The 72,089-nt window shown below is 34.3% G+C and overlaps 2 protein-coding genes, 1 long non-coding RNA gene and 1 other non-coding gene across 5 annotated transcripts; 2 read left to right on the forward strand and 2 right to left on the reverse strand.

The window, feature by feature from the left end:
• Positions 1-8,902: 8,902 nt before the first annotated feature.
• LOC145080709 (small nucleolar RNA R71) lies at positions 8,903-9,009 on the reverse strand. The gene has a single exon (XR_013695298.1). It is a non-coding gene; the product is annotated as a small nucleolar RNA R71 (small nucleolar RNA).
• A 13,793-nt stretch (positions 9,010-22,802) lies between these two features.
• LOC145098368 (myosin-6-like) lies at positions 22,803-48,858 on the forward strand. Its single transcript, XM_079036002.1, has 12 exons — positions 22,803-23,764; positions 23,904-24,083; positions 28,572-28,697; positions 28,783-28,953; positions 29,072-29,248; positions 29,506-29,576; positions 29,671-29,770; positions 38,433-38,489; positions 38,629-38,676; positions 38,892-38,993; positions 39,090-39,169; positions 48,497-48,858. The coding sequence occupies exons 1-12, from the start codon at positions 22,835-22,837 to the stop codon at positions 48,627-48,629; spliced, it is 2,175 nt and encodes a 724-aa protein (XP_078892128.1). The 5' UTR covers positions 22,803-22,834; the 3' UTR covers positions 48,630-48,858.
• LOC145098375 (uncharacterized) lies at positions 30,749-32,435 on the reverse strand. 2 transcript variants are annotated; one of them, XR_013704555.1, is made up of 4 exons: positions 32,214-32,435; positions 31,869-32,025; positions 31,212-31,237; positions 30,749-30,990 (listed from the first exon to the last, which is right to left on the reverse strand). It is a non-coding gene; the product is annotated as an uncharacterized LOC145098375 (long non-coding RNA). The 2 variants fall into 2 exon arrangements; XR_013704556.1 differs by having other exon boundaries at positions 31,869-32,014; positions 32,214-32,433.
• A 10,482-nt stretch (positions 48,859-59,340) lies between the features above and the next one.
• LOC145070858 (putative receptor-like protein kinase At5g39000) lies at positions 59,341-61,237 on the forward strand. The gene is made up of 4 exons (XM_079017818.1): positions 59,341-59,633; positions 59,731-59,838; positions 59,922-60,839; positions 60,970-61,237. Exons 3-4 carry the CDS (start codon positions 59,922-59,924, stop codon positions 61,012-61,014), a joined length of 963 nt encoding a protein of 320 aa, XP_078873944.1. The 5' UTR covers positions 59,341-59,633; positions 59,731-59,838; the 3' UTR covers positions 61,015-61,237.
• The last annotated feature ends 10,852 nt before the right edge of the window (positions 61,238-72,089 follow it).

Genomic DNA, 72,089 nt, shown 5'->3' on the forward strand with positions numbered 1-72,089 from the left:
GAAGGAAACCAGGGAGAGCAGCTACAACAAACCGCGAAAGCAATGCGATCAGAGAAGCTTTACCCGAAATTCTCTAGATACGAGTTTTGGAATTGAGGACTCAAATCCCTAAGACACATCATTATCAATGTGGAAATCCTTAAGGACCCTTTCAACTGATCAAAAACCATTGAGAAACAGTCAACACCAAAAGTTGTCAGCAGGAATACCCCAAAATTTCGGGTCTCGCTGACTTACCGTCTTAGTCCCTTTTGGAACTTCTCGTAAATTTCAGAATCCCCTTACGACTTTGACCCTGAAGGGAGCAACCCATGACTGGGGAAGAGAAGTAAAAAGGAAGAAACCTTTGGAACTCCAGAATAAGTGACCCAAATTCCTCTAGAAACCTCACTCTGGGCAGGCTTAGTACGCTTTGGGAAGCGTGGAAAGTCAAAACCCCCGATAATTATGCCTTTCAAGATTCTTGTAAGAATCAACCTTGTCATCGCAACTTCAATCTACTCCCACGAGTTTGGTAAAGTACATTCTACCCGACGCGTCCCGAACTTGCAGAAGTATCTATTCGACGAGACTCTTGTAATCCTCCTCGACGAAATCGAGTTCCACAAGAGCCTCACCTTCGTGAAAGAACCATAGTGACCATGGACCGAAAGGTTAAGCGAACGCAGCAACGCTGCTCCCCATTAGTGAAAGTTCGCAGGAATACCAACCAAGGACCTGGAGTCACTTGGAGGCGCGAGAACCAGTCGATTAGGAAGTATCCCCACTTCATGGCTCGATTGTTCATGCCTACTCCTTGCCTAAATTCAAATTTCGGGACGAAATTCCCTATAACGGGGGGATGATGTGACAACCGTCAATTTTTGGTCAAGTCAAAGTCAACTAAAGTCAACAAGTCAAACCGGTCAACTCAATTTGCCGTGAGTATTAGAGTTACGTTATGTAATTTCTAAACAACTCTCTATTCTAATGAGAAATCATAAATTGAAAAGTGCGTACATCTAGATCTCCTTAACCTAAAACTGTGGTACGTGGCGAGCCAAACCGATAAAACAATGTTGCATACTCATCGGGAGTATGTAAGATCCTTAAACAAGGCTTACGGACCCTGCATTGCGAAGCCGAACACTCAAAAAGGTCACCAATGAAACCTCTCTCAATCGTGTTCACTCCATCTCTTCTTATGAGAAATCTCTCCAAGAATGTCAAATCTCTCCCAAATCTCTCTAAGTATGTGAAATCTCTCCCAAATCTCTCTTTGTATGAGAAATCTCTCCGGAAATGTCAAATCTCTCCCAAATCTCTCTAAGTATGTGAAATCTCTCCCAAATCTCTCTTTGTATGAGAAATCTCTCCAAGAATATCAAATCTCTCCCAAATCTCTCTAAGTATGTGAAATCTCTCCCAAATCTCTCTTTGTATGAGAAATCTCTCCAAGAATGTCAAATCTCTCCCAAATCTCTCCCAAATCTCTCTAAGTATGTGAAATCTCTCCCAAATCTCTCTTTGTATGAGAAATCTCTCCAAGAATGTCAAATCTCTCCCAAATCTCTCTAAGTATGTGAAATCTCTCCCAAATCTCTCTTTGTATGAGAAATCTCTCCAAGAATGTCAAATCTCTCCCAAATCTCTCTAAGTATGTGAAATCTCTCCCAAATCTCTCTTTTTATGAGAAATCTCTCCAAGAATGTCAAATCTCTCCCAAATCTCTCTAAGTATGTGAAATCTCTCCCAAATCTCTCTTTGTATGAGAAATCTCTCCAAGAATGTCAAATCTCTCCCAAATCTCTCTAAGTATGTGAAATCTCTCCCAAATCTCTCTTTGTATGAGAAATCTCTCCAAGAATGTCAAATCTCTCCCAAATCTCTCTAAGTATGTGAAATCTCTCCCAAATCTCTCTTTGTATGAGAAATCTCTCCAAGAATGTCAAATCTCTCCCAAATCTCTCTAAGTATGTGAAATCTCTCCCAAATCTCTCTTTGTATGAGAAATCTCTCCAAGAATGTCAAATCTCTCCCAAATCTCTCTAAGTATGTCAAATCTCTCCCAAATCTCTCTCTGAATGAGAAATCTCTCCAAGAATGTCAAATCTCTCCCAAATCTCTCTAAGAATGTGAAATCTCTCCCAAATATCTCTTTGTATGTGAAATCTCCCCAAGTATGTCAAATCTCTCCCAAATCTCTCTGAGTATGCGGAATCTCTCTCAAATCTCTCTCGAAATCTCTCCCAACTCTCTATAATCACTCGGGGCATCCCGACCCTCGAATTTGGCAAGAACAGCCCAAAAACGGAAGTCTACGCGAAAAACGGACTTAAGGAACCGAAACCCCTCTTAGGACCCGAAACCCCTCTCAGGAACCGAAACCCCTCTCAGGAACCGAAAGTCCTCTTAGAAACCGAACCTTCTGATGAAGAGGAACCGAACCGAAGATACTGTTCACTACAGTTCATTCGGTTCTGACTTCTTGCCTTTTATCTCCGGACCGAATCCTCACCTTCTCTTCTGAGGACCGAGGACCGAACCTTCCCTTCTGAGCTTCGCTTCTGAGCCTCGCTTCTGAGCTTCTGACCGAACCCTCGGCCTAGGACCCTTCGCTTCTCGCTCCTGGTTCGCATCTCGCATCCGGCTCAGCAACCGCCATGACCGAACCTCGGCCTAGGACCGAGAGGCCTCGCTGGGAAGCCTTTTTCTCCCGGTTTTCGATTAAATTCGCGTTTTAAGCCCGTTTTTAATTGTTTTAGCACGGGATTTTCACCCAAAACTTTATTTTAACATATAAGGCCCCTAAACTATTAATTAATCATGTTTTTAAGGATAAAACCTTATCCAAAAGGGAGTAGGTGAAGTACAAAGATGGAGTGTTGACTTTCCTTTATTTTATGATACAAGCAACCTCCACCACCCACTCCATGTCACTATTCCCCATCAGCCCTTACCTAGTCATTTCATTGTACTTTTCACACCTTTTTCCAACCCCACAATTGGTCAAAGGCTAGAAAAGCCTCCTCTCTCCTCATTTCTCTCATTTTCTCTCTTTTCACCAAAAAGAGCAAACTCTTTTCTCTCTCATTTTCCCTCTCTAGAACTCGAGATTTGAGGGCTGATCTTGGGATTTTCCTCCACATTTGGTAAGAATAATCCCTTCTCTTTATGCTTATTTCACTTCTTTCTACTCGAATCATGGATATCTTACACAAACTCCATTATAATTGTGTTAGAGCTTCGAATCTTCAAGGGATTCTTCAAGTGTTCTTGGGTTGAACACTTCTCTTCTTCAACACTTACCTACTGAAATCACTTAAGGTGAGTTCATACCCCTATATTTTCATGTTTTCTCAAGTTTTTAGGGGGGGAATACAAGTTAAAACACCAAGAACATAACTACACTTTTCTAACAGCCTTCATCAGAAAAGTTCAACTCCATTCACGGACTGTTTTGGACAACTTAAACATTTTTGTTTGAAAAACTGTTTTAGGTGTAAGTAGTTCCATTTATTAGCTTTAAAATGACTACTTGCACATCTCCATACGATTTTTCTACAATTTATGGTGATTTTTACAAAACTGTCTATCATTTCAAACACCAATCCGGACCAGTCTGTGATTATGGACTTTTTCACCCAAGTTGGAGGTCATTAAGAATCATGATAAAAATTATGAGTAAAGTAGACACATTTTGGGAACTCTCAGAATTTACGGATTTAGTTTTCAACTTTGTATGATTTTTCTATGAATTTTCAAAAACAGTGTAGAAAGGTTGAAAATTTGTTAACAGCTTATAACTTTCATAACACTTTGTATTATGTTGAGCAAAGTGTATAACGATAAGTTCCAAATATTGAATGTGTTTCCTTGTTAGTTTATCATCATAAACTGAAATATAGTCATTCATGATAAGATTATTCATTCATTTAGAACACGTATATTAAGCTATAATGAGCATAGTTTATGGATTCATAGCATTAAGGCATTTTCATAAAAGAATTCTTATACATTACAAACGTTTTGGATAAACTATAATAGGTATAGTTCATGTATCATTTACTTCTCAAACTTATTTACCAAAGGTTTTCAGTTTAGTTCACGTAAATCTGTTAATGAATAAATTTGTGAGTCATTCCCTTCGGGTTACTTCCAAAGTAACAAAATCAAAAAGTCCTGTAAATTGTAACCAGAGTCTCTTGTAGGGAGAACGTGATAGTTGTGTATAGATCTATATTGGGTTTGACAAACCCACACCAGAGCTGTTTGCAACAGCTAGACCGGCAGGTCTGTGGTGACAAGTGTCATTTAACGGCGACGCCTGAAGGACGTCGTATTACGAGGCCGTCTATGTCAAGTATGGTTATGATAGCTCACATGTGGTATTAACAATCCTAAGATTTACGGGTTCTAACTTTAAATTAGCGAGTTATGTCTATTTAGATCACTGAAATTACTTTAAGTATGGAAAAGTACTTGTACGCCTTCATATCAAAAAGGGTTTTATGTCGATTTAAAATCACTTTTTACATCAACAATTACATACTTTATTATATACTTTCGGTCTTGGTAATTAAGACTACACATCATTCATTACGGGATTTTTCTCACATCAGAAAGGGTTTTATGCCGATTTAAAACCACTTTTATATCTTTAAGTATGACAAATAGTTGTTCATTTTCGGTCCTGGTATTTAGGACTACATAACTTTTGTAAGGAAAATATTGGATTTTTCTTGGTATCATACATCTCTTTACAAAGATCGATTTTCAAACTCTTACTGTCAAAAGCTTATGAACTCACCAACCTTTGTGTTGACACTTTTCAAAACTACTTGTATTCTCAGGAATTCAGTGAAACAGGAAATCAACCACGTTTTGAGGATGGGACGATAAATCGTCGAACAGTTCATTTTGTATCATAATGTAATTGATTTGAATCATGTAAACATATACCTTGGTGTAACTTTTTCAATTATATTTATGATGGTTGTATTTACTTTGAGCACTATTATACTCGTTGTTGAGATACTCTACATGAAGTCCTCCACCCCCGGACGTTTCCGCCATCCTTGGTTTGGGGGTGTGACAGAGTTAAGAACTTAGGAGTTAACAATGATGTTTGAGTAGGATTCGACACAAGTTCCTTGATTTCTCCAAGTAAAACTCCCAGCGTTTCAAAATGAACATTGTCTTCACTCGCATTGGCTTCAATTGTTGGAAGAAGAGATTGAAATGTTCAAACAAAAGTTATAACTGCACCAACAATTATATCAACTTTTGATTGAAGAGTAGAAAAACTTGTATTCAACTCTTGAATCTCTTTCGAAACTTCAACTTTCATTTCCTCAAGCTTGCAATTAACATCTTCTCGCACAGTCTTGATATCTTGCACAAAAAGAACATGAAGTTCTTTTTCCACAAACTGAAGCTCTTTAATTTCACCATTAAAAGTTGAAGATTGTGCTTTGATTCGAAGTTCAACATTCATCCATTCTATCTAGTTGCTTTTAAAGACGAAGCTCTTGAGCCTTTAGCATTACATCAACCTCTATTCCCGAAACTGAGTGTTTTGCTCCTGAATCAGCTTGGGATTGCAAAATAGAGTTGAGCTTCCGATTGAGAATTTTAAACTGCTTTCCAGACATCAACATGTGATCCAGAATGTTGTCTTCTTTAAAATCGAATTCTAAATTAGCAAACGTTCCTCTAAAACCTCCTCTATCAGTTTCTTGATCGGAATTAGGCTTTGGTGGATCAGTGGATTGTGATTGGAATAAAGTGGTAAATGGTTGTTGCAAGATGTTTTCGAAGGTTGGTGAGGTAGTTGTGGTGTGAAGTTTTGAAATAAATGGTGGAAGTGAAACATTTGTAGTAGCAAGAGTGGTTTCGAAAGTAGTAGAAATAACAATACCATGAGAAATTGGAGACTTCATGCCTTCAACAACCATGTTAACATTTTCACCCGTATTAGATACGTTTACAAGAAAGTCAGAAATTGGAACCTCCTCAGAAACTGATTTGGTTAGAACAATTTCGGGTGGAATAATAATAGTTGTTGATGGATTTGTGGATGTAATCGGAGACTTCGATCCTAATGGTGTTTATGGGACAATTTCACTATTAGAGGACTCATCACGAAAAACGAGCTTCCTCTTCTTCCTCTTTTCGGCAATATGCTTTGCCACATCTGCAACTCTATGCGTTTTCGACGATAGAGAAACTAGTGCAGGAATTTCTTGAACTATGACTCCTCTCCTATTGATTTGAGATTTTCGAACAAGAGGAGATTGATCCTCAAAAGAAGATTTGGACTTGTGAGACAACTTCCTTAACCTCTTAAACAACCCAGATTTCGAAGGTATAACTTCCTTCAAAGAACCAGTTGCTTTTATCTCCTTTGGCTTTTCATCTGTTTTTGACACCATTTCTTTAACATCAACAACTTTCTTTGGTGATTTAACCACAACCTTCTTAGGACTTTGTTTCACCGGAATATCACCACTTTCCTTCTTTGACTTCTTCGACTTTTTAGAAGAACCTTCATCAATTTTCGGTAACAAAACCTCAGTCTCCACAGTAGGTAATATTGCCATATTTATACATATTTTTAGGCAATATTTATTTACATTTTTATTGATATTTTGGTTATTTGCATAGAATTACGGTACTTATAAGGATAAATTGTTATTTGCAGCCAAGGTAAAGCATTTTTGAAGAAAGGGACCACAATTGACAATACTTGGAACATTGGAGACTTGGAGTACAAAAGTTGAAGAAATCCACGGAATTTACCGACGTCATGATGTGAACTAGAAGGCCACAATGTCGCATGAGTCTTCCATAAGATAAGTACACGCGAAGTAAGAATCTGTGCCTGATAAGAATATCTCTCAAATCACAACGTGAAGAGACCGTTCACAACGTGAAGCACGAATTTCGAGATTATTATAAATACCCTTCTGCATTATGAATGGAGGGACTTTTGGCTGGTTGGAAGGTTTTCAGGAGACGATTTTTAGTAGGAGAGAAGTTCTGGAAAAAGGGTTTCAACACCAAAGGAGTGAGAGTTCATAATTCATTCAATTGTTTGGTACTTGAACATGTTTATTAATTTGATTTGTGTTGTTTGATTGCTGCTATGTGTAGCTGAATTTAGCTACTCTTGTTTTGCTAGATGAAGCTTCTGACATATGGTTTAGTTTAATTATTAATGGATTTGTTTAGTTGGTAAATGGCTTGTGTTTGATTATTATTACATAGCATGCTTATATTTGTTTCTTTAGTTGCTTAAATTCATGTTCTATGTAGCTTAGTGATTATTACATTACATGAACTTGAAACTTAGTGATTTAGTGAACAATAAATTGCTAAAGTTAGGATCGACCAAATGTTAGATGGCAATTATGGTAATTAAATTCAGCTGTGCTAGAGAGCATAATTGTGACCAGAATTGTGTTTACATAATAAATCTTACATAGCCTATTCATCACTATAACTAATTCTGTGTTTGATTGTGTGTGAACATGCATAGTTTTACATGAACAAGTTAATTATTGGTAAATTTAGACTTAAATTACTAATATAATATAAATTAGAAAACCAAGTTTGATAATCCATAATTGTTAACTAGTCGTAAAGAAGAAGTGGATTCGAACTAAACAGGAGTGTTTTTAGTAATTGATTGAATTTCGTAACTTAAGTTCATTTGGTCTTGTAAAATCAGATAAAAACCCCAACTTTGTTGATAATTTAGGTTAATTTAATAGTAGATAGGTTAACTAATCAACACCGTTCCCTGAGATCGACACCCAACTTACCCGACTATTCTATAATTTTGACTAGGTACACTGCCTATGTGCAATTAGTTAGTTAAGGTAGTTAGGTTATAAATATTAAAATTAGGTGTAGCTATTTGCACGCATCATGTTTTTGGCGCCGTTGCTAGGGAACAACCTATTTGATTTGTGATTTATTTGCTTTAGGTTGATCGATCCTTTTTGCGGGGTAAAACCTGCAAAAAGTTATTTTTTTTTCAGCTTAGTTCTTTTTACAGTACTAGACTCACGACATGAGCCTTAAGCTCACGACGTGAATCCAATATTTTCTCATTTTTTTCATTTTTCTTTTCTGTTAGTTTTTCTACGACAACACGAGGTGGTAACCTTTACCACGTCGTGGTGGACAGTTTGTAGGAAATTTTTATTTAGTTTTTGTTCAGTTTTACGTTTTTATTTTGTTTATTTTGCAGGAGTTCATCACCAGAGGATCCAACACATCGTTGGTGCCACCACTTGAAGATCCAGAGTCGGAACTTCACAAAAATACTGATAAGAAGACACCATTACAAGAACTAAAATCAGCCTTTTCACGGAAGTCGGGAAAGAAAATGGGAGAATCGAGTTCAGCCTCAAAGGATAAGAGCAAAGTAGAAGAATTTGGTCCAATTCCTAATCCACTTGAATCTGAATATGAATCAAACCCAGAATTTGGACTTTAAACGAGTGAACCCGAGAACAAGTAGGAGATCAAGATGGCAAATATTGAAGAGATGTCTATGGGAGCCTACAAGAAGCGTATTCGAGATGATATTGGTCCGGGTTTGGTACAACCCGCGAATCCTTGCTCTGCCACATTCGAGCTAAAGGGACACATCCTTATTGCACTTAAGGATATTCCATTCTATGGAAAGGATCATGAGGATTCCTTTAAGCATCTGAATGAGGTCAACGATAATGCAGATTACTTCAATGTCCCAAATGTCAATAGAGATACCATCTTGCTAAGGATGCTACCAGTCACTTTCAAGGGAGCTGCAAAAGATTGGCTAAAAGCACTTCCTCCTGGTACAATCACTACTTGGGCTCAAATGCGTGAGGAATTTCTAGATCAGTTTTGCCTACCATCCAAGATAGCTAAACTCAAGAAGGTGATAACCAATTTTGAGCAACAAACGGGGGAGTCACTATACGAGGCTTGGGAGCACTACAAAGGGTTATTAAGAAATTGTCCTCAACATGATCTTAATATTAAACAAGAGATGTCTATCTTTTATGATGGGGTCAATGTCATGACTAGACAACACCTTGGTTCGCAAGGACCACTCACGGAGAAGAATCCAAACCAGGTCAAGGAACTAATTGAAGAATTTGCAAAACACTCTCTTGAGTATCATAACCCAAGGCATGATGGAGTAAAAGGCAGTGGAGGTACAAATTTTAAAGAGATGGCTACCATGATGGCAATCCTCAACAATATGGATAGAAGATTGAACCAAATGGACCTATCAATTCATGCAATTCATGTTGGTTGCGAGAGATGTAGTGGCCCACACTTGACAAAAGATTTCCATTTGGATGATTATGGAAATAAGAAGGCTCAAGTTTGCTATTCAAGTGGGGACAAATATGATGAAGATTGGAGGAAACCAAAGAAGGAGTGGTTGCCTTATGATGAGTACAAGAAACAGAAGGAGGAGAAATTCAGGCAGACTGGTCGGGGTCTCTATCAAAAAGAGCAATCACCAGCTGAGAAGAAAGCTGATTTGGAAACTATGTTGGTTCGTTTCATGGAAGCTTCAGGAAAAAGACACGATGATACTGATGCAACACTTCAGGATCAAAGGGAAATGATGAAAGAACAACAAACTTTGATGAAAAATCATCAAGCCATGATGATTGACTAGCAAGCATCATTGAAAAATCAGCAAGCCTCCATAAATAACCTTGAATCTCAACTTGGCCAACTTACAACTTTGGTGAATGAGAAGCTATTTCCCCAACATCCTGAAAAGAAGACTTAATCCCATGTCATGGTGATTGATACTGAAGAAGAGGTGATGTCTGAGTTATTATAAGCCTTAGAAGTACAACCAAAGCCATCTGAACCGAAGCCAAAGAAATCGAGGCTCGAAAATGGAAAAGCTGCTGAAATACCCAGTTCACGTCGTGAGCCCGAAGTAATCACATCGTGGGCTTGGGCTGAACAAAAAAAATTTGTATATGTTCCAGCTTATCAACCGCCTTTTCCATTCCCATCTCGAGCACATCTCAGTCCACTCGAAAGGGAACATTTGGAGTTTATTCAGCAAATAAAGGGTATTCCTATTAATACCCCTTTTATCAAGTCATTTTCGAAAATTCCAGAATACGCGAAGTTCTTACAAGATCTAATAGACACTCATCAAGAATTGAAGAAGAATTCCAAAATAATTCTTAGTGAGCAAAGCTCCAGAGTTGTACTAGGAGAGATACCAAACAATATGGGAGATCCTCGATACCTCACTCTTCCATGTTATTTTGGTAATAATTTGAAGACTTATGCATTATCCGATTCTGGGGCTAGCATAAATTTGATGCCATTTTCATTTTATCAAAGGCTAAATATTCAGAAGATGAAGGCTGCAAAGATGACAACCCACATGGCTAATCGTTCAGTGACACACCCAAGACAGATTATGGAATACATCCTAGTTAAAATTGGGAAATTCATTTTCCCAATAGACTTTGTAGTAATGGATATGAAAGAGGATGCTAATGTCCCAATCATTCTTTGTCGCCCTCTACTTCATACTGCTAGAGCTCTAGATGATATTCGTGAATCCAAACTTACATTAAGGGTTGGTGATGATGAGGAGACCTTTGGAGTATAAGATGGATTTCAAGGAAATAATGTTCAAGGTGAAGTGTTTAATATGGATGCTGATAATGAACTTGAAGAATTGTAGAAGCTCATGGAGGAAGAAATCAAGACAATTCATCAAGTCAAATGCACCAAGCCAAGAGCATCTGTTTTACTAGTCTTTGAGGTGTTTGCTTACAAAACACCGATACCTTTGGTAAGTGGAGGAGAGTGATGAGATATCAAGTGATGAAGACGAGGTTACATCAAAGGTGACAAGTCCAGTGGTAAAGGAAGAGAAGGGTACTATGGAGTTGAAGCGTGAACAGAAGTTAGAGACTAAAGGGATCAAACACAAGCTCGATGGAGACGAGGTCAAAGGTAAAAAGGAAAATTCAAAAAAGGCGAACATTCGGCGAGTCCAAGCTTACAAGAGGCATTTCAAAGAGCAAAAGATCCAGGTGATGGAGTCCTTGGATGACTCAACGTAGGAGGCACGGAGTCCAGCTCAAGACTCCTCAAAAAGAAGCACTTCTCAAGAGGCAATCCGAGTTCGGTTTTCATTTTCTTTTCTTTTTAGTTTTTGCGTTTTTAGTTTAGGGAAATGATCAATTCGTCGTCTAATAATCTTTGAATTGGTAAAAAAATTAGTTGTGGGATACTTTAGAGTTAAGTGGTAAACAATTAAAATAAACAAAAGTGATTAACTTAATTAATTTTCGGGTTCAGACTATGTTCACGTCGTGGGCAGTCGCTTTACGACGTGGGCAATAATGAATTAAGGGGATTAGATCGTTTAGCCCAGTGTTGATAGCCAATAAGGATAAATAAGATGGACCAGATTTAATTTTAGCCCAAAAATAAAATCACGACGTGAAATTGCCTTTCACGCTGTGGCCTTTAAAAGGACACGGGGGTGGGGGGGACCAGTACACGAACATTTTGACCTACATTCCTCCCATTTGTTTATTCCACTTGTTTTCGCATGAACTGAATCCCCACAACTGATTTTCTTCATTTTACCTCCAAATTACTTGCATTCTTTTGTCTTGTAACTCCATTTGGTATGTATTTCATCCTTTAATTGTTTCTATTGGTTCCGATTTATGCATTTTGATGGTTAGGGTTTGCTTAGAAATTAAAAGTCCCAATTTGGTTTAATTAGTTGGTGTTATATGGATGCATGGCCTTAGATTAGCAGCTCAAACAAACCCCAACTATTATTTTTGTTGGATTTTGACTGTGTGATACTCGTTCTGAGTTCACGTCTCGACTACGTTTCACGACGTGAAATGCAAGTTCACGTCGTGAATCCTGGGCGACCAGGTTTATTGTTTTGTTTTTAGTGAAATATTTTGGGAGTTTTGTTTTTGTTTCGGTTTGTTTTTGATAATTTCAGGCATGGCTCCTAGACGTGCGATTCAGCAGGAAAATGACCCAATTGATTTGGCAAGCATTCATCCATTGTATCGGTTTCCACAAAACATCTCATGTGCATTGTTGACCACATACAAAAACCGACTGGGATGACTGCATAATCGAGAGTTTGCGATAGCACCCATTGTTGATTGGAATTGGCTTAGAGGTTTGGGCATGGTTGCTGAGTTGGAACTTTATTAGACGAAGGTGTATGATGACAATGATTTTTCTTTTACATGTCATGGGTGGAGGAATTTATTTTCTATCCAAGAACTTTACTGGACCCGTTTACCGGGAATTATCGGTAGAATTTTTTGCTACCGTGAGCTTTCAAGAAAGAACCATGGAGTTTGATTACCGTCGGGCACTAGTTTTCCGGTTAGGTGGGGCATATCGCGAATGTAGTCTTCGCAGGTTCGCTTGGCGCATGGGGCTGTATACGGAAGTGGAGACTCAATCCCCATTCTTTGTGCCCTTCTTACTTGGTTGTGTTCGGGATTTTACTCGCGACACTTTTTGATGTTCAATTTTGGCGGACTATCTCCAATCACGAGCACAATTCTCGTGATTCTAGTGAAGCATAGATTCGGAATCCTGTGCATTGTTTTCTTTATCGCCTTGTCACCTTTTCTATCAATCACAAGCACCATGGTGATAAGGTCTCCATCCATAATTTGTTCTATCTATGGAGTATCATTACTTCTGGGGTTTGTTGTGATCTTCCCTACATGCTTGCGAGATTCTTTGGGAACAAAGTAGTCGGTTCTAGGCAAGGGAGTTTGATAACAGGTGGATATTTGGTTATCCACCTTGCTCGGTCGTATGGTATTTTGTCTCCTGAGTTTGTTCGGAATCTTACACGTTTCCCCGACAATGAATTGACAATTCAAGTGTCGGGTGTTATGAGAGTGGTGGTAAATGTCGGGGGCAACTATGTGATACCCCGGGTGGATGGCGAGCAAGAAGAGGAGCAACCCGAGCAGCAACTTCCAGCAAGGCCCAGACACTGAAATATGAGTGCCCGAGCAGACGTGGAGAGAGATCGTGCACCCGCTGAACAGCATACAGGAGAAATGCCCACTAATCCTTTTCAGAGTCGAGTGGGTACATATTTGGATAACATACATGGGAATGCTGTTTATCATACCCAACTTGTTGAGGGTATTTACTCCCATTTGGGTGTGACCCGACCACCTTCCATGCCACTTCATTACCCATATATCCCGACATTAGAGGAGCTTTGGATGCTAAGGGATGATGGAGAGGGACCGAGTGGAGCACATGGAGAAGAAGATGGTGATTGATTGTTTTTTTTCCTTTTAGTTTTGGTCTTGTTTTGTGTAGTTTTAGAACTTATTTGAACTTATTATGGTTTTTAACACTTATTAAGCTATTATGTTACTCTTTTGTTTGGTTGTTTAATTTTCAGAATCGCTAAGGAGTCTCGGAATGGAAGTTGGGAGATATACGCGTATACATCTAGTAGAACGTCGTTTAGAACATTCTTAAAATACTGAATTAGAACATTCTTAACCCATTAAGACATTGGTCAAAGTTCAAGGTTCAAGAAGAAGTAGGGGATTTTTATTTCCTAATTGCCTAGTTTTCATGACGTGGAGAAGCTTTTCACATTGTGAAACTTTATTCAGTGGATTTTTAGAATACGTTTTTGTGCGACATCATGATGTGGTCCATATTATCACGTCGTGATACCTTGTTTTTCACAAACTGAAGTCCGTTGGCACGTTTTACCTTATGACTTACCACGTTTCTTTTTGGGATCCTTATGAAGACTATTATGGCTTGTTTCCTCTACTATACAATGTGGCGTATGCTTTCCCACATTATTTTTCACACTTTGGAGTCTTGCACCGCTCTTATTGAAGATTGAAGTTTCGCTTTGTTGCTTGATGGCTCATTTACTTATTTAGCGAGTTCAGGTCCAAGTTCCTAATTAGAAGTTCCATATTCGAGATGCACATTTCGCCCACACATCTGGAGTTCGATCTTGCCACTACTATCCCAGGGGAGTCTGTTCCCTTTTCTCCCTTTTATTGGTTTTAATTTATTTTATGCATACAACGAGGGCATTGTATGTAATAAGTGTGGGGTAAGGGGTTGAAAAAGGTAAAAAGTAAATTACTAGAAATTCTAGGAAATTTAAAAATTTAGAAATAAATTTTCATAGGTTTGAAATAATAATCTAATAATAGATCTACTAATTATAATTTTAACTCTAGTTGCTAGTGTTGCATGGGATGATCTGATAAGAGCTCAAATGTTTAGTTGAGACAATACACATTATAGTGCATTTGTGGCCTCCTTTATTCTAGTCATGGGACAAAAACACAACCTTGCTTAGTTTGAGGGATGCAAAATGTTTAGCAGCCTGTACCTGAAATGTATCCAAGTAAGCTTATGTAGTCATTGCACTTAGATTAATACCTTAACCAATAAGGGTTGAAGTAAAACGCCCCTGCTTAAGCATGTAGGTTTTGAGTGAAAAAAAAAGTGAGTACATATAATAAAAAAAGAGAGAGATTACGAAAAGTAAAAAATTGAAGAATTTTTGGAGTTATAGAAGTATGAAGATTAAAGATCAAAAATTCTGAAGTATCAAAAGTTGAAGATACCAAAAATTACAAAAGATGGTGAATTCAAAGAAATTGAAGATCAAATATCAAAGAAGTGAAGAATTCAAGAGCTCCATAGTGTGGTATCTTAAAAGTTGTAATTCTCTAGTTTATGTATGCTTGGGTTGCTTTACAAAAATACCTTGAGGTTAGAGAGTTTTCTATGTATGGATTCGGAGGGTTGCATAAAATGAGCGTTGTTCAAAAGAAGTGGGCAAGTGTTTATGAGGATTGTGAGTATTTAGAATTGAGGGGGGTTCTTTAAGAAAAATTTTAGACACAAATGCATGCGTTGAGGTGTCGGCATAATGGCTGAGTTTGTATTTGATCGTTCTATGTGATGTTGGTGATTATGGTTTGAATTAAAAATTAAATTTGCTTGAGGGCAAGAAAAGAACAATTGTGTGGTATTTTGATGTTGCCATATTTATACATATTTTTAGGCAATATTTATTTACATTTTTATTGATATTTTGGTTATTTGCATAGAATTGTGGTACTTATAAGGATAAATTGTTATTTGAAGCCAAGGTAAAGCATTTTCGAAGAAAAGGACCAAAATTGACAATACTTGGAACATTGGAGACTTGGAGTACAAAAGTTGAAGAAATCCACGTAATTTACCGATGTCATGACGTGAACTAGAAGGCCACGATGTGGCATGAGTCTTCCAGAAGATAAGTACACGCAAAGTAAGAATCCGTACCCGATAAGGATATCTCTCAAATCACGACGTGAAGAGACCGTTCACGACGTGAAGCACGAATATCGAGATTATTATAAATACCCTTCTCCATCACGAATTGAGAGACTTTTTTGGCTGGTTAGAAGGTTTTTAGAAGACGATTTTTAAAAGGAGAGAAGTTTTGGAAAAAGGGTTTCAAAACCAAAGGAGTGAGAGTTCATAATTCATTCAATTGTTTGGTACTTGAACATGTTTATTAATTTGATTTGTGTTTCTTTGATTGTTGCTATGAGTAGCTGAATTTAGCTACTCTTGATTAGCTAGATGAAGCTTCTGACATATGGTCTAGTTTAATTATTAATGGATTTGTTTAGTTGGTAAATGGCTTGTGTTTGATTATTATTACATAGCATGTTTATATTTGTTTCTTTAGTTGCTTAAATTCATGTTCTGTGTAGCTTAGTGATTATTAGATTACATGAACTTGAAACCTAATGATTTAGTGAACATTAAATTTCTAGAGCTAGGATCGACCAAATCTTAGATAGTAATTAAGGTAATTAAATTCAGGTGTGCTATAGAGCATAATTATGACCAAAATTGTGTTTACATAATAAATCATACATAGCCTATTCATCACTATAAGTAATTTTGTGTTTGATTGTGTGGTAACATGCATAGTTTTACATTAATAAGTTAATTATTGGTAAATTTAGACTTAAATTACTAATATAATATAAATTAGAAAACCAACTTTGACAATCCATAATTGTTAACTAGCCGTAAAGAAGAATTGGATTCGAACTAAACAAGAGTGTTTTTAGTAATTGATTAAATTTCGCGACTTAAGTTCATCTGGTCTTGTAAAATTAGATAAAAACACCAAATCTGTTGATAATTTAGGTTAATTTAATAGTAGATAGGTTAAGTAATCAATACCGCTCCCTGAGATCGACACCCGACTTACCCGACTATTCTATAATTTTGACTAGGTACACTGCCTAGGTGCAATTAGTTAGTTAAGGTAGTTTGGTTATAAATATTAAAATTAGGTGTAGCTATTTGAATGCATCAGTAGGATTAAATTTCTTCAAGTAAGCCACCAAAATTGGATGCAACGGATCTATCTTCTTAAGCATAGCATCCAGTCTCCTTGCTACATTCGGAAACACCTCTAAATCATCCTTAGCCAACTTAGGAAAATGATACTTCAAGAACTCTGCATTTGGTCCATCAGCAGGAACTTGAATTCCTTCCTTCTCATAAGCATACCTTATGATCAAACACCAGTAACGAGCACATGGCATCCCTTGAACAACATTAGTGTTTTCAACACTCTTGAGAAATTCCTTCCACATTTGCTAAGCATAATCCACATTCAAATCATAGTAAATCCCTGCAACCATTGCATACACTTCCAAACGCCTTTTATCAAGACCTACACTTTGACCCGTTAAGCATCGAAGGTAAAGACCAAACAGAAAATTCCAGATACAAGGTAGACCTGACTTTTTAAAGTCACTGATCTTGGTGAGTGCTGGTTGATGACCCATCTCATTGAACATATGAATGATCTGACCATTTGACACCTTGTAGAATGGAGATGAATTAGGGATTTCCAGAATTTGAGTAAACAATTTCTTCGTGAGACGAACCTTCTTGTCATTCACCAGATTGAAGGTAACGAAATCCATGGAATTGCTATAAGTAGCAGTAGAACCAGCCATTGACAACCAGGGCATTGGAACATCAAAGGATTTGAATATCGCAGTCGATAAACCTGAGTGTTGAAGAGCAATAATAACCATCTTGCGTTCATCGGGGTACAAAGCAACATCAGCCTCACCTTGGTAATTGGTAATTTGAAGCTTCATGATAGGTTGGGATGAAGCATCTTTAGTGGTATGGGTTTGAGCAGCAGCCATTGTTAGGGTTTGAAAGCTTTTAAAGAACAAAGAAAATTTAGGGCTTTAATTGTCTGAGAGAATTTTGATTGCGTAAAGAGTTAAGGATAAATCAAATTCCTTTTTTATATGTATCCCCAATTGAATTCCAAACGATTAAAGTGAAGTACTAGCCACGTCGCTCCTTGAAACTTGCTCCACTAGCCGTTATCAACGCCATGTCAGATAAAGTACCTTGAAAATCGCACCATGTTGCCAAACGGTTACATCAAACTGTTCGTGAGTACCAATTGGATAAGATCGAAAACCTTCGGCTTGGAGGTTAGGCTCATTGGCTTTTGGGCTTAGAAGCGAAGTTATATGCCAGACTTTCAAAATCTTCAGCCTGAGTTTGTATTACTCAGAACCTCAAGGATTTCGAGTAGAAAAATAAAATTTGGATCTGTGATGTAGAAAAATAAAATTTCGACATAAAGGCAGTTAAACCCCAGGCAAAGGTTGCTTCGTTAATTATCAAGATAGATAATCAACTGCTTGTGTGGTTTCCTGTGAATTACAATCGACTACTTATAAAGAAGTATCGAAGTACTTATTTTATACGGCTTCATGGGTGGATAATAATTTCGTTACATTTCAGCACTAAATATAAGTGTGATCAATTGTAATCGAAATTACTTGTTTGACCAGTGTAGTCAGTGAAAAGTATGCTTTGAAAAACTTTTAATGTAACAAAGGTAAAAAATGATACTCACATGGAAATCATAATAAAAAAAATCAGTTGGATCCTATTAGGAAACAAATGTCGTGGGTCTCGAACATTTGATCAAGATCACTCAAAACGAAAGAATATAATTTGGAGTATCGAAAAAATTGGTACTGAAACAAGTGTCTCGTTAAAATCCAAAACAAAGTTCCCCGTCAATTCCTTAAATTTTTTGATAAATTGGGTTTCACTTTCATCACGGTTTCATGAATCCAACTTTGTCATTCTTTCGAAATTAGTCCTGGAACAGAACTTGATTATATCATCCCCAAACCTATTAAAATTCTAACGAATGATTTTTCATCCAAATTTGTAAAGATATCACCAAGCTGATCAATAGTCTTTACAAAATGTACTTCGACATTTCCATCTTCTACATGATCTTTTACAAAATGATAACAAAGTGTAACGCGTTTTGTTTTCGAATGTTGTACCGGACTATGACAAATGCGTATAGCACTTTGTGAATCATAATACAATGGAATCTTTTTCATATTTATCGCATAATCACGCAATTGACTTTTGATCCATATGATTTAAGAAGTGCAAGCATCAGCTGCAACATATTCAACTTCAATAGTGGAAATTGCAACACATGTTTGCTTTTTCGATTGCCAACTTACAAGCTTCCCATCTAACAATTGACATCCCCCACTTGTACTTTTTCTATCAAGACTACAACCTCCCAAATCTGCATCTGAGAATGCTTGAATGAAAAAACTTGATTTCGAAGGATACCACAATCCTAATGATATTGTTCCTTTGAGATATCGAAAGATATTTTTCACAGCACTTAAGTGAGGTTCTCTGGGATTTGCTTGATACCTTGCATAATTACAAACAGAAAACATGATATCAGGTCGACTAGCAGTGAGATAAAGCAACAAACCTATCATGCTCCTATATAAAGTAAGATCAGCAACAAGTTTATCTACCGAAGGTGTTAGCCTTGTTCCAACCGCGATTGGCACTCTTAGCTTTGTGCATTCATCAATCCAAACTTTTCAAGCAAATTCTTGGTATATTTTTCTTGATTTATGAATATTCCCTCTCTGCTTTGACGAATATTTAACCCCAGAAAATTGTTAATTTTTCTCATCATACTCATCTCGAACTGACTTTTCATCAAATTTCTGAATTCTCTTGACAAAGCAGGGTCAGTAGAACCAAAAATAATATCATCGACATAAATTTGAACAAGCATTAGATGATTCCCAAATTTCTTTCGTAATAACGTGGGGTCAACTAATCCATGCTTAAATTTCGATTGTTTTAAGAAATTGGTAAGAGTTACACACCAGGCTCTTGGTGCTTGTTTTAACCCATAAACAACTTTATCTAAGATATAAACATGATCATGAAATGCTTCATTTATAAAACCTGGTGGTTGTTCAACGTAAACTATTTCTTTAAGTTCACCGTTAAGAAATGCACATTTGACATCCATTTGATATACATCGAAATCTTTATGAGCTGCATAGGCTAAAAATATTCGAACTGCCTTGAGTCTTGCGACAGGGGCAAAGGTCTCTTCGTAATTGATACCTTCTTGTTGCAAATAACCTTTAACTACAAGCTTAGCTTTATTTCGAATAATATTGTCATCTTTGTCGGTTTTATTTTTGAAAATTCATTTTAATCCGACCATCGGAACATCTTTTGGTTTAGGAATTAATCTCTAAACCTTGTTTCTTTCGAATTCAACCAATTCAGATCGCCTAGCAACAACCCACTTAGAATGTTCCATAGCAACCTTAATTGTCTTAGGCTCTATTTTCGAAATAAAAACATTAAACATGAAAAAATCTTGATAAGCATTAAGTACCTCATTCTTTCATGAATTTGAGCTCTTGTCAACACTCCATCTTGTGGATTTCCAATAACTTGTTCTTTTGGATGATTTCTTGTCCATTTTTCCAGTGGTGGATATGTTGGATCAAAATCCAATGGTGCATCTTCAAACACTTCATCATTTTCTGATCGTATAAAAGAAATATTATCATTCACTTCATGAAAATTATTATGTTGATCGAAATTTGTCATATTTAAATCATTATGCTCCCCCTCAACATTATTATCAATCCACTACTCCCCCTCGAAAACACGATTTATACTGCTTTTCTCCCCCTCGAAAGGATGCTCCTCCTCAACATGAGAAGATGAATCCAAGTGCTCCTCCTCCAATTGTGCATCTAGCATTCTTCGATACCAGCAGTAGTATCAGACGTTAATGTCGAATCATCAGAATGTTTCAAAGATTCAGGAATTTGATTATCTACGATATGAACTTCAGCATCAACAGCTCTATCTGGAACACCAAAAATCAAATCATAATCAAAAAATCAGATGAATTAAAACTTTCAGATTCATCATTTGATGCATTAATAATTGGCTTTTGATCAAAATATTTTTCGACTCTTTTAACGAAATAACCATCAAACGTTAGATTAAACGTTTCTTCTACTTTTCTCGTTCGTTTATTCAACACTCTATAAGCAATCGGATTATGTGAATATCCCAAGAATATTCCTTCATCAGCCTTAGACTAAAATTTCAAAAGATTATCCTTAAGATTCATAATAAAAACCTGCAACCAAAAACATGAAAGAATTTGACATTAGGTTTTCAGTTATTGATAATTTCATATGGAGTTATGTTGAAACGACGATGAATGAAAGATCGATTTTGAGTAAAACATGTTGTTGAAACTACTTCAGCCCAAAGATATTGAGAAAGATTCGCATATGTAGGCATTGTTCTTGCTGCTTCACAAAGAGAATGATTTCATCTTTCAACCACACCATTTCGTTGCGGTGTATATGGTGAAGAGAAATTATGCAAAATTCCTTTATCTGTTAAGAACGAATCAAGAACATTGTTCTTAAATTCAGAGTCATTATCACTTTTGATCTTTCGAACATTCTTCTTTAAGCTTTTATCTATTTGCTTCATGAAATCAATCATTGTTTGGGCTACTTCAGATTTTAACCTGAGAAAATACACCCAAGTGAATCATGAAAAATCATCAACAATAACCAAAATGTATCGTTTCTTGTTAAGTGTTTCAACAGTTGATGGTCCACAAAGGTCAATGTGAAGAAGTTCCAACGGTTCAACAATGTTCGAATCTATGATAATTGGATGTCCTTGGCGATGTTGTTTTCCTTGTTCGCAAGCTGCACATAAAGTATCATTGTGAAACTTTAAAACAGCTAAGCCTCGAACAAGATCATTTATTAATAATTTATTCAAATTTCGAAAATTCAGATGACAAAGCCTTCGATGCAATAACCAACTAACATCAATTGGAGCTTTCGAAAGTAAGCACACTGAAGGTTTCCCAACTATTGGTTTTGGTTTGATATCGAGAGTGAACATATCACCATGTCTTTTAGACTTTAATAACACCTCATTCGTTTCAACATTTGAAATAATGTTTCCCTCTTTGTTAAACACCACTTGATTGCTAGTGCTCACAACAAGTTGCGAAACACTTATCAAGTTATGTTGAAGACCTTCGACATAAGCAACACGATTGACTGTAAGCTGTCTATTTTTTAATTACCATAACCTTTCACTTGACACTTGTGATTGTTTCCAAACTTTACTACTCCAGCATTTTCTAGGCTTCAAAAATCTCGTAAATTCTCGTTGTTTCCAGTCATGTAACGTGATCATCCACTATCAATGTACCATTTTTCGTCATATTGCTCGTCATACATCACCTACAATTAATGAAAGAATTTAGGTACCCAAGGCTGTTTAGGTTCTTGGTGATTAGTTTGAAATTTTGAACGAAATGTAGAACCTAAAACCCAATTGCGAACTTTGGTTTTGAGACTATCAATTAAGTCAACATCATCAGTTAAAGTCATTGAAACATAATTTTTGGTTAAAGTCATTGAAACATAATTTTGGATTATTACGGACTTTCGCCTGTTTCTTCTCAGTTTGATTAGTTTTCGATATCGGTTGCTAATTTTTAACAGGAGTATTTGATTTTTTTGAAGATGAACTTCCCGATGAAGATTCATTTAAATACTGTTCATACACCTTCTTGATTTGATGTTGAGAGAATTTTCCTGAGTGATATATTTTCCCTTTATCTTCAAGCCAATGATCAATAGTGTGTACTTCGGAAAATTAAATAACAAAAAAAAACATCTATCTTTTTTCTGATATGTATATTTATAATTAAATAACCTATCATGCATTTGTTTTTTTATTTTAAATAAGTTTTGAAAATTTCTTATAGCAACAGAAGCTAATACATTTTTATTCTTTGATTTTCTAATTTAGGTTTTATTAAATATAATAGTTATATAGAAATAAATAATAAATATACTAGTTAGAAAGTTATTAGATATATAAGTTTACCATGATACCATTTTTCATATTACTTGTGCTTTTTTTCATTTAGTTACTATTTTTTTTCTTAATAATTCAATATATACGTATCAATAATTATTAGATAGATATTTTAAGTTTTTAAATTGATTGAAGAAAGTGGCGAACATTAAAAAAAAGCGCGTGAAAAAAAGTGGGGAGGGTGGTGGGGTGGATGTCATTTCAACTTGGGTTTGTTTAACCTAATCAAAGTTTTGACTTTTATAAAATGGTTTTCCGAGAAGTCAAATAATATTGTAATTATAAACTGAATCCTTTAATTCTAATTCTAATAAATAATAAAACACATTACTTGTTAAAAGTCAAATGATAACTTGTAATAAATACGTTTCACTTGGATCTATATGTCAGGTAAGTACAATCTTTTGGGTATTTATATTCTACTATAACCATACATTGTCATCAATACCAAAAGACAATGTCTTCTTCACAAGTAAACCTTCAAAGTTGCCTAATTCCACTAGAGGAGATCATCCGGGCCACCAAAGATTTTAGTCCTGAAAGACTTATTGGAAGCGGTGGATTCGGTATGGTCTACAAAGGACAACTCTCTGAACTCTGGCAAAACCGAACAGTTGCTATCAAACGGCTAGACCACGCCGGCAACCAAGGAGAGGCCGAGTTCATCAATGAACTTCAGTTGGTTTCAAGACTCCACCATGAGAACATCATATCTTTCGTTGGTTATTGTAAGGATGGCAACGAGATGATTATAGTTCATGATTATGCTAGTAATGGAAGCCTTGATTATCATCTCCAAGACCCAGATAAGAGGCGTGGCATAAAATGGACACAACGTCTGAAAATCTGCTTAGGTGCAGCAAGAGGGCTCGATTACCTTCATTCGGGTCTTGAGGAGCCCAATAGAGTAATACATAGAGACGTAAAAAGTGCTAACATATTGTTAGATGAGAATTTAGTCGCCAAAATTTGTGATTTTGGTTTGTCAAAAGTGGGTCCAACAAATCTTCCAAATACCCAACTCTATACAAAGGTTGCAGGTACAACGTTTTACTTGGATCCGAGATACCGTGAAAGTGGCATCCTTACAAAAGAATCAGACGTATACTCGTTTGGGGTGGTCATGTTTGAAATGCTAAGTGGAATGTTGGTATATCTTCCAAGGAGCATTGGAGATGATAACGCAGAGTCGCTGATGAATTTCGTCCGACGATATGAACAAAATGATGAAAACAAGTTAATTGATAACGACATTAGAGATCAGATTGATATTGGTTCTTTTAATACGTTTAAAGAAATTGCATATCGGTGTGTTAGTTTTAATTTCAAGGATCGCCCTATGATGGGCACGATTGTCGAAAAGATTGACGAAGCATTGAACATTCAAGTAAGTCTTTCATTTAATTATTTTTCGCACAATCCTTATATATCGCCTCTTGAAGGTCAACTAATTATAGCTAGTATACTATACATTTTGATTAAATATTTTGATTTATTCTTTCGTTGATAATTATGGTTTATTGCAGGAAAATGTTGATAATGTTGATGCCCTTATAGAGTGCGTTAGGGAAGATATCGGATTCAGACATGGCAAACCCGTTGCAGCCTTTACCATCTATAAATGCCTTATCCATTTGAAATATCTTGAAGCTGAAAGAACCTCCGTGTTTGATCGACTGCTTCATATTTTTAATTCAGCAATCGAGGTAATTCCTTCCTGCATATAGTAATAATTAAGTGCATGCACTATTTACATACAGACGGACTTAATTAATTCATTAGCGCCCACCAAAACGTTGTGAAAGCATATATGCAAAGTGTTTTAGTTTGGACTCTTTTTGCATTTGTGTTTGGAGCGGATATACTTTCCGGGTTAAAAGAGTAAATTTACAACAAAGTAAGGGTAAATTAGTAACTTAACTACTAGAAAACTGGTCAATTTCCGGCGGCCATATCCGTCGGAAATCCGTCACTAAAGCCAATTTCCGACAGCATACCGACATAATTAGGTCTGTCGCAAAAGCCCCATTGATAAATATTACCAACAGAATTTGTGATGGATTACCATCAGAAAGGAACGGCCTTTTGTTTAACTTCTTTGACCAAATTAACAACATAATAGGGATGGAGTATTGACCGACACATTAATTTAATGTGACGGAATACCAACGGACTCCTTTACTGACAGAATACCGACGGACACTTATAGTGACGGATTTCCGACAGACTGTTGTAGATTTTATTGTTGTAGATTTTATTAGGGGTGACCAAATTAACAACATAATAGGGACGGAGTACCGATGGACACATTAGTGACACAATACCACGAAAAACACGACAAACACGAAAAACACGCTAAAGAACTGCTAAATCGTGTCAATTTTGAAGACGAACACGACACGACACGACATCGTATTTTTTACGGTTAAAATGAACACGACACGAACACAAATTCAAATTTCAGTTTCGTCCCAATTTCGTGTTGTGTCATGTATTTTTATCGTGTCCTGTCACTAATCCGTCATAAATTGATAAAAAAAAAAAAAAAAAAAAAAAAAAAAAAAAAAAAAAAAAAAAAAAGTTTAAAAAAAATATGTATCCAATTTTTTCTGCCCAAAGTGCTAAAAAAATATTACATTTAAATACAAAAACATCAAAAAACTATTACTAAATCCAAAACCAAATATTAGTATTTAAAAACCAAAATTTCATAATCCAAAAATCAAATATTAGTCATTAAATACCAATATAACATAATCCAAAACTAAACAATTTAATCTAAATTTTATATACATATTTGATTTCAAAGTTAGTATAATTCTTGATTTCCTCATATGTTATGCTTTGAAACATGCATATTCTTGCAAATTTGAACACATTCATATTTAACGTACACTAAAAACACAATACGGATATAAAAAGTAAATTTTGTAAGTACAATGAGGGTTTTAAGCCACTTTTAGCAATATACTTACCTTAAAAAAACTGAAACATTAGACATTTAAATTTAAAATGGTTATTTACCTAAGTGCCTCTTTTAACAATTTACTTACAAAGTACAATGTTTTAATAAGAAACATAAAAGCACACCAGCACCCATATGTGTACAATGAAAACCAACAACCAGACCAAGACTAATTCATCCACATCTTTCTCCATACAATGCATAATTGCTGCAAAATAACAAATGTTTAATTAGATTTTGTAGTGAAAATCGAAAAAATATATTTATTATATACTTTAGCAAATAGCCATGATACATATATAAATAAGAATAAAATCAAAATTAGATGAAGAATTGACAGTTACATTTCATGGCATAAGCTTTGGTTATAGGCTTATAGCCTCTTTATGCATATCATGTTGTATTGAGTAGTTTATTTAGTCTTTTTATAATTGTTTCCTGATGTACTGAACCTGGTAAAGGAAATATCCAATAAGATATATGTTTTTCATGTATTTATAAATGGTCACTTTCTAAACCAACACCCAAGCTTTCAAGGACTAAACATCAGTGTACAAAATTTTAGCTGATGTACACATACGTACACTAGTGTATGACATTGATACCAACATTTCAATTTTAATTTTATAGTTTTCAACAACTAAACATCAGTTTTTTCACACTTTATTATACATCAATCAATTGATATTGATGTATTACGTACTTGTGAGAAAAATAAAGCGGAAAAACGATGTATTTTTATTATTATTATTGTTATTAATTGTTATTAATTATTGATTATTATTATTGTTGTTATATTATTATTGCTATTTTTTATTAATACTTGTTATTGTCATTATTATTATTATTATTATTATTATTATTATTATTATTATTATTATTATTATTTCTATTTATTATTATTATTATTATTATTATTATTATTATTTATTAATACCAATTGCTTCGGAAAATATTAATTATATTATTTCAATTAAAAAATAATTTTTTTTATTTAATTACTAATTCTAATAATAATAGAATTATTTTTAAAATAATAATAATAAAAAAGATTATTTATTTTACAAAAAATAGTTTTGTTGGTCATTTGTAATAATAATAATAATAATAATAATAATAATAATAATAATTATTATTATTATTATTATTATTATTATTATTATTATAAAATTAATAAATTATAGTTAGATGAGTTGAATTATTTGGTTATTAATTATAATATTTTTAATATAAAAGTTAATGATTATTTCAAATAATAATGTTACTAATAAGAATTAAGTTAGTTTTATAATAATACTATTAAAAAAATTATTATTTTCTTGAAAACATTTAGGTTGGTAATCTGCATATTTTTTATTAATTATAAATAATAACAAAAATACTTATATTATAATAAATACAAATTTGAACTATTTCGTAAATATATATATTATTTTAATATTTAATTACTAATGCTAATAATAATAATAGTAAAAGAACTTTTTTTATAATGTTATTAGTAGAAAATGTTAATTTAATTTCTAAAAAGGAATTTATGTTGGAAAATCCGTCATTAACTACCGACAGATAGCCCAAGTAGAGATGACCATTAGAACCGCAAGAACTGGAATTGGATCGGAACCGAACCGGAACCGAAACCGGAATTGGTAATAATGTCCGGTTACCGGTTCTTTATTTTTATGAAAACCGGTCCCGGTTCTAAAAACCAGAACCGGTTTAACATTTTTCTCGTTTTTTAAAATGCACATAACTAACTCATATTAAATCATAATTATTTGATTTTTTTCCAACATGTAATTTGGAGTTTCTAATTCATTTTTGACTATACAAATATATGTTTTGGTTTGATATTGTGTCGGATACATGCCCCGAAAGAAAGAATATTGATGTTGCGTTTTTTCTATTTCAATATTTTTTAGTTTTTTTGAATCCGTCCCATCTTTTTAAATGAGCATAACTCATTTATATGACGTCGGAATTACTTCATTTTTTTTCAAGCATGTAATTTGGTGTTTGTAGTTCATTTTAGACGATAAAAACACTTATTTGGTTAGATATTAAATCATTTATAGACCCCGGAAGACAGCATATCAATGCTGCGTATTTTCTGTTTCAACATTTTTTTTGAATCTATCCGGCTTTTAAAATACGCATAACTCACTCATATGAAGTCGAAATTATTTGATTCTTTTTTCATTGTGTAATTTAGTGTTTTTACTTCAATTTAGAATGTAAAAAGTGTTAATTTGGGTAAGTATTGAATCACTTACAAGATCCGTAAGATAGCATATCATCTATAATATTTCAACCGGTTCTAATTTGAAAAATAACCGAAAAACCGCGACCGGAACCGAAACCAGGTGCTAGAACTGGCGGTCCGGTTCCTGGTTCTTATAATATAGGAAAACCGGTTTTGGTTCCTAACCGGTCCGGTTCTAAAGCTCATCCCTAAGCCCAAGTCACTGATTTCGCTTACATTCCGTTGGTAATTACTGACCGAAGTTATTATCGTCGCTATTGTGTAAGTATTCCGTTACAAAAATTAAGTGTTTTATATTTTTCACAATTCCGTCGGAATTCCGTCATTATTTTCCGTTCCGTCACTAATTTCCGTAGGAAATTCACCCAGTTTCTAGTAGTGTTTACTGTGAATATTGGTTAATTCAGTAGGTTATATTATTCGTTATGATCATGATAGTCAGTTGGTAGACTTGGTTCTCAGTGAATATATACAAATGTATCTCATTAGGAAGGAGGGAATCGTAGCGGGTTGGAGTGAGCGGGTTTAACCAGGCAAGAGGAGAGGGGCGGGCGGGAGGAGAGCAAGAGAGAAACGACGGTGTTGAGCGATTTCTTGAAACCACCAGAGGGTTGAATCACAGAAGAAAAATAGGGAAGATAAGTTGGGAGGGCTGCGGTTTAGGTGGGTTCGGCTCCCTCCGCAAAGGGTTTGGCGGGTAGCAGGAAGGATGGGGACGATTCCATCCTCCCTTAGTAGTTGCCAACTCTTACCATTCTTCCCCTATATGATTCGCTCAATTCCATTCGTTACTTTCAATTCATGAAACCATGTAACAACAGAAATTTCATCAAATGACTCAGCCTTATTTTATTTCCTTTTAGTATTCATTCCCGATATTTGCCATATATATTACATAAAGATGCAAAGTTAAAATATCAATTAATCTGACTGTTCCAATTGTAACAGCCGTTTGGAATCATATTACAGGATGAATATAATACGACTCACATGGCGTATTGGTTATCAAATACATCTACTTTGTTATTCTTGATCCAAAAAAGTCTAAAATTTGATAGTGCAAGTCCCCCAACATCGCAACTTCAAAGAGCCATGGTATTGTTTTTAATCATATTAATATCGGTTTTAACTTTTTTCAAATTATATACTTACGTTCCAGATTTTCTTGTTATATATTTAGGGATTTCCATCATCTGTGTCTGATCTTAATGAGATAGTACAACAAGTTGAAGCCAAACAACTAACTTTGCATTTCAAACGACAACTAACAGAATGTGCACAGAAAATGTATGGCATTATTCGTGACAAGTTGAAGCATGAGGTGGGATTACTACTTGACTTATGTATTCAGGTGGTTAAACTTTGATTCATCCTCACCAATAATATACTATTAATGTAACCATGCATGCGCTCATAATCTTATTTAAAACCAAATTGCTATCACATAATGCTCCTATCGACTTGTGAAGGCGAATTTTATCCAGGCGAGTTTCGTACAGCCAACATCTGTCCCCTACAGCCTCCAGGAAAGTGTGAAATTCAAGGTTCCACAAAGGTTGTTCATTCTCGGAGGTTTTGAACGGAATCACTGGCATGGGATTGTTGGTCATCTCACTACTTTCCTCAACACATTGAAGGAAAATTATGTATGTGCATTATACATGGCTCAATGTTTCTTCCATAAATGTTACATTTAATATTTATAAGTCATAACTTTCGTGGATCTATTTTCAAAAAAAAAAAAAAAAAAAAACAAAAACAAATATTTCATTAATTGATAAACACATGCATATGATATGATGAGTCCAATAGTTATATATATACACATCTGGTGAACTAATATTACATTATTCAAAGTGGATTGAATTTTTCTTGAATATTATCTGATTTAGTTGCATTTCAGGTGCCTCCCACAATTGTTAAGAAGATATTTGCTCAAACTTTCTCATATATTAATGTGCAGCTATTTAATAGGTGTCTTGTTGCTCAACTTTGTTTTGGGTGTGATTTTCATGGTTTAATTTCCATCATAAACATTCCCTTTCAATTATCTTCTTAATTTTTGCAGTCTTCTTCTATACCGGGATTGTTGTACTTCCAACAACGGGAAATATGTGAAAGCCGGTTTAGCAGAGTTGGAACTATGGTGTCTTCAGGCAAAAGAAAAGGTAATTATTTAATAGGTCTTATGTATGATTATGCTTGCATGCCAAATCTTTTCATAGAAACAAATTTAATTTTCTGAGGTTCCAAATAACATATGAAACCTATATATAAGAAATAAAAATGTTACCAAGCATAAGTAATTTCATCTTTATATCAGCAAAAGATAAGAAAAATGAAAATTAAACATAAATTCGTATCAAGTTCTTTCCACCAACCAGCCTCCCTCATATACTTGTAACAAAGTGTGTGGGTTAACAAAGGATGGATTTCTAAGGGTTTAGGGTTAAGAAGGTTGGAAGTGAGAGGCAAGAAAAAAAATACCGATGTGCGTCTTGTGGAATATGGGTCAGGAGATGTGGAAGGTATGGACTCCTTCCACCCTTAAAGGAGCAAATACCAAATAATGGATGTAAGGTGAAATCATTTTTTTATTATTAATTTTTATTTTTATTTTTATTTTTCATTTTGAAGAACGTCATTACTAGAAAACGAGGGCAACAACTAAAACACAATCCGTAGCTATTCAGTAGGTATAAAACGATACCTACGAATTTGTTACGGAGAATGCCTTGTAGCATAAATGCCCATGGGAAATTTATACCTATGGGATTGCTACGGACTAGCTACAGAATAGCTACGGCTTTTTCCGTAGGTATAATACCTACGAAATAGCTACGTAAAACAATAACTACGGAATATCTACGGGTTACTCACGACAGTCAAGTTTGGCTATTTTCCTACAAAATAGCTACGGAAATACATAGCTACGGATTTCCTACGGATTACCGACAGAACCCACTTTGACTACCATTGACTTTATTACCTATAGATTTCCTACGGCTCACATTATCTACGGATTTTCCGTAGATAACAAAAAATTATTTAAAAAAAATCCAGTTTTTTATGTCCAAATTATTGAAAAAACTCATTACATTAAACTTATAACAACCACAAAACAAATAACAGTATAATAAAACTAATAAACCTAAAAAAGTATCAGATACAAATTCATATTACTAATGAACATTGTCTAATAATACATTAAATATGTCTAATAATACACATTAAAAGTGTCAACTATAAAAGCTTAACTAAGTGTTTACAAACATAAAATTGAGAATTATTTGGTGGATTACTTGACAAATTACCAGGTAAGTTGAATCGATAAAGGCTCACAAGTGTTCTTCAATTTGAGTTTTGATTCAATGGTCAACAATTGTTCCTGTTTCAATACACCATAATTAGTGATCACAAAAAAAATTACAAATATAGCAATGTACTTTCATTTATTTGTTTATTGTAGCAATAATTGGAAACATTTTTTAAACTACATCACAATAAATAAGACAAAATGAAAATAGTATATTATAATAAGCATGCATATCTTTCATTTAAGTAGCTCAAAACTAAAAACACATTTCCTTTCAGGACTACCAAACATACCTGATACCAAAATAGGATATTATGCCCTGCACACATGAAAAAAAATAAAAATAAAAACTGTTAAACTTTTAATTTCTTTCCAAGAACTTTTAAATCCTAAAGATATAGACAAAAGATTCTTTGAAGCAAACATTTACATTTTTTATTGCATTAAATAGTTTGCAAAGGGTGAAAGCCATCATGAATAAGAAAATTTAAACTCTTAAGCCTTTGGAAATTACCTAATGTTGTTTATATCTCCTAAACAAAGTGGCCAAATGTTGTTTATATCCTCCTAATAACTTTTAAATCCTAAACAAAAGTTGTTTCTATACATTCTCTAAATCCTAAAACATATTGTTACAATTAAATTTTTAATATTACAACAAATAGATTCATTTTCTTCATGGCCAAACCTGTTTTTAAGAAGAACCATTATTTAGATTGTCAACCCCTTTTGAAATTAATCATCTTATGCCCATTTTGACAATCTAGTTTCAACAAAGTTTCTAAAGCACATGATATAAAATTGGTTTTTAGGGGAATATAGCAAACGGTTACGGATTCGGAGGACAATCAAAATTATAGTAACAAGGTTTTACCTATCATATAAACCTAAACATAAAATAAATATTTAAACACTTCAATTTCAAAGATTCAAAGAAATTAGGGTTTTACCATTACAAATCTACTTAGCAAGAAGAGGATGAAGGATTAGGGTTGGTGGTCCACCGAAGACACTTGTGGCAACTAATTTGTCTTCGGAGCTGGAGATGTTCGTCGCCGAAGCAGCTGTTTGACGAGCAGCAAATCACCGAAGTAGCCTAACATTTAACTAAAATTTATGAAGTAATTTTATCAAATTTGGAGTAATTTTAACAAATTTTAAACCCCAAAATCAACCTAAAACTTTACATTCAACAAAAAAAAATCAACCTTACCAGCTCACATTCAACAAAATCAACCTAAAACAAAGTAATTTTTTAAAAAGAAACAAAAAAGAAAAAAAAAACTAGGGTTTACCTTTGTTGGTCGGCGAGGGGAAAATGCATCAAGGCGAAGGAGCGCTCGCCGGCCACCAGTGTGTCGGCAATGGCCGGAGCGTCGCCACCAGGTGGAGATTTTGTCCGGCGACCACAAAGAGAGAGCAGAGGGAGAGCGCAGCGCAACAACGCTTTTTTTTTGTGTCTTAACAGAGTTGCGAGAGGGGGAAGATGAATTAAGGCAGGTACGTGATTTTCGTTTAAAAGGGCACCTACGGCGTATCTACGGCCAACACACACACAAAAAAAAAAAAAAAAAAAAAAAAAAAAAAAAAAAAAAAAAAAACCTTTCAGCAAGAATCAAACTCGGGTCAGACGCGCAATAACCAAGATTCTTACAAAACGGCCGGGTATGCCACATCCGTAATAGGTTTGACTACAATTAATTTTATTTTGTTTCTAGAAAATAAAGAAAAAAATGGGTGGGGTAAGACTCGAACTCGCATCTCGGCCATAAATAACCAAACGAAAGGCATGCCACATCCATACTGAAGTAGTCTCCTATTAGTTTTATACACTTTTTTTTCGTTTGTTATTATTATTATTGTTATTATTATTATTATTTTTTTTATTTGTTATTATTATTATTATTGTTATTGTTATTATTATTATTTTTTAATTATTATTTTTTTTCAATATTCGAGTCTTGAAACTTTTTTTATGATCATTTTGTTTTTTATGATCGTTTTGTTTTTACATATATAATAAGTCGAATATTAATGGAAAATGATAATATTGGGAATAATAATAATAATAATAATAATAATAATTATTATTATTATTATTATTATTATTATTATTATTATTATTATAATAAAAATAAATATGGAAATTATGATGATGATGATGATGGTGGTGGTGATGATGGTGATGAAGAAGATGATGATGATGATGGTGATGATGATGATGATGATGATGATGGTAGTGGTGGTGGTGGTGGTGATGATGATGATGGTGGTGGTGGTGGTGATGATGATGATGATGGTAGTGGTGATCGTAATGGTGGTGATGGTGATGATGGTGGTGGTGGTGGTGATGGTGGTGATGGTGATGGTGATGATGGTGATGATGATGGTGATGTATGTGAACGTATTCATAAACATTATAGTGTTAAACCATTAAACGAGCAATGGATCTCGTATGTGCACACGGATTTATAAATGATATTAATAGCTATAAATTGGTGAAAATATAGACAATCATGTATAATAGAGGTGTGAAAAAAATGGAGCGAAAAAAACGACGTTTGGTGCCCGGAAAATCGAAAATAAGAAAAATTCGTAGCTAATCTGTATGTGCACATGACTTTATATGTCAATCCTAGCCTACCCTGGCCACCAACTCCAGATCCTGATTCTCTCGTCTCCACCATTATCTAAACAAAACAAGACGTATGAAAAGGCCACAATACATTTTCCAACTTTATGGTCTTGAATGGCTATTAAGTGCTCAATACCAAAACCCTAACTTCTTAACTCATTAAGGCATCCTAACTCATGCATGGAAGGAAACTAATGACCAAGATTACATTTTTATGGTTCTAGACATTCCAAACATCAGAAGTTAAACAACATCTAATTAATACTTCATCCATTTATGAATTAGAGTGACCCATACTCATAACACGAAGCTTATAGGACCGAAAGAACACAAATCCATAGCTAAACAACATCTAATTAATACTTCATCCATTTATGAAGTTTTTTACCTCCAAATGGTGTCAAATGATGATGTGATTCTAGATCCAAAGTGCTCTACTCTTCTAAGATGGTCTCATCTTCTTTCTTCCTCCTTCAATATCATCAAAACACATACTAATGGCTCAAAGATGCTCTCAAATGGATTAGGTTTGCAAAGGGGTCTAAATGGGGATGGAGGCTGATAAAAGAAAGAAGTATTGGGAGTTAAGGATGTTTAAATAGGTTCCAAACCCTAAAAATTATGGTTTGAGATTTTGCCATGTCGGCCCAGCGTACTCACACAATCCCCAAAATTACAAAAATACAACTATGGACCAATTTGCAAACAATTCTCTTACCAAGGGTTTAAAAGGTAAATACTTGGAAATCGAGATATTACACATAAGGTCTAAATGGATAAAGTTTCCAACTTTATCCATTAAGACTTTCCATAAAAAAATATCTAAACTTTAAGTCTCAAAAAGTCCAAGAATGCATTTCTTTCAACTTAATATATTAAGTCCAAGCCTCCAACTTTCAGATCTTATGAAGCATGATGTAAAGATGAATAAAGTTTCCAACTATGTCCATAATAATGCCATAAACTTACAAGATCTAGACTTTAATGCATCAAAATGACCAAGATAACATACATGGTTAAAAGAACATGCACAAGATGCCAACTTTCCAAGCCCAAATGGTCTACTCAACAATCCTAAGTGCTCAAAAGGAGCTGTAGTTATCTCATATCCAAACTCAATGCCAAAATAGGACCAAAAGTACATAAAAGGGACCATTAGCACAATCAAACAAATATAAAGGAAAGGTTGTAGCTTTTATACTTACAAAAGTCCAGAAAATATGTGAACTTTATGGATCCAAACTTGAAACAACATCCCTTGAAACCAACTAGACTTTCTTGATCTTCAAGCTACATCAAATGACCACCAAAATGCATCAAAAGTTGTTCAAGGAGAGAGGATAAGTTCACTTTACTCGAAGGAGGCTAGGGTTTTACTCAAGGAATGATTTGGGGTGTTAGAGACTGAAAATGATCAAACTCTAAGGGTTAATAACCTTTTAATACCTAAAAACCCTAAAAACATGCAACCTACTAGGTAGGGGGTGCCCGACACTCCTTAAGTGTATTCAAACATTCATAACTTCTTCATTCTAATTTCGTTTTTCGTGATCTTTATATGCATGTGAATGTATTGACAAGTCCAATAATTCTATCTAACTACTTTTTACTTAAAGTATTCATATGATAATTTACTAATTCATGCAAACAGTCCAGAGTATTTTCTTTTTCCCATTTTACCCCTTTTGGCTCCAAAACACAATTCAAGTGCTTAAATCACTTAACCAATATTATCAACAACAAATAAGGTCTAAAATGTATCGCCTTGAAGCCTAAGACCTTTACTTGAGTGATTTACGTACCCCTATCCCAAAATTAGAAACATCCTGAAAATGGATGTTATAGAAAGTGATTGCAATCATAATTCTAGAATTATCAAAGTTTATATTGATATTCTTAGACCCAAAATCTAACATTTGATGTGTGAATTTCGTGTGTCGCAAAACATATGTGAATTCTAGTATGTCCTAGAATTCGAAAACTGCATTTAGATAAGGCAGTTAAGGATGGAAAACCATACATAATTATGTTGGGACACCCACCTAGCGGTGCTGCCGCTTGGAACCCCGCAAGGGGAGCGACGCCCTTAACACCCGCTCTTTTGGTCGTACCGGGATCAATCTAAACTATTACAACTTTGCATTTTGCACCTACAACATAGTAATAAAACTAGTATATAATCTAATTTGAAACATGTAAAAATCTTTGCATTTTAGTGTGAAAGGTTCAAATGAAGGCAGTAAATAAAATGAAGACATCAAATGAGAACACCTAAAAGGTTGAGAACGCGAGAACAGTTCTGGACCAATCAATATATAAGTTGATATTAGTAATTGTATATTTTAATTAAATTAAAATAAAATAAAATTCAATCAAATCCCTTAAATTTAGGATCAGTTACCAAAAAAGAATAAAATATTCGATTTTTTTATTAATGAAATATAAAAAAATTTACGAAAATTTATTTTCAAACTGAAAAAAAAAATATTTTTTTTCTTAAAAAAAATCAATTTTTTTCTCCTGTTTCACTTTTTTTTTAAATGAATAGAAATCTAACAACAAATCAATACATTTGTATTCACAAATGATTTTTTTTTCAAAATACATGATACTACTCCAATCACAAACGAATATACATCAATTTACAAGTAATAGAATTCCTTTTTTTTAACCAACTAAAAATAAAAGAGTGTAAAAATTATCATTTTTTCATAAAAAGAATACCTCTAATCATAAACAAATACACTCATTACTGCTATTCACAAATAAATACACTGTTATTAACAAATGAGTACCCTACGATTCACAAATGAATAATTGAATACCTCAAATCATAAATAAATACATTCACATCTAAATGCACTAGTATTCACAGACGAATACCCTGCTATTCATAAATAAAGACACATTCTAACATAAATGAATTCATCAAAAAATAATATAACTTACATCTAAAAAAATATAGAACATAATACAATTTTCCATTCTCTTCTAGCTCAAATTCTTCATCTTTCATGTTCTTAAACAACTCCAAAGGACCTCCACAAAAACCCATACGGAAGAACTCTCAGAACCTTCATAGTCAGTTCAAAAGTTTCTCTCGCATCTCTTTAATTCCTCGTCCCCTCTGTCTAATACTTTTGAATAATTGATTATGAAAAAATGAAAGATAAAGAAAGCCCTAATTGTACTCGTCATTATCATCACCATCGACACAGACTCCATCATCAGCCTTTATCTTCACAACAGCATTCAAGCAAAATCGAGACCATATCTTGCAAATTGAAATCGATTTGCAGGTCTAGAATCTTCAATGAAATCCGATGAAATAAAATCAAGTTGTAGCCTTCTTATATGTAATATGTCTTTGTATTTCTCTTTCTCTCGAACGATCTCTGCCCACCTATTGATAGAGGTGTGGAGATGAATGTTATGTGATGATAATGGTGACGGTGGTGTTGCTGCCGGGTTCAACTATCAAGATGGCGGTGGTGGTGTTTTTGTGTCTTGTGCAGCGGCTAGGTTGAATAAAACTCAAAAGTCGGCAGTGGAGAGATGAAAGAGAAGAGGCGTACGTTTTTTTAGTCTTGGCTTCCATCGATTAGGGTTTCAAGGAAATGAGAGAGAGAGAGAGAGAGATACAGAGAGAGTGAGTGAGTGAGTGAGAGAGAGATATATTTTAGGAGTTGATAAAATAAGATAAAACCTAATGACTATAGTACCCTTTTAGTTAATTAGGAAGTTATAGTTTAATCCTATCACTTTCAGAATTTATATAAATGGCTCACTAATATTAACCTTTGATTTTAAAATTTAGAGGGTTTAGATCTGTTCTCGCGTTCTCAATCTTTTAGATGCTCTTATTTGATCCTACTAATATTAATATATATATATATATATATATATATATATATATATATATATATATATATATAATAGGTGTGAAACTCGTGTTTTACACGGGTTGATTAAAAAAAGTTATATATAAAGATATAAACTTTAAATATTTTTTTAAAGAAAACATTAAATATCAAATTGTAAACATTATGTATTTTTTAAAATAAAATTTCAAAATATTTATACAAACAAAATAATGAATACATAAATAATTCAATCAATATTAATAAAACAAACTACAAAAAATAATTATATTTTGACCATATAACTTTTTTTTAGTTTGTCAGTAGAAATCAACAAAGTTTGATTATTTTTTTATATAGACTATTTTGTTTAAAATGACAATAAATTTTAAAGGAAACATGTCAATTTTGAATTATATATATTAAAGGAAACATATTAAAATTTGAAATATAAGGAAACAAATTAATGACACATTAATTACTTTCTATAACCTAAAAATTAGATAGTTAATTAAGAAAATTAAAAATTACCACAAAATGACAAGTGAAAATTAATTTCTAAGAATAAACCCTAAAATTACATGTATCCAAACGCATAAAAAATTGATAAGTGGCAAAAAGTTATATATATATATATATATATATATATATATATATATATATATATATATATATATATATATATATATATATATATATATATATATATATATATATATATATATATACACACTAAAAAGCCATATTCGAAATAGCAAATACTTGAAATCTTGATTTTTTTTTTTATTACACGTCACCGTGATTATTGATTTCAAAATATTGGATGTATGTATATATAGGCCTATACATGTTTCCAGATTTTTAAGTTGGAAGACTTACTCCTAATTATTGATGTGTTATATTTCTCTCCACTTTCCAGCATACATAAATTGTTCAAATAACTCTTTCGTAAAATGATCAGCTTAATTATAAGACTTGTTTGGTTACTTTAGAATCTAAAATTGATTTTTGTCTTATAGTATGCAGGCTCAGCATGGGATAAACTCAAGCATATTAGACGAGCTTCTGACTTCTTGGTATAATTATTTTTTCTCAACTTACATGAGCATGAGTGATTCTCCTTCCGTTTGCTTCTCTCTCCCGAAAAAAAGATTTCTTATTCTCTATTACGTACTTTATTATATGTATGTGTTGACCTTATTTATTGACCCTCAGGCTGTATATGAATATGAAAATAACGGTGTACTCATTTGTACATTCCCTGTAAGTCTCTCTCTCTAGATCTCTCTCTCTCTCTCTCTCTCACACATACATACATACATACATACATACATACATACATACAAACAAACAATCTTACATATGTAATATATGAGGCCTAGTCACTTGTTGATGGGAATAAATAGTTAATTTAATAGGATGCGTGCTCTCTAGTCTCTCCCACTCATTCTTTGATCTGGTATGCTTTATATTTCCAGACTCTAAGCAAGGAGCAACTGAATAGAATACTAACTCATATTGAGGATATGCGTACGGAAACTCGTCCCAATCTTGAAATTTTGTCTCTATCGTCACATATTGTAAGCTCTACATGTAAAATTTCATGTTTAAGGAACTAAATATATTTCTGTATAATGGTATATGAATTACTTCGTCATCATGTTATGTTTAACCAGTACCGTCCGCACTTAGTTTCTGGGGAAGCGAAAGATTCCTACATAGAAGATATTTCCGTTCTACTAGAAGATAATTCCAGGTATACTACGTTTTTCTGCAATGGTTTATTTGATTTTTGAGGAAATGAAGGAGAGTTTGCTGACATTTTACTATAAAACTTGCGTCCATCTTTAGTAACTCCACCCAGCTCTAGGTCACAGAACAGTGTCGCTTAATAAACCGGATAATAATAATAATAAAAGATGGAAGTGCAACTTTATTGTTTAAACTTTTCAAAGTTATGATAGCTTTATGCCTTTCCATTTTATGGAAAGGAACGATAGAAAAAGAAAAGGTTCATTGGCGGAACACTAGTATCACAATTAGGGGTCGAAACCAAAACACGAAAAGAAAACAAAATAAAGAAATAAAACAAGCTTTTTATCTTTACACACATTTAGGTGTTAATATATATATATATATATATATATATATATATATATATATATATATATATATATATATATATATATATATATATATATATATATATATATATATATATATATATATGTTCAGGTTCATTTGAGACCATTTTAATTTTGTGAGACCGTGAGACCAAATTTAAAAATAATTTTAAAATGCAAAATATATAGAAAAATCCAAAAATTCTTTTTTTAAATATTATTTTCGGAACTTGAATTAACTAAAAAAATATATAAAAAAATAAAAATAAATAAAAAAAATTCCGTTTTTTTTGAAAAATACGTGAATTATTCTAATAGAATATTACACTGACATATTCTAAAAAATAATTTTAAAATGCAGAATAAATGGAAAAATCTAAAAATTCTTTTTTTAAATATTATTTTCGGAACTTGAATTAACTAAAAAAAGTTAAAAATAAATAAAAATAAATTCCATTTTTTTTGAAAAATACGTGAAATATTCGAATAGAATATTACACTGACATATTCTAAAAAATAATTTTAAAATACAGAATAAATGGAAAAATTTAAAAATTCTTTTTTTAAATATTATTTTCGGAACTTGAATTAATTAAAAAAAAATTAAAAAATGCGTCTCACGGTCTTACAAAATATAGGTGGTCTCAAATGAACCTAACCTCTATATATATATATATATATATATATATATATATATATATATATATATATATATATATATATATATATATATTGCACATTTAGTCCTTAATATTTTTTTGTTGCAAAATAATTTCTTATTGTTCTTGTACATATTCAGCACTTAAAACCAGTTTCTTTAGTTTTTTTTTTTCACAACATCTTACGTGGGACAATAATAATAAGGTTTCAAGGACTGTTGATGTTTATGGTCATCGCAACTTCAACTGTTTGGTTACTTAGGTCTTATGTTTCGCTTAGTTCTAGTGTTCTTAACGTCATAACTTCTTCATACGATTTCAGATTTTAATGATCTTTATATTAAGATGTAACGATGTTCAGAACACAAGATTTAAGTCTAAGCACAAGACCAATGCAGTCAAAGACATTGTGATCATAAGCATCAAGATCCTTGAACACCTTATTAATGATTGACCCACGTAAGATTTCGTGAGAAAAACCTAAATAAATCGGTCATAAGTATTGAATATGTACAAAAACAATGATTAATTTTGCAACAAAAAATATGTTAAAGAATAAATGTGCAAAAAAATATTAAAAACTAAATGTGTATAAAAGTGAGAAATACATTATCTTATTAAGTCACTTTTCGCGGCTTACCTCAAACAGAAGGGCATAAATACTGATCGTGTACAGTTTAATAAGTTGAAAGGATAAATGTGGACAAAAAATAACTCAGTGACCAAATATGTACAAGTGACTAAATATGTACAAATCGAAATACACATTAACTTTTTAAGTCATTCCTTAGAGCATCTCCAATGGAGACTTATTTTAGAGCTTTTTGTATTGAGTCATCACTTATTTTCATTTAATACTATTGGAGTTGATTGTTTTTTGTGTATTTATATTGACCACTCAATATATATTGAGTGGTCAATATAGTATAAAGCTTTAACCATCTAACCCCTTGTACTTTTAACATATTTTATTTTTTACCCCTTAATTATATTGTAGTTTTAAATGTTTTTCATTTATTTAACTATTTAATTATTTCTACCATAGTTTTTCATTTATTAAATGTTTATGTACTAATTTTTAGTGATAATCTTAATTTAAAATATTTCATATTCAATTATAATATGTATAAAGACTATTAATTAAATAAGAAGGTTGTATGAACATTTTAGATAGATAAGGAACAATAAGTTAAAGTTATTAAAAAAGCTATGAAAAAAGCTTAACCATTGGAGAACCCATTTAATTAGAGGTCATAAGTATTAGATTAATGATGTGACAAATATATTAAGTGATAGGGTAGGTTAACCATTGAAGATGCTCTTAATATAAAAGTTAAGTGTAACATCTTGTAAGTTTTACGGTCATACAACTTTTAATATGGTTTAAACTTACTTGAAAGTTTATTATGTTATTTTCCGGTCTTAAGTATATAAAAACAGTCTATTTTCACACTAAAATAATAATAATAAAAAAGTAATATGTTTTGAAGATATTTCTAGTGTTATATTTTATAATAACAACGAATTTATGTTTTATAGTTAATTTTTGTTCAAGAAATATACTTTTGTATATATTGAACGACAATATATATATATATATATATATATATATATATATATATATATATATACTAGACGTGTGTCCGCGTAAAGCGACAGAGGTAAATAGATTTTTTGTTGAATAATATCTTACTGAAAAATAATTATTATATTTTATTATTGGTTATTAAGTAATAAAAAATTACAACTTTCAAATAAATAGTTATTTTTAGAGTTTATAATTATATTACCTAGTTATAAATTAACTTATACATATGACTTCAATATTTTGAAAATGTTATTTTGCTACAAGTTGAATTTATTAATAACTTTTCTTATTCACGTCTTCATATTTTGGCAAATATTAATATTTTATTTATGCATAATTTATTTGTAAAGTATAAATGACTATTGCAAATGTAACTGTTTTTATCTCCATTTTTCAATAAGACTTAAGCTTTAAGCGTGTTTTGCCTCGTTTATTTTCTTTTTGGCCTCTTTACATTTTTAGTTGTCCATTTTTCAATAAGACTTAAGCTTTAAGCTTATAAAAAATTTTGCCTCGTTTATTTTCTTTTTTGCCTTTTTACATTTTTAGTTGCTCGTACTGTGAGCAATAAATCACATTTAATATTGCATACAATTAGATCAATAATTTCCAACAAGTGGTATCTGGTTATTGTATATTGAAGTATATCCAAGGTTGATGGCAAATGAAGGATAAGGTGTTCAAAAGTATGAGAAAAATGGTAGCATTACGCTACATTATTGAATGCTTACGAAGTCAAATTACTCGCTATGGGATATAAAAATACGAGTGAACTTCCAAACACAAAGAGTGTGGGGTGTGATTCGAAATGAAGATGTAGAAGAATGGAAAGATGGAATGGTTCTAACAGGTATCTATCAAGTAAGTCTAGAAGAAATGTTATTTATGTTAATTGAGAAGGACACAGTTAAAGAAAGATGGAACACGCTTAAAGTGATGCATGTTGACGCCGATCAAGTAAAATAGGCTAAAGTATAAATCTTGAGAATTAACTTTGAGGTTCTCCAAATGAAAGACATGAATTGGTGGATGATTTTTTTCATGAGATTAAATACCATTATGACCGATAGTTGATCTTTGGACAAAGGAATTGAGAAAGTTGTGGTGGTGAAGATGTTTCATCGAGTCTTCCCATTACGATTAATGTAAATAGTAATATCTATCAAACAATTTGGAGACTTAAAAAACATGAATACGAAGAGGTTGTGGGTCATTAAAAACCCATGAAGAGATGTTTCGGGGTTATAAAGAAAAAGGAGGCAGACCTTCCTTGTTACCTACATATGCCAAGTGGGTATCACGATTTAAGAAAACCAAAAAAGGGACCTCATGAAACACCTCAAAAGTTACAAATAGTCATGGTGGCCGAGGCCAAGGAAGAGGTCGAGGACGAGGTCGTGATCGTGAATCCAATGTAGAACAAAATGTACATAAAAAGGATAAAAGCAAAGTAAAATGCTTTAAACGTGATAATTTTGTTCACTATGCATCAGAATGACCAGAAAAGAACAACATTAAGGAAGCGAAACTCACGTAAGCCAATGCATAGCTACCCATGTTAATGATGGCAATCTCACAAAAATATATACCCGAAAAGGTATCGCTAAAAGAGAAGATTTGTGTTAATCTTCTTGCGCCAGGGGAGAGTTTAGCTGAATATGAAGTGTGGTATCTTAACAACAGTCTTGGCAACCACATGAAAGGAGACCGCTCAAAGTTCCATGAGTTGCATTGAAATATTACATGTCATGGGAGATTTGGAGACAGTTCAATTGTTTCTACTTTGGGAAAAGGGTCAATTTTGTTCGATTGTAAAAATAACAAACAAATACTTCTAAATGAAGTGTATTACATTCCAAGTCTTCAGAATAAGATTATTAGTCTTAGAAAAAAGACAGAAGAAGGAAGTTAAGTCATTATGGATGGGTCAGTTTTGACATTATATGATAAAAATAAAATTCTACTTTTGTGAGTTTAAAGATCAGCAAACAAGTTACACAAAACTCCATTAAGAACCGGTAGACCAACATGCCTTTTAGCAACGAAGGACGAACCAGATTGGATATAACATTCTAGACTTGGTCCCATTCATTTTCCCACATTAAAAACATTATCTGAAAGGAATATGGAAACCAAAGTTCCAAGGAACGAACCTCCAAATCAAGTTTGTGAAGGGTGTATTCTTGCAAAAATAATTCGAATCTCTTTCCCAAACCAGACGCTCTTTTAAAGCACAAAAACCAATTCAACTTGCTCATGCGGACTTATGTAGTCTTATTACCCCCACCTCTATTAGAGGAAGTAAATACTTATTTATTTTGGTAGATAATTATAGTTGGTTGATGTAGGTTTATAGTTTATCTAGGATGTTTGAAGCCTCGGGTGCCTTCAAAGGATTCATGTTGATGGCTGAAAATGGTTCGGGTTTTGAATTGAAGACACCTCGTACAGATTGAGGTGGAGAGTTTACATCAAAAGAATTCTCATCATTTTGTGAAGAAAATGGAGTAAAAAGGTATCATATGACTCCACATTCACCTCAACAAAATGGAGTTGTATAAAGACGAAATTGTACCGTTATGGATACCGATCGGTGTCCACTTAAAGGAAAATTTTATTAGGAGAATTTTGGGGAGAAAATGTTACACACGGGTTATCTTATCATCCGCTTACATACAAAAGCGCTTCCCAACATTACGACGTGTGAAGCATGGTTTGACAAAAAAGCAAACCTTGAATATTTGAAGGTTTTTGGTTGTGTTGTCTATAACAAAGTTGCTGGTGTAGATTTTGATGTAACTTGTAGATCGAAGCAAAAAGATTGTGTATGTTGGTATAGAAGATGGAACTAAATCGTATCGGTTATTGGATTCAGAAAGCCAAAAATTACAGGATAGTTGTGATGTTTTTGTTGAAAGTGAAGGGTGGAATTGGTACAAAAACAAAGAAGATGAAGCCACAACTCCTAAAAACTTCACAGTAATCAAGACGGACATCCTCTGTGTCAACTTGGAAACCTCAGATGGCCCTGGAGTCTTCCCGGAAAACTCAGAAAAACCCTATGTCAAATTTGTCTAGCCTGATTCAATCCCATATACTCCGATTTCGGAACCTATTTCTTCAATCATGACCAACACAAAAAGCCCTTTAAGTGAGGTTGGGCCAAAAGGATTTCGTTCGCTTTTCGATATCTATAATGATGTCGAAAATGTGATCGTAGAACTCAGAAAATTTCTATAGATTATAGCGGATCAAACCTTGAATTTTAAAGCGACGAGTACCTCTAAACCATGGTGGAGGCCATCCAAACGAATTTGGATGCAATCATGACAAACAAGACGTGGAAGCTTAACAACTTGCCATTGGGTCACAAAGCGATAGGATTTAAATGGGTGTTTAAAGTAAAAAAAAAAATATTGGAAATGTGATAAAACATAAAACATGTGTTGTAAAACTCACCTAGTTGGCCGATTACTCCTCCGAGTACTCACTACTCGGTCCCTTACCAAGGCAAGTTATAGAATCTTGAGTACTCCCCTATCGGCCCCTTACTGAATTGAGGAGTGTTGTAAAACCCAGTCAACTCGATGATTAATATGTATAATATAGTTAATGATTTATTATTTAACACACACACATGTGATTGTTACTACATATATATCATAAATTTTCATTAATTATTCATGAAGTGAGACCATTACGTGTTTTTTAGTTTCTGTGTATTCACATGTATCTAATTTTGTTATATATTACAATCTACTTATGATTTTGACATATATAAAATTTCCCTAAAAATATTTCTACATGAATTACCGAATCCGAGTACTCCCTGAGTACTCTTGTGTACTCGCTACTCGGTAGTCGGCTGACCAGGTACCAAGTAACGAGTTCTACAACCTTGCATAAAACTCGACTTGTAGCAAAAAGATATGTAAAAAACAAGGAGTAAATTGTGATGAAGTTTTTGCACTGGTAACATAATTTGACACCATAACGCTCATTCTTGCCTTATCGACTCAACATTGGTGGGCTGGCCACCAATTAGATGTTATGTCCGATTTTATTAATGGCGATCTCAAAGAGGAGGTTTATGTAAGTAATCCGGAAGGGTACGTTGACAAAGTACATAGTCACAAGGTGCTTAAACTGTCCAGGGTGATTTATGGTTTACGACAAGCTCCTCGAGCTGGGAGCATTCATCTGGATAAAAGACGAAAAGTAATTGGTTGATCAAAATGATCACAAGACACGAAGGTGTACAAAAGGAACTCAGAAGGAAATAGTCTTTTAGTTGGGGACTACATTGACGACTTGATCATTACGGGATCAAACAACGAAGACATTGTCGAATTCAAGGAACAAATGAAAAAAGAATTCGAAATGAGTATTTGGATTTACTCTCCTACTAGGGCGAGCATTTAAACCTTCAGAATTGACCGAACCTAGACTAGCCTTAACAGCTCTGATCCAAGGTCCACCAATTTTTGCTAAACTTACCCGAACCAAGAGTCGGTCTTATCTAAGGTCCATAAATTTCTGCAAAACTTGTTTGATCTAAGAGTCAGTCTGGTCCTATTCAATCCAAATACACATCCCTACAATCATATTAGATACTAATCTTCGGTAGGCTTCAACTAGTTGTACTATATACACTTAAAGTTGTATCAATCCTATGGGTACGAGAACGAGAACACCCAGACCTGGACCCGGATCTGGACCGGCCTCAACCGGTCTGGTCCATGATCCACCAATTTCAGACAAACCGGTCCGGTTCGGTCCAAATGCTTACTCCTATTTCTTAATATCTTAGAATAGAAGCGTTACACAAAAAATGGGAATATCTTCAAGACAAACTGCATATGCAAACAAGATTTTGGAGCAATTCTGGTTACTAGAGTGCGACTAGGAAACTTCACTTATGGAACCTAAGTTAAAGGTTAAGGAAGATGAAAATGATGAAAAAATTGACCCAATTAAATATATTAGAGTAGTGAGATGTTTGAGTTACTTGACACATACTGAACTGGATTTGTCATATGAAGTTGGAGTTGCTAGTCATTTTATTGAATAGCCAACCACTTTAAAATTTCAAGTGGTAAAAGATTTTTTGCAGTATGTCAAAGGAACCACTTCTTACATGCTCAACTATTGAAAGGGTGGTCAAGTTGAAAACTTGGTTAGGTTAAGTGATAATGATCATGGACGTGACGATGTGGGTGGAAAGAGTACAAGTGAGGTGACTACCTAGGAAGAAATGAAGTGACATACAAATCTCAAAAGAAAAGGACTATACCTTTGTTAACATGTGAAGTTGAGTTCACGACATTTACGACGACTGCATGTCAAGACATTTGGATTGGGAATATCGTGAAGGAGCTTAGAAGTAGAGATGCACACAAAAACTGGTTTCACTATTCAAAATCGGATCCAATCCGAAACCAGATTCGGTCAAAACCAGTTTTGACCAAACCGGATCGGATCGGATTTAAAACCGGATTTTCAGTCGGATCCTAATCCTATATTCCAAATTGGATTTGATACCGGATCGTAAATCGAATTTGCTAAAAACCAGATCCAAATCCGCCCCAAGATCCGTTTAAAACTCACTAAAATCGGTTTAAACCGGTTTCAATTCGGATTAGAATCGGATTCGGATTTTGACTGGATCCGGATCGGATTTTGACCGGTTTCGGATCAGATTTTTGATGATGTAAGCAAAACCGGATCAGATTCGGTTTTTGTGCATCTCTACTTAGAAGACATCATGTTATGCCTATAACTTTGTTTGTTGACAACAAGTTGGCGATTCGGTTGATGAAGAATCTTATGTTTCATGGTAGAAGTGAAAACATTGACATTCGTTATTACTTCATAAGGGAATGTGCTGAGGAATGACAAATTTTAATAGAAAACGTCAAATCAAAGGATCAACAAGCGGACATATTTACAAAATCCTTGATACACCTAAAGAAAGGCAAAATATGAAATATGCTTGGCGTGATGGGTACCGAGCTTGGTCAAGTTTAAAAGGGAGAATGCGATGATGATGATGATAATAATAATAATAATAATAATAGATGCAATTGTCGGATATCCTTTTGTTAAAACCTTAGCAGTGCATGATAGTTAAGATAAGTTTCTCTTTCTTGCATAGATTCTTTTCTTAATAAACAATTCTTGGGTACAATTTCAATTCATCTTCTAAGTTGTTTGTGAGGTAAAGCAAGTGACTAGTGTTCTTGTCTTTATTAGTTTGATAGATATGTCTAGATATAGGTAGATTATTTTTGTATTTTATTATTAGTCTTGTTAGACTTTATATCTGTTGGTGGTCAGCCATTTCTTTTAATCAAAATGTAACCGGTTGTTTTCCTTTTTCAATAAAAGACTCAATCTTTAAGCTTGTAAAAACTTTTTTCCTATTTATTTTTTCTTCTGCCTCTTTACATTATTACTTGTTGATACTATGAACGATAAATCACATTTAATATTGCATACAATAAGATTGGTATTTTTCAACACGCAAGCCTAATATTCGGAAATTATGAGTTAAATGAATCTTATTGGCTTCAATTCTATTGTATATATAAGTTTCAATTTAGTAACTTAATGCAATTTTATCGTTACTTATTTACTGGAATTATCCTACTTATGCATTGAAAATATATGAAACTACATTAAAAATTAATTAACAATTTGTGGTTTAAATGCAGTAAACGTTTTTCTGTTGATGACTTATTTGCTTCTTTGCAAGTAAAGGATTTCGCAAACATAAACCGGTTGTCGAGGTTGCCAAATATAAATCTTCCGACTTTTTGTTCAAGTAAAGATCAAACCACAACATAGTAGTTATGTTTTGCGAAGGTATAAGCATGATCCTTGCATATATGTAAAGTTAGGATGACTTTGGCTTAAAGGCATAGGCGGACCTAGAGAGAGCTGAATAAGGGGAGTCGGGAGGTCCCCTTTAGCTAGGTTTAATCCAATTATCTTTCTTATATAAATTGACATTTTCATTTATTGTAATTGTACACTTTTATTCTACAATAATGAAATCCTAGCACTTTTTTGTGTATTAGGCTGTGTTTGGTGCGTCACAGCTAGTTGATAAGGTAGCTTATTTTTCGAGCTTTTTTAAGTCATTTTATTTAGTAAGCCAAAAAGTAGCTTATAAGCTAGCTTTTTAGGAGTCTTTTAAAAATTTTCCAAATACACCCCTTAATTAATTATAGAAACAGATACTCTTATATGTTCTTGTATGTAATTTTAAATATTTCAGCTAGTTTTTCAGTTAGTTTTCCCAAACGTTATTTCTTATAGCAAACCATGCGCGAAAACGGGTCTACGCAAGTATAATCCAACATTGACAATGTACTTTCAAATACATTGTTATTTCATGGTTATATTGCAAAATAGAATTGTGTATTTCAAAAAATAGCAACTTATTTATATTTATTCGAAAGGAACCACATAAACCCCCCACAAAATTAAATATAAAGAAACTAAAAAACAAATATATAAACAGTTATGTTTGCTCGATTTAGATATTGCCCGTGACTCAATGAAAATGTCAGAATACATAATTGGCACACAACTTACTTGTTATTATGAGATGAATTAAACAATTTAAACACATGATAATATCTTTTTTAATTTTATGACGATGATCAAATAATGGAAAAATGAATGCTTACTTCAAGACGTATGCGGACGTTTGAGTAAGGTCGATGGTCTTAACTGCTGAGTATTTATATCTTTTACATATAGCTATTAAATGGTTATACAAGATGAATTAAAAGTTCATTGCTATTTCTTACCGATTTAGAAGTATATTTTGACCATTTTTATATCAGATAAAAAACATATAGGTTCTTTTAGTATTACTACAATTCTACTTTCATATAAAATTACTTTTTTCACATGAGACCAAACTCGGTGTTTTTCTAGCATTATTATCATCCTATATTATACGTTTTTGATAGTTTTGAAAAGTTCGTTGCAATTTCTCATTTCTTTTTGAAATCGTTGTTATTTCTTGTTGCTTTTTAGAAATAAGTTTTAGACTACTCTTTTGTATCAGACCAAATTTGAAGGTTATTTTTGCATTATTACCATCGTATATGTTCCATTTCATTTTTATTATTTGAATATAGTTTTTGTAGTTAAAAAAACGATACAAATATAAAAATGCTGACTAGTTATTAACCGACTATCTATAATGTATAATTAAAAATCAAGACACTATAATCATAATTTATTGATGTTAGATAAAATGTAATTTATTTGGGAATGAGGTTAGTTTTTGGTTATTTATTTCGAACATATAATATGTATTCTACATTACAAGTGTTTATCTAATAAATTTAACATTTGTTACTTTATAATTTTATTTTGGCTTGACATAGCCATGATCGTCCCATATTTAATACATTGCACCTTTACAACCTGCTTACTTGCATTCATTATATCAAGATTTAACATTTTTTTTTTAAAAAATATATAGAAAAGAAACTATTGAGTTATTATTAAACTCAATTGGTACGCTAAAATATACATGAGACTTGCTTTTTATGATATCAATAATATCAAATTGGACAATTTTCTGTAAAATAATTAAGAACCGAAGAAAACCTAATTGCCCAAATATATAATATCATTATTTAAGACATAACCTGTTATATACCGACAAAATTGAAAATATTAGCCAAAACTTTGTTACATGCCATGAAAGATGAAAAAAGATCCTTCAAAGTTAGATGAGGGTATTAATTTAAAAATCTTCTTTCACTTTTCGTTGGATGTATTTTTTGATGACAGGAACAATTATCAATCCAAACATAATCTGTCAAAACCATCATATCCAAATCATAGATCGCTTAATCAAAAAAATAGAATACCACAGTACTAGTTGGTAAGCCAGTTAGAACATCTTTTTCTAAAAGATCAAGAAATTGACAATTTATTAGAATCTTATCACGCTGATAAAAGTCATAACAAAGTGAAATAGATTGAATCGATAGTTTACAATAATAATAATAATAATAATAATAATAATAATAATAATAATAATAATAATAATAAAATGAAGCCCTATCAGAAATAGAAAAACCTAAGGACGAGACAAAAAAAACACGTAAAACTACAAAGTTGCAAACATCAAAAACAAATGATGCTAAAAATCTAGAAAAAAAAAAACAAAAACAAAATTTATACCTAGTTGTGAGGTGAGCGTAGAGAACTTGTGTCAGATTTTTTGACACATTTCATCAAACACCTAAGGTGCATGTTCTAATAACCCATCTTTTGAATGTAACATGACAAAAAAATCCAATGTTATAGGAAAGTATATGAAATGAACTAAATTAACTTGTATTTAGATTATGCAAATTATTTTGAACAATGTTCCTTCAAAATATAATTATTGTTGTTTCATTTCTACATACAGAGTTTAATAAAAAAAATGTTAATTGTAATTATGCAATTTGATTCTAACATATAAAAATGACCACATAGAAAATTTAAGAATCAAATAAAAAATTTGTCTGTAATACCGTAAATATTATATTTAAGGAAATAAGATCATTATTAATTTAGATGCTAACGTCTTAGCCTACTTTTGATATAGTTCATGTATTGTGACATCCCCAAAATCACGGCCAGAAAAGACCGTTTTCATTTATGCTTTAAAGATAATTTCAGAGTATATCATTTTGATTTAAAAGATTGCGGAATTTGTTCCCAAAAACAAAACATGATAAAATAATATTTACCAAAGCATTCAATAAAGAAATGTATTTTCATTAGATATCAAAACTCGGGATGTCATGTTGCGATACAGACCAAAAAGCATAAACGACATATTACAAGTCATAGAACAATTATATACAACAACATGCTTGTAAAAATAACAGCTTGATGATTCATCCATCTTACGCCCTCGTGCCACTTCCTATAATACAAATAAATTGAGTGGGTCAGGTTTGGGAGCCTGGTGAGCAAATAGGGTTTTCAACCCATAATAACTAATTATATTTAATTCACCATTCAACAATAACTCGATTACCCATTCCCGTTATCCTCACTTTACGTCCCTAAACATAACATCTATCTCAAGGGACCTAATCTAGGATTTTCATCGGGATGGACATTACTGCAAAGCGGTTTCCTCAACAATAGATGTCCTAAAGGCAACCATGAGGGGGATAGAGTACACTGGTGAACACATCGTTCACAACACCTACAGGTTATGAACCTGCCAGCGTTCCCCTGGATAGTCTAGAAAGAGTCTGTAGTCGTCATCCATACTCCGCTAGATGACTAGATCAACTACAACATTGAGGCCTCTCATCAGTAGATAACAATATACATATGCATTCATATGCCACTTTAAAACTGATAAGATATTCATTCGATATTCATTCCAAATAAACAAATAACACATAATCACATAGCACATATTTCATAAAGAATATTTTATATAAGTGTGTTAGCAGAAAGCAGCTACACACTAACTTATATCGTATATTTCATACATTCAATACTTATAATCGGGTATATGAAAGGGATTATGCACTCACTTGATCAAAAGATGATCGGACAACACTACGACTCTTTTAAGTAGAATTCTTCGGTAAATCAGGAAGATTTTCACACACCGGGCTTCTCGCAAGCAGAGCTTCAGCTCAGAAACTCTTTTCTTCTCGGGATCTTCGGGCTTCGTGACTTGCTTCGGGTCTCGGGATGATACCGGGGCTTCTGGGGTATTTATTTGCACGTAAATCGAGGTAATACGGGTGAGAGATGAGTGAATTAGCAACCTTGGTCGTCTACCCCTTCAAATCTATTTATAGGGTTGTTTTGCTCGATTTTCACGCCGTGAACAGTGTTTTCACGTCGTGGGCTGAACGTCATTGCATGCGTCATCACAAGTGGGGGTCTGACAAACTCCAGGAGGCGTCAGAAAACATTTCACGTAGTGAAAACTGATTTCACGTCGTGGTCTCTGACAGTTTTGGGGATTCGCGCCCCGAACTTTAGAAATTCATAACTTTCACATACAAGCTCCATTTTCGACGTTTTTTTTTCCACACGTAGGTAAAAACAATATCTACAACTTTCCTTTAGACTTTCTCGGCTAAATTTGAATTTATTTTTATTATATTATTTTTAGTAGGCCGGGACAGGAAAACTCCGTTAGAAATCCATATCTCCTTCATCTGGCGTCCGTTTTCGTCTATCTTTCTACTGTTGGACTACTATGAATGAGATCTTAAATTCTCATTTAGAAAGTTTTGGCTATAAAGGGTATAACACTCCATTGCTAAATTTAAATTTTTAAATTTATTATAAAATGTTAAAAATATTTAAAAATAATATTTGCACGAATATGATATTTTGACACTTACAAAGATGAATATGATATTTAGTTTTTTGGTTGGATAAATATGGTACTTTAGTATTTAAGAATGACATATACGAAATTCTCCCATTAGTTTATATATAGTTAATGAGAAAGTAAATATCCTTTTACCTTTTGTTCATATCCGTCTTCTTACTTATATAATAATGACATGTGAAATCCAGTTATACTCTCTCTTAATCACCTCTCAGATTTTGATGTTTACATTAATCAAGTAAGTAGCAAGATATCTTTTCAAAAAAAAAAAAAAAAAAAAAAAAAAAGGTAAGTAGCAAGATGGACACAAACAAAATGCAGCAGGATATTTTATTTATGATTTTTTATTATAACCAAACAATAAGATCCATAAAAAAATAAATAAATAAATAAGCGATTTTAAATAACAACTAAAAAAGGCTAAGAAAAAATCAATTGATAAGGTGGAAGGAGTCCATATAAAATATTAGCCATTATTTTGGAGATTAGATGCGTAAAAGTCAAATAATCATAATAGTTTTTATAATAATACATAAATATAAACATGGGCATACTTTTTCGTTTTGCTAAAAGTCATGACGAATCCTATCAGACTAAAATAATATTGATATATGGGCTAACATGCGACCGACCCAGGCAGATGATATCATGGTTCGACTATAATCTGATCCAAATGCCCTATATCTACTAAGTTATCATAATTTTTTATGAATTCTTATAAGAACCGATTTCTAAAATTCAGTTTATAAAATATTAAATACAGAACAGTTCGTTTATTTAGTCAAAATTTAGGATTACACGTTACCTCAAAGGCCATATGCTATCATGCAACATGACTTTGTTCTGCCAGCTGATATCATGCAATATGACATTGTTCAGCTGATGTAGCCCGAATATGAGATATATTTAAACGACATGAAACCATATATTTAAACTTACCATTTCAGATCCAGGTACGTGTATCTTCTTTGAAGCCTCTTCACTCACACACAACACACAGTCTTGTCCTTTATCAAAAAGCAATCACTATGGTGATGTGGAAGTTTAATGTTTTTGATTCTGATATCATTTTCGTTTTTTACATGATAGTATCAATATCCAGTGTTCACTCGCTAGTAATCACTGTTAGAAGAAGAAAAAGTACTATAAGGTTTTGATCTTTTGAATTATGACTGATGAAAAAGGGATTTATTGGGCTTTTTAGGAATATGATAGTTTTCGTTCATTGGATTTCTTATGATTATGATTATCTTGGCCAAATAGTGATGAATAAGAGAGCCAAGTGTTCTTCTTTTTAGGATTACTAAGAGAGTTTTGAGGATTTATCTCACTGTTCAACTGTGGATCCATCCAAATTGTTTTGTTTTCTTAGTGAGGAATGGAGCGCTAATTTTAGATAATGGAACTGTGGATACAAATTGTTTTGTTTTTCTATGAGAAATGGATCGCTGATGTAAATAACCTTTGTGTCTCTAAAAGATTGAAACTGTATCTGTATTAATTCAAGAAAACAGTTCTCTGATTATAATTGCGTTGGCATTCTCTTAGGGATATTCTGTATAATGCTTAATGTTTTTGCAGTATAGCAGGTAATCTGGAGGATACGTTCAAGCTCTTAGTTCATACTTTGTGTGTCGAGGAAATCATGGATAGTAAGATTGTCCCTTCATCGCTTGCTGAGATTGCACCTTTTCTTGGTGTCGCTGATGAAATTAAATCGGAAAATCTGAGGGTTGCCTACTGTTGTAAGTCCCCAACACATATTATAATTAAATTTTACACACATACACATAGTTTAAATTTAAGGGTATTATAGCAACTTAAAGTATGTAACTTGGATCGCGTTAAAAATGGAACATATATTACTATTTGAAGGTAGTACAGTGCTTTAACTAGCTAGGAAGAAGGAAAATATTTTCTAACTCCAATTCTAAACACAACATGGCCAAGATCCTGACACCCAAACAGAATTATATAGGGACAGATATTACTGTGGGTAATATACATTCAAACTGAATTATATAGGTAAAATACATTCATGTAAGGACATGTTTCGTCAGGAGAAATAGAACAATTTGTGGGTAATATCCCATATATTCATTGTAGGGCAGAAGAAATCTGTGTATCATAAAAAGATAAAGAAATAAGTATTTCACAACATAAAGAAGTGAATTATATAGAAACAGATATTACTGAAGCATACCTTTGGGTATACCCATATGCTTTGTAAAAAATTTTGTATACATGATCAGGTCGGTTATATGCTTATGAGAAAGCTGAGAGACTAGATCCAGGATCTGTTGGCCCTGGTGTTCATCAATTCAAGATTTCCCTGCTTCGGCAGCTAAAACAGGTATCTGTTCTCTTCTGTTTACTCCTTCCGTATTCTTGAGCAATTTGAAGCAAATCAACACTATTATGCCAGAAAATTTTGGAGCAAATTTGTATCAAGTATTATGTTCCATGGATCTTTCTTAAACATATAATGGGTTCATTCTCAGAATGTCAAAACGTATATCAGTCTTTTGTTCTTCGTCATTCCATATTAGATGTTTCATTATGGAGACAAACTTTTAATTTGTTAGATCCAAGTTAATTCTGGATTGATAGTGTATCCTTTAGACAGACCACAATTTCTGTCTTAAGATCGATATACATATATCTAATGGTCAAAGATAGTCAAAATGTATTTTGTTGATGGTCAAAATATTGGGCTCTTCCTAATGAATCCTTTTTATCTAATAGAATTACAAAATTAATTTTTATTTATTTATTTCGAAATTCAAAGTTAACTGTCTGACAGGTTTTTGACAGTTATGAATTTCAGTTTTGACAGGTTTTAACTGTTAGTTGAGAGAATATAAATTACACCTCAATTGACAGCTTTTCAGGTTGGAACTACCCATAGAAAAATATAGTTCTCATTCCACGTTTTTTCAATGTTTCATCATGGAGACATACTTTTGATTCGACATATCCATCATAATTTTGGATTGATACGTATGTCTTCTAGACAGACCCATAAGTGGGAAAATTCTGTCTTACGACACTGCAATTGTTGCAGACTTCGATGAAATTCATTTCTCTAATTGGGATTCAAGTACGTTTTCTTGCGTATTGTATTTAACAATACATATTTCTATATTTTGTTTTTTCTGTTTTGAACATATTTTTTGTTTGTTAAATTCGTTCCTACCATTGTTAACCTGGTGCCATAGTTAGTTTCCTTTTTGAAATTGAGTAAATACATAAATGACCATCTTTATTCCAAAGGCATACTCTTTTAATTCCCTTCCCATAGATTATGAATTCCATAATTGTATTCTCTTTAGGAAGATCTACAAACATCACGAGAACCAAGAATAAACAATGATGCTCATGAAATGCAGAACTTTTATCGGCAGTATTTTCAGAAGGACATTCAACCCTTCCAAAATTCAGAAGAAGCTTATCGGTAATCATCTTCTTGTTTATTTATTTTTTTTTTTTTCAAAATTGTGGAAAACGTATTAAAAAGAAACTAACTACAACTGCAAAATCACAACTACAACAAAGACGAGCAAGCCAAGATGGGACTAGCTACTTGAGCACTGTATTTAAACCATAAGAACAAGTTCACCTTAATATTAATGATAAATAAACATACAAACAAGAAAGTTAAAGATGTGAAGAAATAAAGAACATAAAGAATTAACGTGGTTCACTTGATCAGAATAATAGAGCTAGGTCCACGGACGAACTAGAGAGAGAGGCATTATTAGAAGCCCTCAAACACACACTTTCTACCTTAGGGTTACACTAGTACAAAGACATCTAATGACGAGTTGACCTAAAATCTGCTTGTTGGCCATCATCTAGATTCATGTAAAAGTCCAATTCCAAACCTCCAAAACAAATGAAAAATGAGCAAAAATACGAGTTTCATCCTCCTCATCGTCCTTACAAAGACGGAAATTGTAGTTTGAGCTAAAGACAACCTTCTTTTGATAACATTCGACATACTAGGGAGCCTTCCCAACCTAATTCTCCATGAAAATTTGTTTAGCGTAATTGGAACCCAATTATTCCATTTGTTGCGACCATCCCCTACAAACATGATTTTATATTTATCATGTCCCTTAAACCGATTAAGCATTTGTCAAGTTGACAACCTACTTCCACCAAGGAAACAATCAGTAGGATTCAAGATTGACACAATTCGTATCTCTTCTATTGGCTCTTGTAACTCATAATTCTGCCTAGCCGCCCCAATCGGACTCCGCTTCCAAGATCAATTTAGTTGGTTGTAGAAATCCTCCTGAATATTCGCCAACTTGCAATATTTTTCCATATCCAACACGAAAAGTCTTGGGAAATGGAAATGAAGAAGCAAAGGATCTACCTATGTTTCAAACCAAAAAGAAATATTTCCATGTTGCAGTTTTCCATCGTAATATTTTGGGAAAATGACTTAAGAGCCCAACGAAGTTTTCAAACCGTTCAAAAAACCCCAATCATGTTTTGTTTGTTCAAAAAAAAACCCAACAAACTTAACATTTTGTCTAAAAAGCTCAACTAAGTTACACTTTCAAATAAGAGAAACACATGTGTGGCTTATTACCGTATCGGGAAAATGACTTATTAGACCAACGAAGTTTCCAAAATGTTTAAAAAACTTCAATCATGTTTTGACTGTTCAAAAAAAACCCCAACAAACTTAAACAAAACAAAACTGAGATTTTTTGAACGGTTTTGAACTTTGTTGGACTTTTTAGACAAAAGGTTAAATTCGTTGGATTTTCTTGAACAGACAAAACATGATTGGGGTTTTTTGAAATGGTTTGAAAACTTTGTTGGACCTTTAAATCATTTTCCCTAATATTTTCGCAAAAGCAATGCCCATATTTGATGAAGTATTCCAATCTTAGATATGTTGCACACACTCCTTATATGTCATTTGATGGAAAAGAGGGAGTGTCATAACCACTAACCCCATCGATGGCTCGTACCACCTTTAACCATAGTTCATTGTCCTCAATTTGAAGTTTCCATCACCATTTGGCTAGAAAGGATAAGTTAGCTACACATAAGCTACAAATCCATTATCTAACATACTTTTTTGGATCCAAGTCTTATTCCCAATTGACCGAAGATAATTAAGTTATGTAAACAACCCCCTCACCCCCCCCTCCCCCCCCCCTCCCCCCCCCCCCCCCCCCCCCCCCAAAAAAAAAAAAAAAGTCAAAAGCTTGATATATTCAAGAAATTGACCATTAAACCGAAATCCAGTTACCTAAGTAGCATGACAGGCTATTAAAAAAGTTACTAAGAGAGCACTTGTCCAAAACATAACACTAGTGGTATATCTAAGCTAATGGAAGCACAGTGATAGTCAGTTGGAACAATATTACAAATGAAGTAGGCACAAAAACTAGGGACATAAGGAAATCAACTATAAAGAAAGACCTCTATTCAAATACTCTCTATTAACACATTATTTTAACCGAGACTAGTGAGCCTATCTAGAAGATTTGAGAATGAAAAAATGCATGCGATAGATTGAAGTTGTAGAAATGAGATGAGTTCGCTTCAAAAGAACTATCTAAGCTTTGGAAAGCTTTGAGTGATAGGGTGATTAAAAGTCGTAAAAACTCTGTGTCGATGGATTTGTTTTAGATGGAAAGGTTCTATGAGTCGATGGTCTAGAGTCTGGGGAAAAGATGGTGTTGTTAGGAAAATCTATCTAAGATGTCTCTCCTGACAACGTGGATTTTGAACTAGAAGTAGGTGAGTCAGAGATACTTGTATTATTTTTTTTATCTCTAATAGTTGAAGAAGAGACGTGGCTGCCACTATAACGACCAAGAAATAGGGTGGGTTGGCATCGTATCCGGTTTGGCCCGTTTTGTCTCTATATAGATTTCATGTAACTTTAAAGACCTATAACAAAATAAATAGAAATTTTGTTGTTAGGCCGTAGATGTAGCATGATTACCCAAAATCTATGTGTTCTTTACTTCTCTTTGCATCTTAAATTTTGTGTGTGCTGATCGAAAATGTAACAGACTTGACCCTGCTGAAGAGAGAATTGGAGATGGAGGAAGCCCCAAATTTAATCATCTTATTTTTTATATGTATTCTTTATATTTTTCCTATCCTGATTGAAATATTTTAATTCTCATGTCAGTACCCTCTATCTTACAAAAGCTTATCGAATTGCAAAAGTTCTATATATGGTTCTGAGGTCAGTCAGTCTTTTAGATTCTGTTAAGGTGCCAGAGGAGGTAAATTGTTGGATATTCTGTTCCTTGAAGAAATCCATTTCATAACTTCTTAAATTTTCTTTATCCAGTTTTGATGAACTATTAATGTGTTTTTGTTCATAGATATTGAAAGCACATGAATTCATAGTTGCGAAGGCAGGAATATACACTCGTGATATATTTCGACTTGAACCTGAAACTTCAGATCAAAAGGTACAAAGACATCCCGAGGTCTGTTCGAGGAATTCATTTGATGATTTCTTATATTTGGTGGAGCAATTTGGTGAATTGTTACTGTGTATGTGTGTAGATATTTATTAAAAGCTCAAATGATGCTAAGAAGGCGGAGTTGCATACTGATAATATACTTCCATGTGAGCCTGGAAGTTCAAATCAAGATCAGCTAAGATATCCAGAGGTTGGTTCCGGAAATCATGTATATATCATATATGTATGTTTTTTAGAGTGGTTCAACGTTAATTAGTCATAACATGTCTGCAGATGAAACAACTAAACCACTGTAGAATCCCCCTGGAGGCCATAAAAGATAGTACCCAAGACTTTAATTCTACAAATTTCATTGGGAAGGTTGGATATGGAAGTGTATACAAGGGAATCCTCACCTGGGAAGATCATGTAAATGAGCTAGTTGCTGTAAAACGGCTAGATGTCACTGGGTTTCAAGGTAAAAAGGAGTTCCTCACTGAGGTTTCAATTCTTTCACAGTATCAACATGAGAATATCATAACCCTTATAGGGTTTTGTGACGATAACGGGGAGATGATTTTGGTTTATGAATACGCAACTCATGGAAGCCTTGACCAATACTTACGTGACACCACAATATCAAACAGATTGTCTTGGCCACAATTGCTTAAAATTTGCATTGGTGTTGCTTCGGCATTGGATTATCTTCATAATCATGTTGCAGAGAAGCACAGAATAATACATCGGGATATAAAAAGTTCAAATGTCTTGTTGGATGAAAACGGGAAGGCAAAACTTTCGGATTTTGGTTTGGCTAGGATAGCTTTAGCAAATCAACAAAACACCCTTGTGATCACCAACATTGCTGGAACATATGGTTGTAATGACCCACAATACGAAAGAACAGGATATTTATCAAAAGAATCTGATGTGTACTCATTCAGAGTGGTTCTGTTTGAAGTATTGTGTGGAAGGCTAGCATATGTTTTAAGTTACCATGATGAGCATCGATTCCTCCATCATCTAGCCCGAACACACTATGAAAAAGGAGAGTTGGACAAGATTATTGATCAGAGAATAAGAAATGATATAAAACCAATAACGTTGAGCAAGTTTTCTGCTATTGCATATCGATGCTTGCAAGAAACTCGAGAACAACGACCTGCAATTGCTGACGTTGTATTCCAACTTAAGGTGGCTATGAAATTTCAAGTAAGTTGTGGATATCGTTTTTATCAGTTCCCTAATTATGGAGATGATTTGAAAGAACAGATATATAAGATTATTAGCAAAAAAGTACATTTGTTATTGACACATCATTTATTTATTTTTAATTCATCAGGAGTTAAAGATGAGGAAGATGAATTCTACCTTAGTGGATACATGAAGGAAGCTTTATCCTTACATACATAAACAATTAGACAAGACAACGGCACTAAAAACATTGTAAACACCTAAAAGTATTTGTTTCTCTACTTATTAAATATTGTAACAACCCATTATTTCAGGTCATTATAAATCGAGTCTTGTAACCTCTTTGGAATGTAATAGGAATATCATCGATAAATTAATTATTCAAAAGCTCTGTTTGGAGTACACTATGTAGTAGATATCGTCTTAAGGTTTCCAAATATATAAAGAACACTAAAATCCGAGTTATAACGAAAAAGTTATGACCATTCTCAGTTTTCCGACAAAACCGGCAACATGAACATACGTAAAAACGCGAAGTTTCGATAAAATACTTTTTGACCTTAGGTGTCTAAATAAAAGTCATAGATATCATTAAACTGCAAACATACACGAAAAGAACGCCCAAATCCGACGTCAGATAAAGAAGTTATGAATTTTAGAAGAATTTTCTTAATCACGTCATTTTAATAAATAAATAATAAAAATAATTTCGGAATTTGCCGACGGAGTCTAAACGAAAGTTGTAGATCGTAGTCTCACCTTCGCGTGGATATAAAGAACGTCGAAAACGGAGTTCGTATGAGAAAGATATGAATTTTTGAAGTTTGTTAATTAATTAAAATATAAATTAAATTAAAGCCCGGTATTATCCGAAGAACGAGTCATCGGTCCGATCCCTCGTACGCCCAGCGTACCGTAGTACGCCCCGCGTACTCGGATGCTAGGCTCCGGTTCGTCCACGTCGCTCCAATGTTTCGACCGAGGATGCGCTCATGCATGACGTATGAGTACGCAACGCGTACTCTATTACGCCCCGCGTAACGCAACCTCTCAGACCCCTATAAATAGAGATGCGAGGGTGCCGGCCAAAATTGCTAATTTCCTTCCTTACGAGTGCCGAAGCTCTGCGTTTCAACCCTCGGAATCATCCCAAAGGCCCGGTTTTCATATCCAAGGTGGGAAGAAAGTTTTACACTCCCGAGACTCCCGAGATTTCCCGAGAATCTCGAGAGATCCGCTTTCTCGAGTAGAAGTTCTGCTCGGTTTTCGTCACGCTTTCTTCAATCAATCAAGTGAGTTCATACCCCTATAAACTACACTTTTAAATTTTTTATAAATGCTTTTATATGCTTTTAAGGGGGGGAATACAAGTAAACACACGACTAAAATCGTGTGAAACATCGATCTTTTGCTATACTTTTCATACAGTTGTTTTAACTATCTTATGAAGTTATTATAATGCAAAATACCTCACAACACAACTTTACCCTCTTGGGATACAATATGTTTTATAAATAGAAATATGTTTTATTTATACGTTTGCATACTACATCATATCAAGGGCAACCATTTCAACTATAACATGATATTTTTACAAGAAAACTCAACTCATCATCACGTCTTTGTAACACGGTAGAAAAGAAAATCATTTCATACAAACGATTTTTCATCATATTACTCGTGAACTCGTTGTTAGCAATCATGTGGTGTCATATGGCTTTGTTTGTGAAAGTCCCCGCCTATAACCAGAGTCTCTTGGAGGGAGAGCGTGACAAGTGTGTATAGATCTATACGGGGCTGACAACTCCGCACCCTGACTGTTAGCTACAGTCCGTCTTTTGGGGTGACAAATGTCAACATAGGTACTGCGTCTAGTATGGTTATGAGGAACCCACAACACGCGGAAACAATGACTCAAGCACGTAGTAGTACATAACTCAATCATGCTTAGGGGAGGAAATAACTATATTCTAGGGTATTATCAGCATAATCAAAAACTCATGATAAACACTTCCACAACTAGTTTTACTAGACAATAAAACTATACACCTTCTTTTTAGCATGTCATAATTGCTTACAGGTTACGGTCTTGGTCATTTGAGACTGCATTTCACTTTAGGGAAATAAGGGATTTTCCTGGTTCATATACATTCATTTTGTACAACAACGATTTACAACATCATTCTTTTGAGCATGTCATAGTTGCTTACAGCTTACGGTCTTGGTCATTTGAGACTGCATTTCACTTTTAGGAGAATAAGGGATTTTCCTGGTTTAAATACATACAATTTATACAACAAATATTCTCATGCATTTCATACTTTTATAAGAAAATATCGGATTTTCTTGGGAAAACACACACGCACTTTCGAATGGCATACATTTCCTCAAAACACTACTTATGAACTCACCAACTTAAATGTTGACACTTTTTCTTTTAAATAACTTGTATTCTCAGGAAACCGCTAAACCAGGTAGCAACTACTTTTGAAGACTAACGCACTGGCGTTAGTAACACATTTTGGATCACCATATTGTATTTGATTTCCTTTGCAAACATGTAACACATACAATCATGTAAAATTTTCAAATATATTTATATTATGGTGGTGTGTACTTTCCTTACTATTCAATTGTTATGATACTTGACATGACGTCCTCCGCCCCTGAACGTTTCCGCCGTTCTGGTTTGGGGGTGTGACAGATTGGTATCAGAGCATTGTTTATAGTGAATTGAGTATATCAACCCATAAAAGGTATACTAACTATAAATACAATGGGATTAAAAATACTCTGATTTAGAGTTTATGCTTTAAATAATAAAATATTTAAGTAAGTATACGTACCTGCATTCATACTAAAACCAGTGTCACTAGGACAGTACAAAAGAATTATGATTGTTGGGCAACACAAGTGGGCTTAGAGACATATGGTCAAAACTGGGAAGATATAGCCTGATCACCTATATTATCCGAGGGTTGACTAGCATGTGCCTAAGTTTAAATTGGGTAGTTGCAACAATGCTAAAATCTTACCAACCCTACCTCAATGAGAGCAATAGAACATAACATTAAAATTAAAATACTATAGGAGTATTTGGTGTTACTATAAGTACTTTATACTTGAGAACTAAAAGCGGGATCTTCATCACTAAGTTGATAGTTGCTAAGTGGATACACTAAGGCTATATGTAATTAGGATGTTATAGACTTAGAATCTGTGAAAATTTTACTTTACCCCTATTCTGTGTGAATACGGAGTTAAGGTCACTTATTCGAAGGTCTGTCTCGTTAAATTACACATAGCTGGTATGCACTTCACAAATAGCGATGTAACTAATGAAGGTTTTCGAAATAATTATCTAGATAGTTCGTATAATAATTATTCTCTTACCCTTAAATTCTCGCATAGAAAACATAGCTGGACTCCATCCCCACGACAACCCGTACTTCTCGATCAAAGGTAGTGTTGGATGGTTTAGAGAAGAACCAGAGAATGATCATCCACTCCCTTTTGAATGATCACCATGCTGAAGACCTTTCGGATGATGATAACTCCGAACCCGAAAATGAGAACCTACCCCTAATAGCTCCAATTTCAAACCCTAACCCTCTTCCAGCCCTTCATGGCCCGACACACTTCCTTGGGTAGAATGCTTGGAAATATGGAGTGAAGAGCAAGATCAACCTATGTTGTTAATGGATACCGAAGCTTCTACCACTCAAGTGAAGGGATCTTAGCAAATAGAGTTCTACAAATCATAATCCGTCGAGTTTCCCGAAACCAAATTCAGGGCAGGACGACTTTTCAACGTATCAAAGAGGTTAATGTCAATGCAAGAATGCATACCATTCGGACCAATCACCTTGATCACCAGTAAGAGATCTGAGAGAAACAATGAGACCCTGCTACAAGCACTAGCTGAACCTCAAGCCGAAGTTATAGAGCTCCAAGTACGCCAGAGGGTGTACGAGAGATACCTGCTTAATATGAAATGGCAACTAACCAAACTAAGGGTTCCCCATAGGGGTGACCGTCGCCAGTAGGAGATACCTTACTTCCTTCTTTGTTTTAAAGAACCGTGTTCCTATCTATGTTCTATTTAGTACTTTTTATGTGGCTACCTTGTACTATAAGTACTTTTAGTTAAGTCTTTATGTTGTCAAATACTTTTCTACTCCGAATATGATGTATGACCTACAACAAGGTCAATTTCCCCAAACCTATTACATCTTAAACATCAATGATATCGAAAGTCGACTAACTTCCGTGTTACCCTTTGTTCAAATACCTTCATTTTGCTACCGTTGGAGTCTATCTGAAACCCCATCTAGTCACGTTATTGGACTATGGTAATTTAGCTCCAAAATCATTTTCAAGCCTCTTTTAAAGGTTGGATCATTTTATCCACCAACCTATAATACCTCGGCTTGAACGATAAACATTTAAAGACCATTCTACAAACATACTTCTACTCTGAACTAGGACTGCATCATAGGGATGTAGGTCAAACTATCATGAACATACTTCTAATCTGTACTAGGACTGCATCATAGAGATGTAGGTTAAAACTTCAAGAACATACTTCTACTCTTTACTTAAGCGATCAAAGTACATCCAGGTTCAACCATTCTCAATCAGAAATTCATTTTCTTTCCATGTAACAGAATCATGTCGCCAAGGAAAAACGATCAACCCATCAACCAAACACCAACACTTCAGATTGATGCAGCTACCTTTCAAGCTGCAGTCTCGGCTGTCGTGTCAGCTATTCTGACCCACCTTAACGCTAACAACGCGAATGTTGGCGGGATTGTTAACAATAACTCCAATCCAAGTAACAATCAAATGCCTCAACAAGCAACAAACTACCACGAAACCCCGAATCCACAACCCAAGAATAACAAACGAAAGTTCTGGGCTAAAGCTAAAGGAAAATCACCCCAAGGGACGAGCAAAAGACAACAACATGTGGCAACCTTCGCAGCCACGACATCTGTACATCCTACTACCATCCCTTCTGGTATCCCAATTGTCCCTACACCAGCTAGGCAGTATGCCGGAAACCTACCGAAATGCAATAAGTGCGGCTTCCATCATCGGGGTAGTTGTCGTCTGTTACACTGCTTTAAATGCAACAAGAACGGACATACTACCAATTGCTGCCGGACTCGGACCCAACACATTACTTCAAACACCAATGTCGAAATCTCTCGAATATGCCATCTATGTGGCGTAATGGGACACTTCAAGAGGGACTGTCCAACAGAGAAGGACGACGGCGAATCCGGAGGAGTTTGACCTCAGAATGGAAAGAGGCAACGAAAGAACCTACTATAGTATACGTTCACTTCCAATCGTCAGTATTATGTATGTCTTTTTAAAACATGTTTAAAACTAGTGCAACTAGAGTCTTATCCTTTTGTGGGATCCCGTCGGTATAGGGATGCTCGTACTACGTATACTTACCTTTTGTAGTATACCTTATTCGCAGCAATAATCTTATAGTAGTCTAAAGTGCTGTAACCCTGTTGATGGTTGCACGGTTGTGTTTTGTCTGTAAACGTCTTAAGTTCAAATCTAATGTCTTTAAGTTTCCTTATGTTTCCGACATTATCATACGACTTGATTCAATTTGATCCTCACAAAAACAGCTTCATACGTACATCCCTTCCTCCGAAATCGTCTTTCTAGCAAAGCCGTCATTCCAGAACACCAAAGTACTCGTGCACAGAGCACTTATTGTTTCCCATCCTTCCGAAGAAAATTCAACAAACCGCCCCGAAGTACCACTCGTACAGTACGTCAAGTTCAATCCAAAGACCCATATGGTTGATCCATCGCTGAAGAATGTATACATAGGGGTAGTATATAATCAAGGTTCTACATGTTTAGAATTGATGATTCCATTTTAACTTCTTTTCCTCGTTGGGATGTGGGCTTAAAGAAGAATCATTTATTCGACTACCTTTTCAATCTTAATTATATACGACTCGTATACGCGAAACTGAAATTGATGAACCACGTATGAGTTCTAAGATGAACTTCAAGATGGAGACTACTTAAGACTACGAGTGATCATGTTGCCATGCGAATAAACTTAGAAGCCAAACACATGCCTTTTCCGCCGATCGGGACAAGAGAGACAGATGGAACAAAAGTACCTATCCTTTTCCCTAATTCATGAGTAGTCATACTTTCTTTTAGATCTTCACGACATCTAATCCACCCCCAAGGTTTTTGACATCATAATCAGTAGGAGTTGGTTAAGTCTACATCGAGCCGACATCAGGTGCTTGGATAAAGCAGTTCATCCTAACCTCCCTAAACAACGAGGCTCTAGTTATTTACAGCGACGAACCAAGTACGAACCCTCTCTTCATTTCATGTATGCAAGCTCAGAAATGCTTATGAAAGGAATATCATGCATTCCTTGCACACAACGGCAATTCGAGTTCAGAATCGACTTAGTTACAAGGGCTACCCCAGTAGCCAAATCATCTTATCGTCTAGCTCCAACTGAGATGCAAGAACTACCTAGTGAGCTTAACAAACTCCTCAGAAGAGGATTCTTCAGGCCAAGTTTCTCACTTAGAGGACCACCGGACTTGTCTGTACATAAGAAAGAGCGTTCCAAACGCTAAAGTAAGCTTAGTATACCGCACCTATAATATCCCTCTCAAAGGGGATAGAAGATTTTGTGGTGAAAGGCAATGCATCCAACCAAGGGTTTGGTTGCGTTCTTATACAAGAGGAAAGGCCACTGCCTGTACCTCAAGACAGCTTAAGACACAAGAAGTTAACTATTCAACACGTGATCTTGAGTCATGAGCAGCAGTAATTGCTCTGAAGATCTGGAGACAATACTTGTAGGCTATACTCTCACAAACCACAAAACATCCAACATACGTTCGACCAAGAAGGGTTATCATGCCAGTAAAGTCAAACGAAAGAAGCAAAGTCGTGTACCGATAGTAAAAGGTTCACTGGAAGGCCATGCGAAGATTTAAATTCACTTAGGAAAGCAAAGATCAAATTAAACTTCTATCCGTAACATAGTATCAATTCTGCTTAAACTCTAATTCCGGGACGAAATTCCCTCTAACGGGGGGATGATGTAACAACCCGTTATTTCAGGTCATTATAAATTGAGTCTTGTAACCTCTTTGGAATGTAATAGGAATATCATCGATAAATGAATTATTCAAAAGCTCTGTTTGGAGTACACTATGTAGTAGATATCGTCTTAAGGTTTCCAAATATATAAAGAACACTAAAATCCGAGTTATAACGAAAAAGTTATGACCATTCTCAGTTTTCCGACAAAACCGGCAATATGGACATACGTAAAAACACGAAGTTTCGATAAAATACTTTTTGACCTTAGGTGTCTAAATAAAAGTCATAGATATCATTAAACTGCAAACATACACGAAAAGAACGCCCAAATCCGACGTCAGATAAAGAAGTTATGAATTTTAGAAGAATTTCCTTAATCACGTCATTTTAATAAATAAATAATAAAAATAATTTCGGAATTTGCCGACGTAGTCTAAACGAAAGTTGTAGATCGTAGTCTCACCTTCGCGTGGATATAAAGAACGTCGAAAACGGAGTTCGTATGAGAAAGATATGAATTTTTGAAGTTTGTTAATTAATTAAAATATAAATTAAATTAAAGCCCGGTATTATCCGAAGAACGAGTCATCAGTCCGAGCCCTCGTACGCCCAGCGTACCGTAGTACGCCCCGCGTACTCGGATGCTAGGCTCCGGTTCGTCCACGTCGCTCCAATGTTTCGACCGAGGATGCGCTCATGCATGACGTATGAGTACGCAACGCGTACTCTATTACGCCCCGCGTAACGCAACCTCTCAGACCCCTATAAATAGAGATGCGAGGGTGCCGGCCAAAATTTCTAATTTCCTTCCTTACGAGCGCCGAAGCTCTGCATTTCAACCCTCGGAATCATCCCAAAGGCCTTTTTATATCCAAGGTGGGAAGAAAGTTTTTCACTCCCGAGACTCCCGAGATTTCCCGAGAATCTTGAGAGATCCGCTTTCTCGAGTAGAAGTTCTGCTCGGTTTTCGTCACGCTTTCTTCAATCAATCAAGTGAGTTCATACCCCTATAAACTACACTTTTAAATGTTTTATAAATGCTTTTATATGCTTTTAAGGGGGGGAATACAAGTAAACACACGACTAAAATCGTGTGAAACATCGATCTCTTGCTATACTTTTCATACAATTGTTTTAACTATCTTATGAAGTTATTATCATGCAAAATACCTCACAACACAACTTTACCCTCTTGGGATACAATATGTTTTATAAATAGGAATATGTTTTATTTATACGTTTGCATACTACATCATATCAAGGGTAACCATTTCAACTATAACATGATATTTTTACAAGAAAACTCAACTCATCATCACGTCTTTGTAACACGGTAGAAAAGGAAATCATTTCATACAAACGATTTTTCATCATATTACTCGTGAACTCGTTGTTAGCAATCATGTGGTGTCATATGGCTTTGTTTGTAACAAACGAAAGTCCCCGCCAATAACCAGAGTCTCTTGGAGGGAGAGCGTGACAAGTGTGTATAGATCTATACAGGGCTGACAACTCCGCACCCTGACTGTTAGCTACAGTCCGTCATTTGGGGTGACAAATGTCAACATAGGTACTGCGTCTAGTATGGTTATGAGGAACCCACAACACGCGGAAACAATGAATCAAGCACGTAGTAGTACATAACTCAATCATGCTTAGGGGAGGAAATAACTATATTCTAGGGTATTATCAGCATAATCAAAAACTCATGATAAACACTTCCACAACTAGTTTTACTAGACAATAAAGCTATACACCTTCTTTTTAGCATGTCATAATTGCTTACAGGTTACGGTCTTGGTCATTTGAGACTGCATTTCACTTTTAGGGAAATAAGGGATTTTCCTGGTTCATATACATTAATTTTGTACAACAACAATTTACAACATCATTCTTTTGAGCATGTCATAGTTGCTTACAGCTTACGGTCTTGGTCATTTGAGACTGCATTTCACTTTTAGGAGAATAAGGGATTTTCCTGGTTTAAATACATACAATTTATACAACAAATATTCTCATGCATTTCATACTTTTATAAGAAAATATCGGATTTTCTTGGGAAAACACACACGCACTTTCGAATGGCATACATTTCCTCAAAACACTACTTATGAACTCACCAACTTAAATGTTGACACTTTTTCTTTTAAATAACTTGTATTCTCAGGAAACCGCTAAACCAGGTAGCAACTACTTTTGAAGACTAACGCACTGGCGTTAGTAACACATTTTGGATCACCATATTGTATTTGATTTCTTTTGCAAACATGTAACACATACAATCATGTAAAATTTTCAAATATATTTATATTATGGTGGTGTGTACTTTCCTTACTATTCAATTGTTATGATACTTGACATGACGTCCTCCGCCCCTGAACGTTTCCGCCGTTCTGTTTTGGGGGTGTGACAAATATGTCCCAGCATAAGTGATCAACATGGTGACAACAATATGAGAATTTATTAGAGCGGTTTTAGTTTTAAGTCACGGCACATCTTCAATTGCTTGCTCACCGTGGATTGTGATTTAATTTTCTCATGTTAGCTACGGGACCGGTTGGGGAAGTAAACAGCCAGTGTATACCCTTTTTGTAAATAATATATGAATTATAAGATGCCTTCTTTTTTATTTGTTTGTCTTGAGAATACTTGTAATTTTAGGAACATGTTGCCTTGAAGAAATTTTGGACAAAAATATCATTCAATCTAAGTTTGCCTTAATGTTTGATTATATCGCATTATAGTTGAATCCCTTGGAGCCATTCCTCTACTACGTTTAGTGAGACAATTACAAGGTTGGGGATTTGTTTTGTACGAGTGGTTGAATTTGACCATAGTAACTCATGGTATCGAGGAAAAATGGCTCCAACAAATACATAATTTGAAAACCTTCCCCATCTTCTTGAACTAGTAATTCAGACCGGAGCATGAGAAAATCAGGTTGTGTATATAAGTTCTCAGTTTTTACTTTTTTTGAAAGCCAAAGATTTATTAAGAAAAGAAGGTAACCAATAGCAAACTAGCAACAAACATACTACAAGAAAGTGGGCATACATGAAACTGATACCCTTGTACACGCTTCCCCTTATTCGAACCTATTAAAGTGGATCATGAAGCCTATTAAACTTGGTCCGAGAATAAGGGAATTATTCTACAAAAAAGAACCATTATTTTAGTCCATTACAGACACAACAAGAATTCTGAGTATTAAGGACGACGCGTTTTGGGACGACAAGAGCAATAGCGGTGACACCAAGCTTGACGCGCTGTATGTCGCCGCTAAAACTCCACTGTTGTCGCTATTACCGTCGCCGCTAAAGATAACAACCGGTGATCCGTCGGAGATACACTACTTTCAATCGTGACCCTTGGTTTGGCAAATAATCCAACGGATAGGGTTTGTTACTGTGATAAGGCATTAGCGACGATGCCTTTAGCGGCGAAAGGTCGCCGCTAAAGGGAGCGATCCGTTGACTGACCCTTAGACGAAATCTGGTCGTACAATTCCAACCCAATCCAACGGTTGATAATCGCCAAAAAGTTCGCGTATGATTCCCTCCATTTTGTCGCCGCAAATAGCCCTATGTCGCCGCTATTAGCGTCGCCGCTATTAGCTTAGCCCTTTATGTTCCGGTTCGTCTTCCTCAGACGAACCTTCATCTCCTTCCTTTCACACCAGCGCGTATCATTCACATTCGCGGTTTCTGTGGCGACTCCCAATGATCTCCACCGCTGATTGGGCTAGAAACCCTTCTCCCACCGCCGATTGTCCGCCAAAACTGAGTCCCACCGGCGGTATAACCTCCAAAGCGACTGCCACCTCCAATTCCGACGGGACCTTCGATTTCGTGCTCATATCTCCGGCGAGGTTAGTTTTCACGACCCAATTGTGTTTGCATTTTTCTTTTTAACTCACATTAACACCACCGATTTATTTGAAGTTATTTTTTTTTCATTCCAGCAGCTTCACCTTCACCACGCCTTCACCACTGTGTAGCTTTCATTTTTCCTGGCAAAACAGGTTAGTTTGATTAGTTTCACTTGATGGAAACTGTAAAATTGTTTATATTGAAGCTGTTAAATTTGTTTATTTTTAAGTGTGAACTTGTTTATGAAGCCTTTGAATGGAATTTGTGAAATTTGTTATGA

This window comes from Lactuca serriola, chromosome 1 (genome assembly GCF_051521515.1).
Source record: "Lactuca serriola cultivar US96UC23 chromosome 1, Lser_US96UC23_V15, whole genome shotgun sequence".
NCBI classification, from domain to species: domain Eukaryota; kingdom Viridiplantae; phylum Streptophyta; class Magnoliopsida; order Asterales; family Asteraceae; genus Lactuca; species Lactuca serriola.

What these genes read in the sequence shown, in the direction of transcription:
- LOC145070858 (XM_079017818.1), top strand. Translation starts at nt 59,922, where the DNA reads ATGAAACAACTAAACCACTGTAGAATCCCCCTGGAGGCCATAAAAGAT. An exon ending in AGGTGGCTATGAAATTTCAA is followed by an intron (nt 60,840 to 60,969) that starts GTAAGTTGTGGA and finishes TTAATTCATCAG; the next exon opens with GAGTTAAAGATGAGGAAGAT.
- LOC145098368 (XM_079036002.1), top strand. Translation starts at nt 22,835, where the DNA reads ATGTCTTCTTCACAAGTAAACCTTCAAAGTTGCCTAATTCCACTAGAG. An exon ending in GTCTTCAGGCAAAAGAAAAG is followed by an intron (nt 29,771 to 38,432) that starts GTAATTATTTAA and finishes TTTGTCTTATAG; the next exon opens with TATGCAGGCTCAGCATGGGA. An exon ending in GACGAGCTTCTGACTTCTTG is followed by an intron (nt 38,490 to 38,628) that starts GTATAATTATTT and finishes ATTGACCCTCAG; the next exon opens with GCTGTATATGAATATGAAAA.